Source organism: Giraffa tippelskirchi, chromosome 5 (assembly GCF_054371585.1).
Source record: "Giraffa tippelskirchi isolate mGirTip1 chromosome 5, T2T-mGirTip1v1.2.pri, whole genome shotgun sequence".
NCBI classification, from domain to species: domain Eukaryota; kingdom Metazoa; phylum Chordata; class Mammalia; order Artiodactyla; family Giraffidae; genus Giraffa; species Giraffa tippelskirchi.
The window spans coordinates 76,731,583-76,789,984 of record NC_137279.1 but is presented as its reverse complement, the minus strand read 5'-3'; the positions used below and the strand labels follow the sequence as shown (position 1 = coordinate 76,789,984).

Here is a 58,402-nt window from a genome sequence, read left to right as displayed (position 1 = left end):
CAAAGGCCCAGAGTACGTAAGGACAATGAGCTGGGTCTGCTTGGAAGGCAAGGGGGTGGCCATCTGGAGCTGGTCACAGCAGGAGGGCCAAGACCACATCTGGTCTTTGTGCAAACTGGTACTGTGTGGTGGGAGACATCCCAGAGACGTGTGCGTAAAGAATAAAGGAACACCCAAAAGGTAGGCAGGCTAAGCATCCAGAGAGGAAGAGAGAAAGGCCCGAGGGAGCAGTCCATTAAGTGTAAAGAAATGAGCCTCATGCATAAGGAGATGATACTGTAATAGCAGCCCCATTGAATGAACTGTTGCATGTGCCAAGTCCTAAGCCAGGCATTTTTCATTGTTCAACCAATTAATTCTCACAAGAGCATTACCTAAATATCATTATGATTGTCATTTTACATCGAAGGACACACCCGAGAAGATCACAGGACCTGCTCAAGATCACCCAGGTAGTAATTTAAGATCTGATACTCTTAACCCAGTGCTTCTGTTTTTCCAAAGAGGATGCTTAGCATGTTGCCCCTTCACCTCAAAGAGCTTTTCTTTGCTTGCTTGGATGCTTAAGTTCTGTCCGTTGAAAACCAATCTTAGAATCTTTAGAATCATATGTTATTCAGTTCAGTCATTCAGACCTAACTTCAGGTAATTCAGTTCAGTCAGTTTAGTCGCTCAGTTGTGTCCAACTCTTTGTGACCCCATGGACTGCAGCATGCCAGGCCTCCCTGTCCATCATCAACTCCCAGAACTTGCACAAACTCATGTCCATCGTGTTGGTGATGCCATCCAACTATCTCATACTCTGTTGTCCCCTTATCCTCCCACCTTCAATCTTTCCCAGCATCAGGGTCTTTGAGTCAGTCTGGAGCTTCAGCTTTAGCATCAGTCCTTCCAATGAATATTCAGGACTGATTTCCTTCAGGATTGACTGGTTTTGTTGCAGGAAGGGGGACCCCTTCCAGGGCCCGAAACTGGGCTCTTGTCTAACACTCGGAAATGAGTTGTCCGAGGAGACACATGTGCTAACAAAGCAAGAGATTTTATTGGGAAAGGGCACCCGGCTGGAGAGCAGTAGGGTAAGGGAACCCAGGAGAACAGCTCTGCCAGGTGGCTTGCAGTCTCGGGTTTTATGGTGATGGGATTAGTTTCCGGGTGGTCTTTGGCCAATCATTCTAATTCAGAGTCTTTCCTGGTGGCACACGCATGGTTCAGCCAAGATGGATGCTAGTGAGACGGGTTCTGGGAAATGGACAGACACGCGGTGTCTCCTTTTAACCTTTCCCGAACTCTTGCGGTTGGTAGTGGTTGGTGGCTTATTAGTTCCGTGTTCCTTACCAGGACCTCCTGTCGTAAAACAACTCATGGAAATGGTTACTATGGTGCCTGGCCAAGGTGGGCAGTTTCAATCAGTGTGCTCCCCCTAACAGTTTGATCTCCTTTCAGTCCAAGGGGTTCTCAAGAGTCTTCTCCAACACCACAGTTCAAAAGTATCAATTCTTCGGTGCTCAGCTTTCTTTATAGTCCAACTCTCACATCCATATATGACTACTGTAAAAACCATAGCCTTGACTAGATGGACCTTTGTTGGCAGAGTAATTCTGCTTTTTAATATGTTGTCTAGGCTGGTCATAGCTTCTCTTCCAACGAGCAAGCATCTTTCAAGTTCATGGCTGCAGTCACTGTCCACAGTGATTTTGGAGCCCAAGAAAATAAACTCTGTCACTGTTTCCATTGTTTCCCCATCTATTTCCCATGAAGTGATGGGACCAGATGCCATGATCTTAGTTTTCTGAATGTTGAGCTTTAAGCCAGCTTTTTCACTCTCCTCTTTCACTTTCATCAAGAGGTTCTTTAGTTCTTCATCACTTTCTACCATAAGAGTGGTGTCATCTGCATATCTGAGGTTATTGATATTTGTCCTGGCAATCTTGACTCCAGCTTGTGCTTCATCCAGCCCAGCATTTTGCATGATGTACTCTGCATATACCCCACATCCAAGGTAAGGAGCGGCAGCTTCGCTTTGCTGGAGCAGCCGTGAAGAGATGCCCCACATCCAAGGAAAGAGAAACCCAAGCAAGACGGTAGGCACTGAGAGAGGGCATCAGAGGGCAGACAGATGGAACCACAATCACAGACAACTAACCAATTTGATCACACGGCCCACAGCCTTGTCTAACTCAATGAAAATAAGCCATGTTGTGTGGGGCCACCCAAGACAGACGGGTCATGGTGGAGAGGACTGACAGAATGTGGTCCACTGGAGAAGGGCATGGCAAACCACTTCAGTATTCTTGCCTTGAGAACCCCATGAACAGCATTAAGAGGCAAAAAGATAGGACATTGAAAGATGAACTCCCCAGGTCAGTAGGTGCCCAATATGCTACTGGAGATCAGTGGAGAAATAAGTCCAGAAAGAATGAAGGGATCAATCCAAAGAAAAAAAAAAAAACCACACAGTTGTGGATGGGACTGGTGATAGAAGCAAGGTTCAATGCTGTAAAGAGCAATATTGCATAGGAATCTGGAATGTTAGGTCCATGAATCAAGGCAAATTGGAACTGGTCAAACAGGAGATGGCAAGAGTGAACATCAACATTCTAGGAATCAGCAAACTAAGATGGACTGGAATGGGTGAATTTAACTTAGATGACCATTATATCCACTACTGTGGGCAGGAATCCCTTAGAAGAAATGGAGTAGCCATCATAGTCAACAAGAGTCTGAAATGCACTACTTGGATGCAATCTCAAAAATGACAGAATGATCTCTGTTCATTTCCAAGGCAAACCATTCAATATCACGGTAATCCAAGTCTATGCCCCAACCAGTAATGCTGAAGAGGCTGAAGTTGAACAGTTTTATGAAGACCTACAAGACCTTCTAGAACTAACACCCCCAAAAGATGTCCTTTTCATTATAGGGGACTGGAATGCAAAAGTAGGAAGTCAAGAAACACCTGGAGTAACAGGTAAATTTGGCCTTGGAGTACAGAGTGAAGCAGGGCAAAGGCTAATAGAGTTTTGCCAAGAGATTGCACTGGTCATAGCAAACACCCTTTTCCAACAACACAAGAGAAGACTCTACACATGGACATCACCAGATGGTCAACATCAAAATCAGATTGATTATATTCTTTGCAGCCAAAGATGGAAAAGCTCTACACAGTCAGCCAAAACAAGACAAGGAGCTGACTGTGGCTCAGATCATGAACTCCTTATTGCCAAATTCAGACTTAAATTGAAGAAAGTGGAGAAAATCACTAGACCATTCAGGTATGACCTAAATCAAATCCCTTATGGCTATACAGTGGAAGTGAGAAATAGATTTAAGAGACTAGATCTGACAGACAGAGTGTCTGATGAACTATGGATGGAGATTCATGACATTGTACAGGAGACAGGAATCAAGATCATCCCCAAGAAAAAGAAATGCAAAAAAACAAAATGGCTGTCTGAGGAGGCCTTACAAATAGCTGTGAAAAGAAGGGAAGTGAAAAGCAAAGGTGAAAAGGAAAGATATACCCATTTGAATGCAGAGTTCCAAAGAATAGCAAGGAGAGATAGAAAGCCTTCCTCAGCAATCAATGCAAAGAAATAGAGGAAAACAATAGGATGGGAAAGACTAGAGATCTCTTCAAGAAAATTAGAGATACCAAGGGAACATTTCATGCCAAGATGGGCTCAATAAAGGACAAAAATGGTATGGACCTAACAGAAGCAGAAGATATTAAGAAGAGGTGGCGAGAATACACAGAAGAACTGTACAAAAAAGATCTTCATGACCCAGATAATCATGATGGTGTGATCACTCACCTAGAGCCAGACATCCTAGAATATGAAGTCAAGTGGGCCTTAGGAAGCATCACTACGAACAAAGCTAGTGGAGGTGATGGAATTCCAGTTGAGCTATTTCAAATCCTGGAAGATGATGCTGTGAAAGTGCTGCACTCAATATGCCAGCAAATTTGGAAAACTCAGCAGTGGCCACAGGACTGGCCATAGTTTTCATTCCAATCCCAAAGAAAGGCAATGCCAAAGAATGATCAAACTACCGCACAACTGCAGTCATCTCACACGCTAGTAAAGTAATGCTCAAAATTCTCCAAGCCAGGCTTCAGCAATATGGGAACCGTGAACTTCCAGATGTTCAAGCTGGTTTTAGAAAAGGCAGAGGAACAAGAGATCAAATTGCCAACATCTGCTGGATTATTGAAAAAGCAAGAAAGTTCCAGAAAAACATCTTTTTCTGCTTTATTGACTATGCCAAAGCCTTTGACTGTGTGGATCACAATAAACTGTGGAAAATTCTTAAAGAGATGGGAATACCAGACCACCTGACCTGCCTCTTGAGAAATCTGTATGCAGGTCAGGAATCAACAGTTAGAACTGGACATGGAACAACAGACTGGTTCCAAATAGGAAAAGGAGTACGTCAAGGCTGTATATTGTCACCCTGCTTATTTAACTTATATGTAGAGTACATCATGTGAAATGCTGGGCTGGAGGAAACACAAGCTGGAACCAAGATTGCCAGAAGAAATATCAGTAACCTCAGATATGCAGATGACACCACTCTTATGGCAGAAAGTGAAGAACTGAAGAGCCTCTTGATGAAAGTGAAAGAGGAGAGTGAAAAAGTTGGCTTAAAGCTCAACATTCAGAAAACTAAGATCATGGCATCTGGTCCCATCACTTCACAGCAAATAGATGGGGAAACAGTGGCTGACTTTATGTTTCTGGGCTCCAAAATCACTGCAGATAGTGATTGCAGCCATGAAATTAAAAGACGCTCACTCCTTGGAAGCAAAGTTATAACCAACCTGGACAGCATATTAAAAAGCAGAGACATTACTTTGTCAACAAAGGTCCATCTAGTCAAGGCTATGGTTTTTCCGGTGGTCATGTATGGATGTGAGAGTTGGAGTATAAAGAAAGCTGAGCACCAAAGAATTGATGCCTTTGAACTGTGGTGTTGGAGGAGACACTTGAGAGTCCCTTGGACTGCCAGGAGATCCAACCAGTCCATCCTAAAGGAGATCAGTCCTGGGTGTTCATTGGTAGGACTGATGTTGAAGCTGAAACTCCAATACTTGGCCACCTGATGCAAAGACCTAACTCATTTGATAAGACCCTGATGCTGGGAAAGATTGAATGCAGGAGGAGAAGGGGACGACAGAGGATGAGTTGGTTGGCTGGCATCACAGACTCAATGAACATGGGTTTGGGTGGACTCTGGGAGTTGGTGATGGACAGGGAGGCCTTGCATGCTGCCGTTCATGGGGTCACAAAGAGTAGGACACGACTGAGCGACTGAATTGAACTGAACTGAACTCTGCATATAAGTTAAACAAGAATGGTGACAATATACAGCTTTGATGTACTCCTTTCCCTATTTGGAACCAGTCCATTTTTCCATGTCTGGTTCTAATTGTTTTCTGACCTGCATACAGATTTCTCAGGAGGCAGGTAAGGTGATCTGGTATTCCTATCTAAGAATTTCCCACAGGTTACTGTGATCCGCACAGTTAAAGGCTTTGGCATAGTCAATAAAGCAGAAGTAGATGTTTTTCTGGAACTCTCTTGCTTTTTCGATGATCCAGCAGATGTTGGCGATTTGATCTCTGGTTCCTCTGCCTTTTCTAAATCCTGCTTGAACATCTGGAAGTTCACGGTTCATGTACTGTTGAAGCCTAGCTTGGAGAATTTTGAGCATTACTTTGCTGGCATGTGAGATGAATGCAACTGTGCTTGAGCCTTCTTTGGCATTGCCTTTCTTTGGGATTAGAATGAAGACTGGCATTTCCAGTCCTGTGGTCACTGCTAAGTTTTCCAAATTTGCTGGCATATTGAGTGCAGCACTTTCACAGCATCATCTTCCAGGATTTGAAATAGCCCAGCTGGAATACCATCACCTCCACTACTTTGTTCGTAGTGATGACTTCACACTCCAGGATGTCTGGCCCTAGGTGAGTGATCACACCATCGTGGTTATCTGGGTCATTAAGCTCTTTCTTGTATAGTTCTTCTGTGTATTCTTGCCACCTTTTCTTAATATCTTCTGCTTCTGTTCGGTCCGTACCGTTTCTGTCCTTTATTGTGCTCATCTTTGCATGAAATGTTCCCTTGGTATCTTCTAATTTTCTTGAAGAGATCTCTAGTCTTTCCCATTCTATTGTTTTCCTATATTTCTTTGCACTGATAAAGTGGTTAAAGGCAACACCAGAGCAATCAGGTTTAAAACACATATCCTGTCACCAGGAGTGAATAGTTTTCTTCTACTGTCATAGCGAATAACCTCAGATACCTGTTTTGTGTTTTGAGCAGTTGGTTTAACTGGCTTACTGTGGGGAGGGCAGGGGTGCAGCCAGGGCCAGAAACCCAGAGCTCAGTCTGAAGCCTGGGAGCCTCCTATGAGGAGGCTGTTTCCCTCAAGTATGGGGGCAGGAGAAAATAAGAGATGATGGAAGACTCAAACAAGCTGTGTAGATGATAAGCTCACATAAGATAAGACCTTGAGATGGTTGCAGGCAGGGGGAAGTTCTTGAAAAATTTTTTTAAAGTAGCTGTCAGGGTTCTGAGGTTTGGTTCTGTCTGCTTTCCCACATGCCATCTTCCAGATTCCCCGTTCCCATGCCATCTGCTCTTGGCACCAGGTCTGGGAAGCCCTCTCGCTTCCAGTCTCAGCACAAGTGCTGCAGCAAGGGTCACCGTTCACCCACGAATCAGCTGCAGGCACCAGAAATCTGCATTTGTTTCTAAAAAGCACCTTCCAGTGCTCCTCAGACCTGCTGAAACAAACACTGTCAATCTGGAGGCTGATAAAACTCTCAGTATCACAGAAACCCAGGGCGAGCAATCACAAATCCCCTATCACCTTGACCCCTCTTGAATCATGCTCCTCGCAGACCACAACGCATCAGCCAGCCCAGGGAACAGGGTGCAGGCGCCCTTGCTTCTATCATATTGAGAGCTGAGTGGCATTTCCTGGGCCCCAGGCTTCATTAGCACGTTGGTGGTATTGCTTCCTGTAGCTGACTATCTGTTTCCATTCTGGCAAAGTGTTTGCTCTCTTCTCTCTGCTTTGGGGGTTGGGGGAAGATGAGCTTCTCAAGGAGCACGTCTCTGCCCTCTTGGCCATCTCCCCCTCGGCGTCCCTCACATCCCCGCCACAAGGCAGAGTGTCTGGCGTCCCCCTGAGCCGAGCTGGGGAGCTCCACACCCAGAAGAGCTCGCCCCTCCTGCAGTCGGCATCGCAGCCACATCCAGGTAGAGCCAAACTTGTTGTTTTGTATTTTGGGTCAAGTCAGCCTGACATTTCAGGGATAGACGCAAGGTAGAGTTGGTTGGGGGAGAGAAAGTTCTAGAAAGAAAGATTGGAAGCTTTAGAAAGGAAGAAATAAAAACCAATAGAGTTTTTGTGATGGATTTTGATAAATAAAGGTTTAAGAAGATGAAAATTTGAGAGTAAAAAGTTGTATGTTAGGGAATGTTCAGAAAATGCAGACCAGGAGGACTTCTGTCATTCTTATCTACTAAAAAAGTGCTTGTACTACATGGGATTATGTGTAAAACACAAATCAATTCTGCCTTTTCTCTTGAGAGTCAGCAGTTTAGGAAGAGACAGTAAAAGTGGCAGACCGGCTGGCAAGCTGATGACGATTAAGAGAAGGCCTAGGAGAAGCTGAAGCCAGAGAGGGTCGCGGAATAATGGATGTCACCACGTCAGCATGCTTAGAGACCACAGGGAGGGCCTCAGAGCCCAACACTCTGCAGGGAACCCTCGGCAGCCTGGACAAGTGAGTGATGGGAGCGGTGAGCTCTCCCCTCCCCTGATTTAGAAAGAGGGTCCTGGTCTACCCTGGGAGGCTTCTACCCCAGCAGGCTTGCCAGCCCTCACCAGGCTCTCATCTCCTAAGACCACTAAACTCTGGGCTCAGAGAAGTTTGCTCAGAACTGCTGGGAGGAAAGGAATAGGTATTGAGAAGAGAAAAGAGTTGTTGGGAAGAAAGGAAATATGATAACACACCACTTCCTTAGAGCTGGCTTCCTGGCGTGGCTGGGTTTCTCACACTCAGAGGCCCTCATGGCGGTCCTTGAGCTTTCCTTTTTCAAGTCCCACCGATCTCTCCTCAAAGAAACAGAAACAAAAGCCAGTTTCTACTCTGACGGAAACAAACGGCCCACTTTCTACGCAGATGCACTTTTAGGTCCTAAACACTTGCCATGACTAAAAATGGAATCATAGATATGATAAAGATACATCCTTAGATCATACAAATCTCACAGAACTAATCATAGATGTAAATCTTACAGCTAAAACCTTCAATATTATATTAACAAAAAGCCCATCAATAGCTGAAACTTTGACACTGAGAGGTATTGATTTCAGTGCAATGATAAAAGCACAGCTCAACAGTAATAAATTTAAAATCACTGTAGTTTGGGGAGGTAAATGTCATTACCATGACAAACAAATACATGTCCCCTGCAGGTGGACAAGGTCATTAATGGGGAATGAATTCATAGTGTCAGAATCCTGCAGCACTCTTCCAATACTACTTCTATATCCATTCATTTGTTAATTTATTCATTCATTAATTTCACAAATATCCATTAGGTTCCCACTGAGTGCCAGGCACTGTTGCAGGCACAAGGTGAATAGGACAGACAAGGACAACCTCTTGGAGGTTACAGTTAAGTGGGAGAGTCAGACACAAATAGATGAACAAAAGCATGGCTAGCATAACATCCGTCAGTCGTAAGTGCTATGAAGAAAAACCAAAGCAGAGTAGGGGGACCGGAGTACCAAGGAGGGTGTGACCAGGGAGGACCTATCTGAGGATGTGACATTTCAGAAGAGACCTAGATGAAATGAGGGAACTGAACTGTGGGAGAGGGAGCAGCGGGACTGAGACAAGACTGCGCTTTGCTGGAAATAGCATGGAGTCCTGGTCATCAAGGTCAGAGGGAAAATAGTAGGAAATGAGGTCAGAGGCAGGCAAAGGCAGAAGAGAAGAGGCTATGACATTCTCGCTGGTTAGGGACTATGGCTGCTATCCCAAGTGTGATGAGAAGTCATGGGGGGTTGCAAGCAGAGGGGGCATGTGATCTGATTTAACCATTTAGAGGATCGCTCTGGCCCCTGTGTGAAGACAGTATGTTGGGGCCAAGAGTGAAAGCAAGGAGATCATTAGAGAGGTTCTTGCAAAGGTCCATGTGGAACTCACGGTGGCTCAGACCAAGGTGGTGGCAATGGAGGAGCAAGAGGTGATTCTTTGGGGTAGATGTCCAGGTTGAGCAGATAAAAACTGCTGGTTAACTAGCAGTGGGGTGTGAAAAAGAAAACATTCAAGGATGGCTCCAAGCTTTTGGGCCGAGCCATTAGATGACGGGAAACACCAGAAGAACAGGTTTATGGGGAGTGGGGGGGAGAACAGGAATTCTGTTTTAAACATTTTTGGTTTGAGATGTCTATTAGGTTACCACGTGGGAATGTCCAGCATGAAATTGGGTGAACAAGTCTAGAACTCATAAGGACAAAAACCTTCCCTGATGGATGACCTGGTTGCTAGTATTTGGAGGGGCAGGTCTGCTAGTGATTGGTTCTGTAACCTCAATTGGCTGCTTCCTATAGACAAAGCAGAGCAGTAGCTCTGGCCCTGCCCAGGAACTGCAAGTAGCCTGGAACTTACTCAGTGCATTTGCATTGGTCACGTTCCACAGCAGAGCAGAGTGTTGCTTGAAGACCAGCTCCACAAGTTGATGCTACAGGGATTATTAAAATGCAAGCAACCTGGACTCTTGTCCCAGAGCTGCTCCTTAATTGTAAGTGGATAATCTCTTCCAAGCAAAGACAGAAAGCTAAGGGGCAGGGAACAGGGTAAGCAGGAGCAAATGGACTTGACAAGTTTGGAAGACAGTGTGAAGCCATAGAAAGAACAGTCTTTGGGTCCAAACAGACCTAGATTCACATTCCATCATGCTCCTTCTTACCTATGTGATCTTCCATATGTTACTCTACCTTGCTGAGTCTAAATCTCAGGTTCCTTGCTCACAAAGAGAGATGGGATTGTTGTACAGATTAAATAAGCTTTAATGCAAACCACTGGCATCCAGTGAGCATTCAGAAGGGATAGCTCCCTTCTTCCACGTCCTATTTCCCTCTCTCCATGAGAAGACAATCCTCTCTTCTACCACCCAGCCCATCCCACCTCAGTTTTCTTTCACTCGGCTCCCACTCCAAATCCTCGAGTCCTACCTCTTGAAAGAAGCATCTTCTGTCACCCCCACGGCTGGATCATGGCACTTGGTTTTCCTCACAGAGCTGAAGACCACAGCAGCAGCATCTTTTCCGGGTTTGCGGCTCTCCTTGCCGTCCTCCTGGCTGTTGCGGTTTTCTGTGTCCTGTGGAGCTGCAGTAAACGGAAGAAGCGTGAGTCCCTTGTTTGTCCAAACTTGAGACACACTATGATCAATTGTCTAGTCTGGAATTTAAAGCCCAGTTCTCAGATGGCACAGTGGTAAAGAATCTGCCTGCCAATGCAGGAGATGCAGGAGATGCAGGAGACTTAGATTTGATCCCTGGGTTGCGAAGATCCCCTCGAGGAGGAAATGGCAACCCACTCCAGTATTCTTGTCTGGAAAAATCCCATGGACAGGGGCCTGGCAGGCAACAGTCCGTAGGGTCACATGGAGTCAGACATGACTGAGCACAGACACACACCTTACCCTCCAGAGATAAACCGTTGCACCGAGGAGTCCTCTATTCTTACCTAACACACAGGTCATTGTCTCCGTCAGGATCACAAGCCGTGGCTCTGAAAGGCACCATGCTGAGTGGAGCTTCATTCTGAAAGCCATGCCCTGGTGCCCTGTGCCTATTTCTTCTTCCTGCTTCTGTCTCCTGAGTCCCCTGTTCTTCTAGCTCAAAGGCATTGGTCAAGTCTGGAAACACATTTTTCATAACACATGGTGAGGGTGGGGAATATTTTCAGGCACTGTCTCTTCCCCAAGGGTCCACATTCTGTGCAGCTAAGCCCAGCCATGACCTCTGTGTCTCTCAATTGTCTTGCAGGGCAAGTTCCCTACCTCCGAGTTACCATCATGCCCTTGTTGACTCTGCCCCGTCCCAGACAACGAGCCAAAAATATTTATGACCTCTTGCCCCGAAGACAAGAAGAGCTGGGTAGGTTTTTCTTTCTAATCCATGGAATCCAGGCCTACAGAACTTCTGCCCCCAGAATATACATCTCACCTGCAAAAGCAGCTTTTTCTAAGCATGCTCGTCCTGCTCTCCAGGGAGCAGGCGAGAGGATGAGACAGACAGATATCAAGGTTCACCTCCAGTGGGGCCTAGGGGCTTGAAGAGGGAGCAGGGAGTCATCGGGGTTGGGGATCTGGTTTGGGGTTTTCTCCAACTTCATCTAGAAATGATTGACATATGTCACTGTATGAGTTTATAGAGTACAGCATGATAATTTGATTACATAGATTACAGTTTTGGTTTACCTTGATGTAGTTAGCTGGATATGTCTAAGGTTGGGAAAGACACACAGGAGGAGAACACGGCCTTTAGCCTCACGTTGGGGAGGGTTCACCTGAGAAGCCTCCTCCCAGCCAGCCTCCTCAATTCCTGTGTTAGTGTCCGTTTGTCCTCAGCTAGCTGAGGAGTGTTCCAGGTCTCCCAGCTCATCATCCTTGTAGCCCTGACCCTCTCCCCACAGAACACTGGCCCCAAATATCAGATATCACACAGATCCTCTTGACCCAGAATATGAGGAGTATACAGGCTGAAGCACTTGGAGAATTGTCTGACGATGCTCAGGGTTTGCCCTCTCTCCTTTCAGGAAGACTCCCCTCCAGGAGCATCCGTGTTGTCAGCACCGAAAGTCTCCTCTCCAGAAATTCTGACAGTCCTCCCTCTGAGCGTGTGGTAAGAGTCCAGTGAGACGACAGTCCCTTTGGGAGAAATGACATGTCTCTGGCAGAAGAGCTGAAGTGCAAGAGTTCTAGGGTTTGCTTCTTGTTTCACTATAAACAGCATGTCCTTTGGTACCCCAGGCCCTATTAATAAATGAGAAGACTAGCCTCAGGACCTCCCTACCACTCAAGGCGAAAAATTTAGAAAGAGAGGGGCAAGTGCCTGAGATTTTAAGAAAGGCACCAAGGCACATGTATTCAAGGACACTTGTTGGAACCTAAATGTATTGTTTTAACAAAGACATGATAATGCGTTTTTCCAAATAAGTGTTGTCTCCTGTACCATAATTATCTTGGGAGGGTACATAAATTTTCTAACAGGGCTGTCGGTGCTCAAAGCACTGTTAAAGTTCTGCTTTGGGAATTACTTCCAAGCCTATGTCAAATTGTTTCAATCTTCCTCCGGAGCAGAAATACTCATAAGTCACTCAGCACTGCGACTGGTGTAAAAAGTGTTGAGCATGTGGAGGAATACTTTTGAGTCTGGCTGTGAAGGCAGCTCCCAAGGAGGAGACACACAGCAGTGTGGGGCAGAGGGACTGTTTTGAAGATCAGGGTGCTCATTTTCGTAGATAAGTCCTCATTAGCTTGTTAAAAGAATTTGTTTCTTCGGTTTTACAGCATCCCATGCTGCCGCTGCTGCTGATTGGCTTGTTACCCAGCCTTTCTTTACCCAGGGGCGCAGGTTTGATGACCACGTGGCTGCCTTCAAGTCGCCACATTTGCTTCCTCCTCCTCCTCTCGCATGTTCCATTCTTAGGCTCTGCTCCTGCTTCTAAGACTTCCTAGAGCAGCAAGTCCACGTGACTATAAAAGGAAGAGTGGAGGAAAGACACTGCTTAAGCTAGTTCTCGGATTCAGCTGAGCCCTGAGGGGATTTTGCACCTAGAGTTTAGATCTCAAGCTGACTTAAACCTACAAACATGTTTGGATTGTACTCTGTACTGTTTGAAGGACATTTTGAACCAGTTTCCAACATTTAAAAACCTAAGAGATTTCACATTGAAGTCCAGATATCCAGCCTTTTTTTGAAAATCAGACGTTCTAGAAACATCAGACCAGCATTCCTAAATGGCCATAGCTGATCTGTGTGTCAGCTGCCCCCGTACTAATAACAGCAAGTATTTCGTAGTGTTTCCTTTGTGCCAGGAGCTAAACAAGTTAAGGCAGTAATTCATTTTTTCCTCACAAAAACCTCATGGTATTGATATTATTATGATTCTCCCCATTTTATAAGTTAGGACACTGAGGCACAGTAAGATTATGTAACTTGTGCAAACTCAGCACAGAATGGTAAGGTTAGGACTTGCACCCTCAGTCTGAACCTGAGCCGCTACCTTTAGCCACTATGCTGGGCCTCGCAATATGTGCTGGGGTGGCAGGCTCTCTCTAGTTCATATTTCCCCCACTGAACCCCCACAGTGTGGCCAAAAACCAGTTACAATTTATTGTCACATTTACACTGCTGCTTTCCTTAAACCCAGCCCACTTCACTCATCCCAACCTAGCATTGGAAGCCTTGTGATTTGAGACCCCTGATTCAGAGCTTTGCTCTGAAGTGAAGAACTGAATGAAGGAACCATTAGATACAGTAGTACCGGGTGGGGAGGAAGAAAGGGTTTGTCCTCATTTCTACTCCTACCCTGTCACCCGCTCTCTTTTCTTGCTTACAGCCCTCCCAAGCAGGCGATGCCCTCCACATGCACAGAGCCCATACTCACGCCATGGGGTATGCAGTGGGCGTCTATGACAATGCCACGCGGCCGCAGATGTTTGGAAACCTCACTCCCTCGGCTCACTATGTCAATGTCAGAGCTTCAAGAGATTATCCAAGCACTTCTTCAGAGGAGTCAAGAGATTATGTCAATATCCCCACAGCAAAGGAGATTGCTGAGACTTTGGCTTCTACCAATAACCCTCCTGGGAACCTCTTCATCCTCCCAAGTACCAAGGAGCTGGAGCTGTCTGGAGAAATAGATGAGGGTTGTGGGAACGCCAGTGACTGCACCAGTTTGGGGTCTCCAGGAACTGAGAACAGTGATCCACTCAGCGATGGGGAGGGGTCTTCTCAGACCTCACATGACTATGTTAACATAGCAGAGTTGGATCTCGGGACCCCCCAAGGGAAGCAGCTCCAGGAAATGTTTCAGTGCCGCAGGGATTATGAAAATGTACCACCAGGTCCCAGTAGCAACAAGCAGCAGGAGGAGGAAGTGACATCCTCAGACACAGGCCATGTAGAGGGCAGGACAGATGGTCCAGAGACCCACATCCCACCTGCCGTGCAGTCAGGGAGCTTCCTGGCTTTAAAGGATTACGTGGCCTGTCAGTCGTCTGCACACAGTGAGAACGGTCCGTGGAAACGTGCAGAAGAGACGTCAAGTGAGGACTCTCACGACTATGAGAATGTGTGAGCTGCCGAGGCAGGAGCCAGGGGCTGAGCAGGGGCCCCTGGCCCACGGCTCTTTCCGGACAAATTAAGACCCAGCCACCCAGCCGGCAAGCCACATGAAGTGGTCGCTGCTGCCAGATTCACCCTTGATGACCCTGTATTTCAGTGGTTTCATTTGGTTAGGCTAAGGAGATGAAATGAGTAGAGAGTTAAGGGGCTCTCAAAAGCAGAGTTTTGAGAAAGCCAGAAAGTTATTCTTCTCAGCAAGGTTCTGTTACCTGTCGTACCAACTTAAGAATGTTTGCTGAAACTACCTTACAGAATTGTTAGGAGGTTAAAAATGGAGGTTACTTTAGTGCACAGTGGAAACATAATGTAATCTAAAATCATCACCTTTGCTAATACTAGCAGGCTGCAAAGCAAGAATACAGATTATTTGGTAATCCAGGCAGAGGCCAAAAGGAATGAAGAAGTTGGAGTGGGGTGGGGAGGGACAGTTTCCACTCTAAAATGAGTGTGGACCACCAAACACTGGAAAAAAGGCAGAATAATAAGAATTCTCACTCCTTGCTGAGGGGATTGCAAGCCATAACCTTCACTCTGGAAAACTGTTCATCAGTTTCTTATAAACATACACTTTTTATATAACTCAGTCATTCCAGTATTAGGTATTTATCCAAGTGTAAAGTTTGTGTTCACAAGAAAAAAAAAACTCATACATGACTGTTTATAGCAGCTTTATTCATAATTGTGAAACTTAGAAATAAATAAGTCTTTCAACAGGTGAATGGATAAACAAGCAGTCCTATATCCACACAACGAATTTATCTACACTCAACGGTAAAAATGAGTGAAGCATATAGGTTCATGCAACAACACGGACAAATATTAAACACAGTTTGCTAAGTGAAAGAAGCTATACCTAAAAGTCTACATATTGTATGGTTATACTTATATGACATTTCTGATAAAAGCAAAAATATAGAGGCAGAAAACAAATCAGTGGTTGAGAGGTTTGGGAAGCGGGAACAAAGGTGCTGTACAAGGAAATTTTTAAGATAATGTTTCTATAAGGTAACTGATACATGACTATATGCATTTGTCAAAACACACACGAAAAAGCCCATACAGCACAAAGGATGACTTATTATATGCAAATTTAAAAAATTCACCAGGCTGTTGAGGGGCCCACAATATAATGCAGATTGTAAAAATTGAAAATTTTTGTAAAAATTTTGTAAAATTTTGTAAAAATTCAATTGGTTTTACATATGTATGACACAATCTCACTGAGTGGGGGAAAACTGAGCTGGCCTAAGTAACTTTGGAAAACAATATTTTGCTTGAAAATGTAAGACAAAGAGCTGAACACAAACACTGCAGTGTAATTGATAAATTTGTGTCTCATGGGAATATAGTTTAGCAATTTTGAAACTAAATGTATCCTCGAGTTGAACAAATAAGTAAATATGATACAGGTAAGGAGAGGCAGGTTTCTTACTGTCAGAGAAAGAAGCAATAAATAAGCAAGTAGAAAAGGAAATACAGATGAGTGTACACATAGGCTTCCCAGATGGCACAGTGGTAAAGAATCTGCCTGCCAACACAGGAGACGCAGGAGATGCAGATACAATCCCTGGGTTGGGAAGATTCTGTGGAGAAGGAAATGGCAACCCATTCCTGTATTCTTGCCTGGGAAATTCCACAGGCAGAGGAGCCTGGTGGGCTACAGTCCATGGGGTCACAAAGAGTCAGGCACGACTGAGTGACTTCACTTTCACTTTTCACTTTCATGCACTGGAGAAGGAAATGGCAACCCACTCCAGTGTTCTTGCCTGGAGAATCCCAGGGACAGCGGGGCCTGGTGGGCTGCCGTCTATGGGGTCGCACAGAGTCAGACACGACTGAAGCGACTTAGCAGCAGTATATATATATATGTATTTCCTAACTCTGCCCACTAGAGGGTCTAGAAGCAATGATTCTCCAATTGGAATGAATACACTTAGCTCCCAGATCTTGGTTTCTAAATATCATTGTCCAGTAAAAGGAACCAGAACTCCTTGAAGGAATGGCTGGTTTTAGAGCTGAGGCAGGGGAAATACAAGATGAGTTTGACCACTGTGTAGAAAAGGAAAGAAAAGAAAGAAACAAGGGGGTCAGGGGGAGAGAGAAGCAAAGATGAGGGCATGTCAAAAGGAGCCAACTGAAAACACTCCCAAAGGTAACTAGAACAATTTAAGCAATAAAAATAAATAGTTATGATCTGGATTTATAACTCAAAGAATAAAATAAATAATCACGAGTCCCTGCTATAATTCTGCTTTGGGCAAGTCCTGATGAATGGTAAAATTAGCAAGTGGCACCTTATAGAAAAATAAGATAATTTCATAGCTTCAAAGAATCTCCCTTCAAATATTTATTCACTACTGTGATGGTTTTAACATTTATCCACAAATTATTTGATACTTCCCCTGGCACTTAATTCTCTTTGCCTTTGGTGTGGGCTGGATTTAGTGACTCTTTTCTAAGGAAAGGAATATTGAAAAGAGAAAAATAGTAAATCTACAGTGGATAAACTTGTGTATATGTAGGCTATATACATGTGTATTTCCTCTGACCACTGGAAGGTCTAGAATCAGTGATGCTCCGGTAGGAATGAATGCACTCAGCTCTCAGACCTTGGTTTCTAAACTTGGTAGACACTGCCTTAACCGTGTGATCAAGGTCAACTCACCATTGATAAGCTATGTTGTGAACCTCCCTCGTGGTCCAGTGGTTAAGAATCCGCCTGCCAATGCAGGGGACAAGAGTTTGATCCCTGGTCCAGGAAGAGTCCACATGCCAAGAGGCATCCAAGCCTGTGAGCCGTAACTACTGAGCCCGTGTGCCGGAACTACCGAAGCCCTCATGCCTAGTGCCTGTGCTCTGAAACAAGAGAAGCCACCGCAATGAGACACCTGAGCACTGTAACTGGAGAGTAGCCCTCACTTGCCACCGTAGAGAAAGCCCACCCACAGCAATGAAGACCCAGCACAGCCATAAATACATTCGTAAAAGTTATGCTGCTCTATGACCAAGGACAAGGGTGCTTCACCCCTGTGGTATTCTTCCCTAAAAGCCACAACCCCAGGCTCATCGTGAGAAGCATCAGAAACTCGAATTGAATGACATTCAACAAATATCTGACCAGAACTCTTTAAAATGTTAAAGTCATGGAAGACAAGGGAAGACTGGAGAAAGTGTCAGATCGGCAGAGACTAAGAAGATGTGATGACTAAATATATGACACCTTGGATTGGATTGTAGTGAATGAGAAGGACATCAGTGGGAAAAAAGGTAAAAAAAAAAAAAAGAGAGAAGAAAGTTCATATTGTAGTTAATAGTATTGTATCAATGTGACTCAGTTTTGACAAAGGCACCAAGGTTATATAATTAGCACTGGGGAAGCTGTGTGAAAGGTACAGGAACTGTGTACTATTCCCTGCAACTTTTCTGAAAGTTATACCAAAACAAAAAGTAATTTTAAAGCATGGACAAAGCTGGGAGTGAAGACATCTAGGTTCATTCCGCTCAAATAAGTGTGCCTTTGTTCCTTTTTCTGCAAAAAGGGACATAATATAAAGCACATGCTACTATAGTTGCTTTGGATATTTGTGTTAGTTTTCTGCATGGTTCTGTTAATGTATGTACTCAGTCTCACCTATCAAACTGCAGTCCCTTTGTCTGTCGGAAAATATAATTAAATCCTTTGTGTTCACCCTAGTTCTTAGCACAAGGCCCAAGATAAAGTCAGCTTATCAATAACTGACAGTTGATGATGTGATTTCAGTGCATGTCCTTATAAAATGTTGAGTGATGTTTTTCTGTGGCTCAGGAATGGAGGCCAAGGCTTAAAGCTAAGTATCAAAGGTGTAAAAACATTCCACATTTCTGAGTTCAGAGCACCACCAGCTGTTAGCAGTCAGCCAACAACCCTCAGGGCTTACTGAGAACAGGAAAGTAAGTCCTGACATGCGCTGCTCTCCACTGCACTGCACCTCTGCTCCGCGGGAGAGGACTGAGTGTGACTGTGGCTAGCCTCTGAGGATGCACTGGTCGGGAGGAGAGATTCTTTCCTCCTCACTGCCTCTATCCCCAGGGATGGGAACCATCTAACCATCTCTTCTGCAGAGTACCTGACACCCCAGGAAAGGAGAAAGAAGAGTGTGTGACAGGACTGAGAGAAAGGGCTTTGGAGGGGCTGACTACCCACTGCTGGGCATGGCAACACTGAAAGTGTCACCAGAGGAAGGAATCTGGGCCTCGGTCATTTTTTTGGCACCATCTCACCAGGGTGCCAAGGCAAGGGGCTTCTAGGATAAATCTGTGAGGTACAGAACATCTGAAGTGGCTTCACAAGCACTTGGGTAGGTGTTAGAGACTGAACATTTGTGTGCCCCTAAAATTCATATGCTGAAACCTAATCTCTGTTGTGATAGTATTAGATGGTGCATGCATGCTCAGTCCAGTACTCTTGCCTGGAAAATCCTATGGACAGAGGAGCCTGGTAGGCTGCAGTCCATGGGTTCGCTAAGGGTCGGACACGACTGAGCGACTTCACTTTCACTTTTCACTTTCATGCATTGGAGAAGGAAATGGCAACCCACTCCAGTGTTCTTGCCTGGAGAATCCCAGGGATGGGGGAGCCTGGTGGGCTGCCGTCTGTGGGGTCGCACAGAGTCGGACACGACTGAAGTAACTTAGCAGCATGCTCAGTCGCTTCAATCATATCCGACTCTTTGCAACCCCACAGACTGTAGCCAGCCAGGCTCCTCTGTCCATGGGACTCTCCAAGCGAGAATACTAGAGTGGGTTGCCATGCCTTCCTCCAAGGGATCTTCTCGACCCAAGGAATGAACCCGCATCTCCTGTGTCTCCTGCATTGCAGGCAGATTCTTTACCACTGAGCCACCGAAGCCCCATTAGCAGGTGGGGCCTTGGATGATAAGGTCATGACAGCGGAGCTCTCATGGATGGGGTCAGTGCCATTGTAACAGAGGCCCTAGGGCTTCTTACCCCTTCTGCCTTGTGAGTACACAGCCAGAAGATGGCTGCCTATCACCAGACCCCCAGCTCTCACCAGACACCCAGTCTGTGAGTACCTTGATCTTGGACTTACCAGCCTCCAGAACTGTGAGAAATAAATGCTTGCTCTTGAAGTCACCCAGTCTATAGTATTGTTGTTATATAAGCCTGAGCAGACTGAGACGGTGGGATAAAGGCCGATTTTTACAGGAGCTAGCTCTCATACCTGTTTTGGGTAGATGTCTTCATTGCTCTACACGTGACAAGCATTTAAATGTCTGCCACACACGAGGGTGCTATGTCAGTCTGATATTGATGGCCAGTAAAGGTTAGCCTAGGAAGCAAAAATAAGCACAGAAAGAGCATGGCAACCTCATTTATCAAGTAAGGAGAGATTTGTATCAGATCTGTATGAAGATTCAGACAGAACTGATTCTTAAACACTGGCATGAAAGGATTCTCATAACCAAGAGATAGTTACATTGTCAAACCTGGGTCCCTATGCCCTACACACAGTGAGGCCAAACAAACTGAAAACATTGGAGTCTGGAGTACAGAAAGGTTTATTGCAAGGGCTATGCACAGAGAATGCTCAGAAGACCTGAACTCACCAACGGTTTTCAGGGAAGAGTTTTTGTTTGGTTGGTTTTGGCTGCTTCCTGTAGCTTTCAAGATCTTAGTTCCTCCACCAGGGATGGAAGCCAGGCCACAGCAGTAAAGCGCTGAGTCCTAACCATTGGACAACCAGGGAATGGCCAAGGAAGAGTCTTTAAAGGCAATATTTGGGGTGAGAGCTGCAGGGTTTTGCTTCCTCTGACCAGTTGGTGGCAAGATAATAAGGCGGCTTTCCAGGAAGCTCAGTCTTCAGTCTTCTGGTTCTCACCAGCCTGGGGTCTCAGCACACATTTGTCATGTGTGTGTGTACTCCCTGAGACAGAACTAGGACTCTGTTCTATCACTGAACTATTGTCTGTTGACTGCTTTTTGTTTGTTCCTGCATTTCCTAACTGGTAACTGCTTGAAGCTGAATCTGCTCTTTGAAACTCAGGGAAGGCCTAGGAGACTAAAGCCCTTTTCTATAAACAAGAAGTGAGGAGTCTTTTGTACCCAAGAGGGCCCCACAGTGTCCTGTTCAGTGTCAACCCTCCTTTTCTTTGATACTCGTCAATCTTGAGGGGAGCAGGGGCAGGACAAGAAAGGGAATAGTTTTGGATAGAGAGGTTAATCATAAACTTGGCAGAGAAATTCAGTTTGGGGGGCACTTGGTTTCAGTTATGAGATGATAGTTTATGGGATCAAAATAAGTTGTTAAGAGAGCTACCGCTCAGTAAGAAAGGGAGGTTCAACCTACCACAGTTGGGTGACAGGTCCCAGAGAAAAGAAAGCCAGTTCATGCTCACAAAACAGGAGAGAAAGGAGCAGGGCACAACATTTAAAAGAATGACATAGCCTGAGGACAAGATATAAACTGATTAGAACCAAATAGGTTCAAGATGGTGGGCTGGTCGACTTCCTCTAGACCTTGAGCCATACTATATACTCAGTGTAACACATCAGCAAGCTAAATGAAAAACCCACAGGCCCCATGAGAGTTCCAAGGCCAACCATGAAGATCAAAAAGTGAGCAGTAGCTCAGTTCCTGGAAATCCCCGCCCCTTCCCTAAAATTTCTGGTTACAGCCAACTAGGTCCAATAGTCCTCTCACTCATTAGTCTATGAAATTACCAACCCCTATAAAAACTGACAACCCATAACCCAGCGCCTCACCTTCTGAAGCGGCCATTCTCTGTCTGTGGAGTGTTTCTTTCTAAATAATCCACTTCTTGCCTATCATTTTTTCTCTCACTGAATTCTTTCTGTGATGAGACATCAAGACCCTGAGCTTCATTAAGTCCGGAGACCAAAGACCATGGATTTAAGACCCACTCTGGCTTTTGACTGGCTCCAGTCCTGGCCTGTGAGCTCACGTCCTAGTCTCAGTTGCACCGTCTCACTTCTGCCCCGATGAGTGGGACGCCTCAGTAAAACAGTGTCAGAAGGAAACAACAAGCCCCAGATGGAGCCGTGTGCACTTCACCACGTCAACCCAGGTTCTGATGCTACCCAGAAACATGACCTAGTAAAACAATCCGAAATTTCCTGAATGGATGCAAGTGAGGTAATGTGCATGATAAACTAAGCTGTTTCCTTCCCCTCAAAAAGAAGGAGACCTGGCCCAAAGTAACCCTTTTCTCTTGCTAATAACTTTCTTGCCCTCCTTTCCATAAAAGCTTTCCATTTTGTACTGCTCCTGGAATGCCCTCTAGTTGCCAGATGGAATGCAGCCTGATTCATGAATCACCTTCTTAAGCCATTAGATCTCAAATTTACTTGGTTGAATTTTATTTTTTAAATGCCATTTATCCTTAAATACATTCTCCTAAATTGAGAATAATTAATAAATTATATTCTCAGATACGTAACCTTTCTGTTTATTTCTTGTTCTGAGAATTTTTACAAATGAATGGATGAAAGACTGTATTATAATTTCTTCCCCTTATAGTTTTATTTTCTCATGTTAGTTGCCAGAAAATTTTGAGTTAAACTGAATGCCTAGTTGTGAAACTGTGGGGAGAGCACAACCTTTAAAAGAATGACATACCCGTCATGCATGCATACTAAGTCACTCCAGTCGTGTCTGACTCTTTTACGACCCCATGGACTGCAGCACCCCAGGCCTCCCTGTCCTTCACCATCTCCCAAAGCTTGCTCAAACTCATATCCATTGAGTCAGCGATGCCATCCAACCATCTAGTGCTCGTCTCCTTCTCCCTCAATCTTTCTCAGCATTAGGGTCTTTTCCAGTAAATCAGCTCTTCACATCAGGTGGCCAAAGTATGGGGGCATTAGCTTCAGCATCAATCCTTCCAATGAGTATCTAGGGTTGATTTCCCTTAAGATTGACTGGTTTGATCTTGCTGTCCACGGGATTTTCAGGAGTCTTTTCTAGCACCACAGTTTGAAGGCATCAATTCTTTGGCGTTCGCCCTTCTTTATGGTCCAGCTCTCACAACTGTACATGACCACTGGGAAGACCATAGCCTTGACTATATGGACCTTTGTAGGAAGAGTAATGTCTCTGCTTTTCAACACACTGTCCAGGTTTGTCATAGTTTTCCTGCCAAGAAGCAATCGTCTTCTAATTTCATGGCTGGGATAACCATCCACAGTGATTTTAGAGCCCAAGAAGAGGAAATCTGTCACTACTTCCACCTTTTCCCCTTCTATTTGCCCTAAAGTGATGGGGCCAGACACCATGATCTTAGTTTTTTTTTATATTTAATTTTAAGCCGGATCTTTCACTCTCTTCCATCACCCTCATCAAGAGGTTCTTTAGTTCCTCTTCACTTTCTGCCATTTGAGTGATATCATCCACATATCTGAGGTTGTTAATGTTTCTCCCACCTATGCTGATCCCAGCTTGTAACTCACCCAGCCTGGCATTTCTCATGATGTGCTCAGTGTATAAGTTAAACAAATAGAGTGACAGCAGACAGCCCTATCGTACTCCTTTCACAGTTTTGAACCAATCAGTTGTTCCATACAGGGTTCTAACTAACTGTTGCCTCTTGACCCTCATACAGGTTTCTCAGGAGCCAGTTAAGATGGTCTGGTATTCCCATCTCTTTAAGAGCTTTTCACAGTTTGTTATGATCCACACAGTCAAAGGCTTTAGCATAGTCGATGAAACAGAGGTAGATGTTTTTCTGAAATTCCCTAGCTTTCTCTATAATCCAGTGAATGATCCAGGTAGTGTATACATGTCACTCCCAGTCTCCCAGTTTGTCTCACCCTCGCCTTCCTCCCTGTGTCCACATGTCTATTCTTTACATCCATGTCTCTATTTCTGCCTTAGAAATAGGTTCATCTGGACCACTTTTCTAGATGCCACATATATGCATTAATGTAAGATATTTGTTTTTCTCTTTCTGACTTACTTCATTATGTGTGACAGACTCTGTGTCCATCCACATATCTACAAATGACCCTATTTCATTCCTTTTGGTGACTGAGTAATAGTCCATTGTATATACGTACCATATTTTCTTTATCCATTCATCTGTCATTCGATATTTAGGTTGTTTCTCCTGGCTATTGTTAAGTAGTACTGCAATGAATATTGGGGTATATGTATCATTTTGAATTATGATTTTCTCAGGGTATATGCCCAGTAGTGAGTTTGCTGAGTCACATGATAGTTCTATGTTTAATTCTTTAAGGAACCTCCATACTGTTCTCCTGGAGAAGGAAATGGCAACCCACTCCAGTATTCTTGCCTGGAGAATCCCATGGACAGAGGAGCCTGGCAGGCTACTGTCCATGGGGTCGCAAGAGTCAGACACGACTTAGCAACTAAACCACCACCACCACCATACTGTTCTCCACAGTGGTAGTATCAATTTACCTTCTCACCACTAGTAAAAGAGGATTCCTTTTTCTCCACACCCTCTCCAGCATTTATTCTTTTTAAGATGTTTTTGATGATGGCCATTCTGACTGGTGTGAGGTGATACCTCATTGCAGTTTTGATTTGCATTTCTCTAATAATTATTGATGTTGAGCATCTTTTCATGTGCCTCTTGGCCATCTGTATGTCTTCTTTGGAGAGATGTGCATTTAGGTCTTCTGCCCATTTTTGATTGGGCTGTTTGTTTTCCTGATATTGAGCTCTATGAACTGTTTGCATATTTTGGAGATTAAACTTTTGCCTGTTGCTTTGTTTGCAAATATTTTGTCCCATTCTGAGGGCTGTCTTTTTGCATTGCTTATGGTTTCTTTTGCTTTGAAAAAGTATTAAGCTAATAAAGTCTCATTATTTATTTTTTGTTTTTTGTTTTTATTTTCATTATGCTAGGAGTAGGTAAAAAAAAAATCTTGCTGTGGTTTATGTCAAAGTGTTTTTCCATTGTTTTCATCTAAGAGTTTTATAGTGTCTGGTATTACGTTTAGGTCCTCAATCTATTTTGAGTTTATTTTTACGTATGGTGTTAGGAAGTGTTCTAATTTTATTCTTTAACATGTAGCTGTCCAGATTTCCAGATGTTCAAGCTGGTTTTAGAAAAAGCAGAGGAATAAGAGATCAAATTGCTAACATCCGATGGATCATTGAAAAAGCAAGACAGTACCAGAAAAACATCTATTTCTGCTTTATTAGCTATGCCAAAGCCTTTGACTGTGTGGATCACAATAAACTGTGAAAAATTCTGAAGAAAATTCTGACCTGCCTGTTGAGAAACCTGTATGCAGGTCAAGAAGCAACAGTTAGAACTGGACATGGAACAACAGACGGGTTCCAAATAGGAAAAGGAGTACGTCAAGGCTGTATATTGTCACCCTGCTTATTTAACTTATATGTACATCATGAGAAACGCTGGGCTGGAGGAAGCACAAGCTGGAATCAAGATTGCCGGGAGAAATATCAATGACTTCACATATGCAGATGACACCACCCTTTTGGCAGAAAGTGAAGAAGAACTAAAGAGCCTCTTGATGAAAGTGAAAGAGGAGAGTGAAAAAGTTGGCTTAAAGCTCAACATTCAGAAAACTAAGATCATGGCATCCGGTCCCATCACTTCATGGCAAATAGATGGGAAAACAGTGGAAACAGTAGCTAACTTTATTTTTATGGGCTCCAACATCACTGCAGATGGTGATTGTAGCCATGAAATTAAAAGACGCTTACTCCTTGGAAGGAAAGTTATGACCAACCTGGATAGCATATTAAAAAGCAGAGACATTACTTTGCCAACAAAGGTCCATCTAGTCAAAGCTATGGTTTTTCCAGTGGTCATATATGTATGTGAGAGTTGGACTATAAAGAAAGCTGAGCACCGAAGAACTGATGCTTTTGAACTGTGGTGTTGGAGAAGACTCTTGAGAGTCCCTTGGACGGCCAGGAGATCCAACCAGTCCATCCTAAAGGAGATCAGTCCTGGGTGTTCATTGGAAGGACTGATGTTGAAGCTGAAATGCCAATACTTTGGCCACCTGATGCAAAGAGCTGACTCATTAGAAAAGACCCTGATGCTGGGAAAGATTGAGGGCAGGAGGAAAAGGGGACGACAGAGGATGAGATGGCTGGATGGCATCACCGACTCGATGGACATGGGTTTGGGTGGACTCAGGGAGCTGGTGATGGACAGGGAGACCTGGCAAGCTGCAGTTCATGGGGTCGCAGAGTCAGAAATGAATGAGCGACAGAACTGAACTGTCCAGATTTCCCAGTACCACTTACTGAAGAGATTCTTTTTTCTTCATTGTACATTCTTGCCTCCTTTGTCATAGATTAAGTGACCATAGATGTGTGGGTTTATCTCTGAGTTTTCTGTCCTGTACCATTGATCCACATTTCTGTTTTTGTGCTGTTCGGGGCCGAACAGCAAAAAATAGCAAAAAAATAAAAATAAAAAGCCAGAAAAGGCTCTGGCTGGGGGTGCAGGGTGGGGCTTAGGCTCGGTGCCACCCAGAAGGCACCCCTGGAGTGTCTTTGGCCTGCAAGGTTATAGGATCAGGCTTGGGACCTCAGAAGGCACCCAGGGCCAAGTGGGCAGGGGAATGCCAGCCGTGTTCCACCAGTCCTCCGACCCTCCTCATCAGAGTCCCTTCCAATCCAGTTCTGCTCTTTCCTCTCACCTCCCTCTCATGCTCCCAGGACTCAAGCAGGTCGGGGGGGCCTCAGAGGATGGAGGACCAGGCCTGAGACCACAGCGGCTCCCAGGAGCCCAGTGTACAGGGGAAGTGCTTGCCACTCTCCCCTCTGATCATCAGAACCCCCAAGGGTCTTTCCCCATCCCCACTGGCCCCATGGAGGTGTGCCTTTCCAGGCATTGGACACCCCCAGTTGCCCCTCAGGGCACCAGCCCCATTGGCTCCACTTCCCCTCCCCCTTCACTCCCTGCCATGCTCTACCCAGTCACTCGGGAGTTCTTTCTGGACTTCTCGTCTTCCCACTCTGCTATCTTGTCTCCACCCTTCCATAATGATTATTTTCTATTTTTAATTTTTTTTAAATGTGGTTATTTATTTTTGGCTGCACCAGGTCTTCATTGCTGCATGCTTGCTTTCTCTAGTGGTGGTGAGGGGCTAGTCTCCATCGAGGTGCAGAGGCTTCTTGTGGCGGCGTCTTGTTGCACAGCGTGCATTAGAGGGCCGCAAGCTTCAGTAGTTGTGGCACTCAGGCTTAGTTGCCCTGCAGCATGCGGAATCTTCTCAAACCAGGGATCAAACCTGTGTCCCCTGAACTGGCAGGCAGATTCTTAACCACTGGACCACCAGGGAAGTCCCTTAAGGATTATTTTAACTGGTTATTTTAAAGAAACTACAGACACAGGAGAAGCTCTGAAAACTGAGCGAAATTTATCTTTTATAAGAGCTATTTACAAGGAAACTCTCCATTTGTAAGGGTGTCTCCCTCGCTGTACCAGGAGGAGGGAGGATGTCTAAATTTTTAGAAACCTACATCATTGGAGCGGAGAAGGCAATGGTACCCCATTCCAGTACTCTTGCCTGGAAAATCCCATGGACGGAGGAGCCTGGTAGGCTGCAGTCCATGAGGTCGCTAGGAGTCGGACACGACTGAGCAACTTCACTTTCACGCATTGGAGAAGGAAATGGGAACCCACTCCAGTGTTCTTGCCTGGAGAATCCCAGGGACGGGGGAGCCTGGTGGGCTGCCATCTATGGGGTCGCACAGAGTCGGACATGACTGAAGCGACTTAGCAGCAGCAGCAGCAGCATATCATTGGAGAAGGCAACAACTTGAATCTGCATATCAACCTTACCCTTGTTTACTGTGCTTTTTCTGGTATCTGCCTGTAACTGGCTCTTCACCATCATGTCGTTTGTCTTTAGCTAAAGGTGAAACATGAAACCAAGTTCTCATTCATGGAGCCAAAGAATGAACTTCACAAACATGCAAACACTCACACAGGCAGAGTTTATTTTAAAGGATAGAGATACAAAGCTCTCAGCATAGACACTGAGAGGGGGTGAAGTGTCTTTACCAGTATTGATCTGTTCACTTTTGGTTGGTTCGGGGCCCTGATGTATGTTATTTTTGACCAATCATTTTAAATGTCACAATGTCCACTTTGTCATTTTTATGGCTCTCTTTGATCCCCCAGTTCTTGAGTATTCATAGACATTGAGTTATCAGCCTGTGACCTTTTTTCATGACCTCAGGCTGTTTAAGGATCAGATGTATGTTTAAGAATTAGTGGTCCATCTGGTGTTTTTTCATTGATAAGTTGGACTGCAGTTACTGATTTTCTTGTCCGGGGCCTTGATGCTTTATGAGCCTCCAGGCCAAGGAGGCATTCCTCTGAACAAAAAATATAGCTATAGGTTAATGGAGCGAGACACTTATGTGAGGGCGAAGTTGGACTTAAAATCTACAATTAAAAAAAGAATCTAGGCCGCAACCGTTACTTTGCCAACAAAAGTCCGTCTAGTCAAGGCTATGGTTTTTCCAGTGGTCATGTATGGATATGAGAGTTGGACTATAAAGAAAGCTGAGCGCTGAAGAATTGATGCTTTTGAACTGTGGTGTTGGAGAAAACCCTTGAGAGTCCCTTGGACTGCAAGGAGATCCAACCAGTCCATCCTAAAAGAGATCAGTCCTGAATATTCATTGGAAGGACTGATGTTGAAGCTGAAACTCCAATACTTTGGCACCTGATGCAAAGAACTGACTCATTGGAGAAGACCCTGATACTGGGAAAGATTGAGAGCAGGAGGAGAAGGGGACAACAGAGGATGAGATGGGTGGATGGCATCACCGACTCAATGGACATGAGTTTGAGTAAACTCCGGGAGTTGGTGATGGACAGGGAGGCCTGGCATGCTGCAGTCCATGGGGTCGTAAAGAGTCGGACACGACTGAGGGACTGAAGTGAGGCCCCAACCCTACACTGACTGTCTAGCAATTTCTCCCTCAATAGTATTTAAGGTGCAGGTTTCCATCCTTTTCTGATAGCTGCTCACTTTTCCTAGTTCTCTCCCATGTATACAAGTTACTAAACTTTTGTGTGTGTGTTTTTTTCCTCCTGTTAATCTGTCTTATATCACTTAGGCCAGCCAAGGAAATGAACAGGCGGGAAGGAAATGCTGCTCTCTTCCCAACCCCATTGAAAAAATTGCATAGCAAGAAAGGGGAAAAAAGGGAATTCCATAATTTTTTCTTCAGTCTGCCCTTCCTCATCAAGTCAAAAGTGGAGAGTGTTGGTAGAATGCATGTCTCTCAAGCAGCGGAGTCAACAGTTCTGATCACCAATTACAGGATGTGGGGAGTTTCTCCTGGGTGTCCTACAATTCAACTCAATTCTGACAATACCTACACTGAAATAGCATCAGATCCCACAGGTTAAGGACTGAGACCTACAAGACCACCATCATTTCAATGCCAACCACAAGTCCTGGTTGTTACATGTGTTTCTGGTTATAAATCATAGCTCTCGCAGACCCCTTCTTGGGTTTGATTAATTTGCTAGAGGCAGCTCACAGGACTCAAGAAACTAGTTAACTCACTAGATTACCAATTTATTACAAAGGGTATTAAAGGATATGAATCAATAACCAGATTAAGAGATACACTAATTCATCACCTGATTGTGAAACTGAGCTGTGAGACTCCTGGGCACAAAAGCTTTTCTGTGCCCCCCATTTCTTGTTTGTAGAGAATACACTTCAGCCTCCATGACCTTTCCTAAGTAAGAAGGGCATGTTCTAACAGCTGCTAGTCAGGGAAGGGAGGGGATGAAGAGACAAAGGAGAATCACTCAAGAAATAATAATGCAGCCTTGGGGCAGAGTCCTGGTTCCCCTTCAACTTAAACACAAAACAACACCTTTGAGTTCTGCAGAACTAAAACCCCCAACAAATGAAAGATGTTAACTTCTTAATGAAACACTCTTCATTCCAGAGAGAAGGTCACAGTTTGATAATCTCTAGATCCACAGAAAGCTCATCAGGAGACCGCTTTACACCAGATTAAAGTAGTGCAAGCCCCTCACACACCCTGATCCTTATCAGCAGCCCTGTCCTTGAACTATTGCTATGAAACTCCCCACTAAATTGCACAGAGGGGGCACTGTGTCTCCCTTCTGATGTCTATGTCAGAAGCTTTCTCTGTCCTCTTTTTACTTTAATAAAACTCTGCTACACAAAAGCTCATGAGTGATCAAGCCTGGTCCCTGGTCCCGAAGCTAAATCTTCTTCTGCGGAGATCATGAATCAGACATCATTCTCCATAAGTTATAGTCTTGGGGGCTTGTCCGGGATCTTCAGGGCAAGGTTTTGGGTTCCTTTGGGCTTGTTTTTGCTGTGCTTTCTTCTACCTCTTAAAATTTTAAACACTGTGATGCATCCTGCATGAATAAGCAACCAGTGGATACTAGGAAGTGAGAAATTCACAGGAAACACAAGAAGAGCCACTAAGCCAAAAAGCAGTGTTTCCCAGGGCACACCCCAGGCTGGCTGACCCTGCTGCTCATTAGGAACACAAGGACTGCAGTGAAGCACACGGCTCACTCCCCTTTCCTCCAGAGCCAACAGCCTCAATGAGAGACCTTGGGAACTAGATGGGTAGGACATGATTACTCAGTGTCTCCTTCAGGAAGCTGGAAGCTTGTGGTAGCTACTCATGGAAATGAATTCCACCACGGTCTCGACTGTGAGTAAGTTCCAATGGAGGTGCCAGCAGGTAAACAAGATGAGAAAAAAAGACTTGTGCAGGCACATGTTGAGAAGACCTTTGCACATGAGGCTCACACACCTCTGGGCAAGCTCCATGCCTTCCTGGGAATACTAATCAGTCTCAGGTTGTCATTCCCTGCCTGGGATCACCCAACACAACCTGAAGCATGCATTTATCTGCCTCATCCCCATCACTCTGTTAAAACGCAAGCTTAGATAGTACCCCTAGTGGGGTGACCATGAGTCCTAGACTTGAAACAAGACAGTTCCAAATGGAGCAAGAGCAAGTGTATTCAATGAAGTCTCACAACCTGGGGACAGGGGTTTCAGACTGGAAACTAGAAAACTGAGGAGAGCTATGTGAATACCAAGAAAATGAGGTGGGATGGAAAAGGTTTCTGGTAGGTGGCCCAGAATTAAGTAATCCTCAAGGTGCATTAGGACCACCTTGTAGGAGGAAAGTGGAATGATTCTCATTTCCACACACACTTAAATATAGCCTAGTTACCATGGAGGGATTTTAGGCAAGATATTAAAAACTAGATAATGGTGAAAGGTGAGTGAGAACAGAATGAAACCCTGAATAGTGTGGCTGTGAGGCAAGGTTTGGAGGAGACACACTCTCCCTGGCATGTGACCCATCAGAGTTGACAGAGAGATGAGGATGGCAGGTGAGTTTGGAGGGCTCTTTAGGGGCATTAAAAATGCCTCATTTCTCCCACCAAAACATCAGAGTTGCTCCTCATCCTGCCCTAGAGGTGTCAGGATAGGGCTTTGTAATGTCAAGGCTCACCCAGGGCCACCGGTGGCTGGGGAAGTGACTTGCTGACCTCATAAAGCATAAGAGTGTGGCCCCCTGGGGAGGGGTATACATAGGGGTGCTCAGGGGCTCTGGAGCAGACTACTGGGAGCCTTCAAAATGACTAAGGTGACTGGGACACCACAAAGCTCTAGAGAAGTTACGGAAGAGCCAACTCCAGATACCCAGGATGAGAAGATGAAGATCTCCTATCAACCAAGGTCCAAAAGAAGGGTCAAGGTGGCCAGGGTAACCATGAGGGTGAAGAAGCACATTCAAGAAAAGGTGGCCACGAAAGCCTCTCAGAAATCTCCCACCTCTAAGAAACTTAAGAAAACCAGAGGTTCAAAGCTCTATAGCCAGTGTTCCAAGGTGAATGAAGAGCTGAATCAGGACAAACTGGAGGAAGTCACAGAGATCATGGGGAGCCCTGCCATTCCAGCTGGACCAGTGGGCAGCCAGTGACTTCAGAGCATGGCTAGAGACCTCAGAAATCTTCGGGGGTCTCGCGCTGAGACGTGGCCAACAGTACAGACATTGAATCTTTTACCAACAGCATACATTAATAATGAAAGTTAAATAAAATCAACCTGATGTGAAAAAAAAAATTTGCTCAGAGGTTGGGACAGAGAATTGTTGTTTTCTTTTTATTGTAACAATGGGATAACTTGAATATTGTATTAGCTGTCTATTGCTACCATTTAGTGACTTAAAACAACAAATATTTATTATCTCACAACTTCTGGGGACACAGAGTTTTGAGGGCATGAACCAGCTGTGTCCCCCTTTGCCTGGCAAAGCTATAAACCTAGTATTTTCTACTTCACCCAAAACTCTGTCTCCAAGATTTGACTTGGCACCAGTGCACCCAGTTTTCAGTATCAGTTCTACAAGTATCAAGTCATGAGCCACTCAGTCACTGAACTTGAACACATCCTGTAAGGAATTCAAGATGGCGATCAGGAAGTAGGCATTCTGTGTCCTAGAAAAAAACAGCAAAACAAGCCTTCAGAGAGATATTTTCTGGAGAAATTTTTTTGAATCTGCATTCTTACATCTTGACGTACTTAGAAAGTCCCATACTTAGAAAACTGATAACTAAGGTATCTGAGCTATCTAAGTTCCTTATGACTTGCAGCAACCTTCCACTGAAATATGTGCATTATTATACAAATCAGTTCAGTTCAGTCGCTCACTCATGTCTGACTCTTTGCAACCCTATGGACTGCAGCACACTGGCCTTTCCTGTGCATCACCAATTCCCGGCGCTTTCTCAAACTGACATCCATTGAGTCAGTGATGTCATCCAACCATCTAATCCTCTGTTGTCTCCTTCTCCTCCTGCCTTCAATCTTTCCCAGGATCAAGGTCTTTTCAAATGAGTCAGTGCTTCGCATGAGGTGGCCAGGGTATGGAGCTTCAGCTTCAACATCAGTCCTTCCAATGAATATTCAGGGTTGATTTCCTTTAGGATTGACTGGCTTGATCTCCTTGCAGTCCAAGGGACTCTCAAGAGTCTTCTCCAATACTACACTTCAGAAGCATCCATTCATTTGTGCTCAGCTTTCTTTATAGTCCACCTCTCACATCCATACATGACTACTGGAAAAACCATAGCTTTGAATAGACGGAACTTTGCTGGTAAATTAGTGTCTATGCTTTTTAATACGCTGTTCAGGTTTGTCCTACCTTTTCTTCTAAGGAGCAAGCATCTTTTACTTTCATGGCTGCAGTCACCATCTGCAGTGATTTTGGAGCCCAAGAAAATAAAGTCTGTCACCATTTCCATTGTTTTCCTGTGAAGTGATGGGACTGGATACCATGATCTTAGTTTTTTGAACGTTGAGTTTTTAGCCAGCTTTTTCACTCTCCTCTTTCACTTTCATCAAGAGGCTCTTTAGTTCTTCTTCACTTTCTTCCATGAGGGTGGTGTCATCTGCATATCTGAGGTTACTGATATTTCTCCCTGCAGTCTTAATTGCAGCTTGCGCTTCATCCAGCCTGGCATTTCTCATGACGCATATAAGTTAAATAAGAAGGGTGACAATATACAGTCTTGACGTACTCCTTTCCTGATTTGGAACCAGTCTGTTGTTCCATGTCCAGTTCTAAGTGTTGCTTCTTGACCTGCATACAGATTTCTCAGGAGGCAGGTAAGATGATCTGGTATTCCCATATCTTTAAGAATTTTCCACAGTTTATTGTGATCCACACAGTCAAAGGCTTTGGCATAGTCAATAAAGCAGAAGTAGATGTTTTTCTGGAACTCTCTTGCTTTTTCAATAATCCAACGGATGTTGGCGATTTGATCTCTGGTTCTTCTGCCTTTTCTAAAACCAGCTTGAACATCTGGAAGCTCTTGGTTCACATACTGTTGAAGCCTTGCTTGCAGGATTTTCAGCATTATTTTGCTAGCGTGAGAGATGAGCGCAATTGTGCAGTAGTTTGAACATTCTTTGGCATTGCCTTTCTTTGGGATTAGAATGAAAACTGACTTTTCCAGTCCTGTGGCCACTGCTGAGTTTTCCAAATTTGCTGCCATATTGAGTGTAGCACTTTCACAGCATCGTCTTTTAGGATTTGAAATAGCTCAGCTGGAATTCCATCACGCCCACGAGCTTTGTTCATAGTGATGCTTCCTAAGGCCCACTTGACTGCGCATTCCAGGATGCCTGGCTCTAGGTGAGTGATCACACCATTGTGGTTACCTGGGTCATGAAGATCTTTTTTGCATAGCTCTTCTGTGTGTTTTTGCCACCTCTTCTTAATATCTTCTGCTTCACAGCCTTGTCTAACTCAATGAAACTATGAGCCATGCTATGCAGGCAAGACAGATAGGTCATGGTGGAGAGTTCTGACAAAACGTGGTCCACTGGAGAAGGGAATGGCAAACTACTTCAGTATTCTTGCCTTGAGAACTCCATGAACAGTATGAAAAGGCAAAAAGATATGAGATTGAAAGATGAACTCCCCAAGTCGGTAGGTGCCCATATGCTACTGGAGAAGAGTGGAGAAATAGCTCCAGAAAGAATGAAGAGACAGAGACGAAGCAAAAACAACTTCCAGATGTGGACGTGACTGGTGATGGAAGTCAAGTCCGATGCTTAAAGAGCAATACTGCATAGGAACCTGGAATATTAGAACCGTGAATCGAGGTAAATTAGAAGTGGTCAAACAGGAGATGGTAAGAGTGAACATTGACATTTTAGGAATCAGTGAACTAAAATGGACTGGACTTTTTTCTCAGCACGGTGGCCGAAGCTCTGCGCTCCTCGCCGGCGGGAACCTGAGCGGCGTCACGGGGTCCCGGGCGGTCCGAGTCGGGACGCTGGCGCCTCCCTGGGGGCCATCAACAGCTGGAGCGCGAGCCGGGCCGTGGCGGGGCTGGAGAGCGCGCCCGCGGCCAGGCCGAGCCTGACGTCCATCTCGTCGGGGGAGCTACGCAGCCTGTGGACATGCGACTGAGAGCTGGCCCTGCTGCCCTTGGGCCAGCTGTTGCGGCTGCAGCTCGGCGCCTTCCAGCTGCGCGGCGACCAGCTCGTGGTGCCTGCGCCCGTGGTGCCTGCGCCCGCGGAGCCGGCCGCCGCGCACGGGGGCTTCAACGTCTTCGGAGACAGCTTCGTGCGCCTCGACGGGCAGCTCTACCGCCTGAGCAGCTACATGAGGAGATAGGTAGAACTGACCAACTACTGCGATTATAAAGACTACAGAAAAACTATATTGAGCAAACCAATGCTCTTCTTTGTTCATGTTACAGACCAAAAAGGACTCCTCGAAAGAAAGAACATACGCGTTTCTTGTGAACACAAGGCACCCCAAGATAAGAAGACAGATAGAGCATGGGATGGACATGGTCATTTCCTCAGTGATTGGAGAAAGCTACCAGCTCCAGTTTGATTTTCAAGAGGCAGTAAAGAATTTTTTCCCTCCAGGAAACAAGGTTGTTAACGGGGAAGATTTGAGCTTTGCGTATGAATTCAAAGCTGATGCATTGTTTGATTTCTTCTATTGGTTTGGGCTCAGCAATTCCACTGTAAAAGTGAACGGAAAAGTTCTAAATTTGTCAAGTACAAGCCCAGAAAAGAAAGAGACCATTAAATTATTTCTGGAAAAAATGCTGCTGCTGCTGCTAAGTCGCTTCAGTCATGTCCGACTCTGTGCCACCCCATAGATGGCAGCCCACCAGGCTCCCCCGTCCCTGGGATTCTCCAGGCAAGAATACTGGAGTGGGTTGCCATTTCCTTCTCCAATGTATGCAAGTGAAAAGTGAAAGTGAAGTCGCTCAGTCGTGTCCGACTCTTAGCGACCACATGGACTGTAGCCTACCAGGCTCCTCCGTCCATGGGATTTTCCAGGCAAGAGTACTGGAGTGGAGTGCCATTGCCTTCTCTGCTGGAAAAAATGAATGAACCTTTAATCCGAAGAAGCAGTTTTTCTGATCGAAAATTCAGCGTAACTTCTAGAGGTTCAACAGATGAAGTTTTTAACTGCAGTCTGTCACCCAGATCATCTCTGATGGAGCCTCTTGTGGCAGAATTGCCATTTCCATGTGTTCTGGAATCTGAGGAGACACCGAACCCATTTATCTGATTGGGTTGGATGTTCCACAGTTCCTCCTACACCCCAGGCCTGTGCCAGCATCAAGGGCTGAGGGGATGTGAGAGAAGGGGAGGCAGGTACCTCCAGACCCTCTCCTCTGACAGGGACCCCTTCCTTGCATTTCTGAGGTTGATGCCTTGGCAGCCCTTCAGGATGCAGCTGATTTCAGGATGGGAGGCTTTGGCCCCACGGCTGGGAGGTTCCTCTCCTTTGAATGCTTCTGCAAAGAGCCAGAGGAAAATAGCAGGGTCCTGCCCTCCTGAATGCTTTGCTCATACCCTGGCATCCTCGGGGCTTCCCGGGTAGAGCCATCTTACCCAGGTTTTGCCCTAAGATGCTTCCTATTTCCAGGTTTGGCCCTCTGCTTGGGGACATCCCTGTCTGAACCTAAACCCAGCAAGTATGAGGTTAGCAGTGCCGTTGTCTTGCAAACCTGGCTGAGCAAAAAGTCCAGGACATCTTTCTCCAGAAGTCGAGTCTGTTTTTCATCCTGCTGGTAGGATGAAATCTTAGGACAAACATCTGAGGTGAGGCTCGCTGGAGGACTGGCCAGGCTGGTAGGACTGCAACCCTGCCCCCCGCTGCCTGAAATCTGAATTCCCTTGGCCTCCCTCCTAACAAAGTGGCCTGTGTAGAAAGAGGCCAGGTGATGTGATACCAAACATGACGGGAGAAGGATAATGTATGCAGCCGTGTCCTCTCTATTGAAAGCACATAATATCAGTTGGGTATTTTATAAGCTTTTAGCAATCCTAACACTAAAAGCAAAATAGAAGAAAGCTATACATTACCATAATACATTGTAGTCACATCAATACATTTTTCATCTCATAGCTACAGTGGAGTTCTTCAAAAAGAAAAAAGAAAATCATCCTATCTACATATAAAAACCTGCATGAATGAATTGCTACACAGGCTTCTAGTGAGAAAGATTTATGGGTCCTGAGTATAATTTTCTTATCCTTGTAAAGAATGTGCCTGTATGATACATTTTGATAACACCACCGATTATCCTTTCATTTGTATTTGAAATGGTATGTGCTATATTTGTGCAATTAAATTTTTCCTTAGCGTTCAACATAGAATTGACTAAATTTGTGACCAATATGTGCATCATGCTATGCAGATGGTATGTTGGCCTTGTAACTTACTAACTTACAGTAAGAATTGTGGTTTTACAGCTACTTTCTCAGGAAGAGCCTTTTGGGGGACTTACTCTGTGCTTCCAAAGGAGGGGGCGCAGGTTTGACCCCTGGTCAGGGACCAAGGATCACACATGCTGCAGGGCACACCCAAAAATAAATAAATAAACACAAATTTTTAAAAAGAAGAGCCTTTTTTGAAAAACAAGTCTATGAAATATTTGGAGAAACAAAAGTGATGCTGATGTTTCAGAAAAGGGGAATTTTCCTTAATAACAGAAGATGATACATGTTTATTCAAACTCAGTCCAAAATGAAGAGTATTAACAATCAAATAAGTTTTATACCAGAGCAAACAAACCTTAGGTGGATATCCAATAGTATATGCTTCCCAAAGGGAATAGAAACTCTATTCACAAAAATTGACAAAGTCCATTTTTTGAAAGTAGCTGAATTCAGGGAAGCCATCAGTCATCACTTCAGGAATGGACTAAAGATCTAGAAGTTATCTTTTATCATTAAAATTTGTTATCAGTTGAAAAAAAATAAAATAAATAAAATAAAATGGACTGGAATGGGTGAATTTAACTCAGATGACCATTATATTTACTACTCTGAGCAAGAATGCCTTAGAAGAAATGGAGAAGCCATCATAGTCAATGAAAGCGTCCAAAATGCAGTACTTGGGTGTAGTCTCAAAAACGACAGAATGATCTCTGTTTGTTTCCAAGGCAAAACATTCAATATCACTATCAGTAATGCTGAAGAATCTGAAGTTGAACAGTTCTGTGAAGACCTACAAGACCTTCTAGACTAACACCCAAAAAAGATGTCCTTTTCATTATAAGGGACTGGAATGCAAAAGGGAGAAGTCAAGAGATACCTGGAGTAACAGGAAAGTTTGGCTCTGGAGTACAAAATGAAGCAGGGCAAAGGCTGACAGATTTTGACAGATTTGTGTTGGTCATACCAACACCCTCTTACAAAACACAAAAGTTGACTCTACACATGGTCATCACCAGATGGTCAATACAGAAATCAAATTGATTATATTTGCAATTGAAGATGGAGAAGCTGTTTACAGTCAGCAAAAACAAAACCAGGAGCTGACTGTGGCTCAGATCATGAACTCCTTATTGAAAAATTGAGACTTAAATTGAAGAAAGTGGGGAAAACCACTAGACCATTCAAGTATGACCTAAATCAAATCCCTTACAATTATACAGTGGAAGTGACAGATTCACGGGTTTAGATTGATAGACAGAGTGCCTGAAGAACTGTGGAGGGAGGTTTGTAACATTGTACAGGAAGCAGTGATCAAAACCATCCCCAAGAAAAAGAAATGCAAAACGGCAAAATGGTTGTCTGAGGAGGCCTTACACATAGCTGAGAGAAGAAGAGAAGTGAAAGATAAGGAGAAAAGGAAAGATATACCCATCTGAATGCAGAGTTCCAAAGAATAGCAAGGAGAGATAAGAAAGCCTTCCTAAGTGATCAATGGAAAGAAATAGAGGAAAACAATAGAATGGGAAAGACTAGAGATCTCTTCAAGAAAATTAGAGATGCCAAGAGAACATTTCATGCAAAGATAAGCACAATAAAGACAGAAACGGTACGGACCTAACAGAAGCAAAAGATTATACAAATACCTTTTTCCAAAATCACCTACACCCTTTTCCAAAATCTCATATATACTGACCTTTCCCCTGACCTTTTTGGCAGTTTCTCAGAGCTATCTGAGAGGCTATCTCTAAGGCTATATTTCTCAATAAGACACTGAATAGACTCAACTCAAGGCTTTTACGTGGTTTTTTTGTTTTTGATTTTCAGTTGACAGATACTCAGGGTGCCATCTCAAACAAAGGAGCTTCTATCTTCATGGTGGAAGCAGTCTAGTTCACCAACCTGTAAGTTCTCTGAACTCTCCTTTTGGAGCTTTATGTAAGTTTCATTTCATAGGCAGATTGATCCAATCATTGGTGACTGGTGATTGATTCAATCTCTAGATCTTCATTCTCTCCCTTCCCTTTCCTCCCTGTCCTTCCCTTCCCTCTAATCACATGGTTGGTTCTCCTGACAGTCAGCCCCTATCTTTAGGTAAGGTCCAGTAGTCATCTCATTAATATCACAAAAGGTATCTTTGTCATTAGGAAATTCCAAGAGTTTTATCAGGTCTGTGCCAGAAATTGGGACAAAGACCAAATATGTACTTCTTTTTATAAGTCACAATATCACAGGAGTTGAAAGAGTTGAATTAGTCTTGTACAGTGTTTCCATTGCTCTGGTGAGAACAAAATACAGGGACTTCCCTGGTGATCCAGCGGTTAAGACTCCACACTGCTAGTGCAGGGAACACATAATCAATCCCTGGTCAGGGAACTAGGATCCCGTATGCCACAGAGCACAGTCTAAAAAAATAAAACTGATTCTTGTTACTCATGGTAGTTATAGCCTAAAAAGTCACCACAAACACTGAATTGGTGAATACTGAACCACAGTGCTCTCAAGGAAAATACAATTAGGTTCCTGAAAGCTTCTGATCATATTTTCATCAACTGATCAATACATAACCTTATTTTATGTGTGTTTCTCTTTAAAGACGCTTTATTTTATGTACAGTAGTTATTCATTAACATTTGAACTCACCGTCCACTGAACTAAGTCATACCTAGTGCAGGCTTATCTAGCACACGTTTTCTTCATAATGCACATGACAGCTTTCCTGCCCTTTGAACACTAGGCAGCACTGCACTCGGGGGTCATTTGAAACAGTGCAGTCATGAACAAAACCAGAAAAATGCAAAAAAATGTGCACTAAACAGACCACAAAAAGACACATGCTTACAGTGTGAGAGTAAAACATGAAAGCAGAACTTCACCTCCTTCAACCTGTAAAAAGAATTAATAAGCAGAAACCTCAGTTGAATAGAATGGGGGACGAGGAGGGGGAGCTCTCACTGTTGGGAGGATAGCAGAGCCCAAAATGCAGAAGAAACACTGCTCTTCATTCCCAGCAATGACTCAGCCAATGAAAAGCCATGGACTCTTTGTTTGCTATAGCTCTCTCAACTTCCTTTTCCTCCCTATTGCCATGAGGAGACTTGCACGTGGCATTTCATGGTTGCACACCTCGAATTGCCGTTCTCTGCTGTTTTGAATAAACTCATCTTTGCTGGAGAAATATCTGGCAGTCTATTTGTTTTACGTCAACAAATCTTGGGAAGGACTGTCAGTTCGGTTCTGTCGCTCAGTCGTGTCCGACACTTTGCAACCCCATGAATTGCAGCACGCCAGGCCTCCCTGTCCATCACCAACTCCCGGAATCCACCCAAACCCATGTCCATCGAGTCGGTGATGCCATCCAGCCATCTCATCTTCTGTCGTCCCCTTCTCCTCCTGCCCCCAATCCTACCCAGCATTAGGGTCTTTTCCAATGAGTCAACTCTTCTCATGAGGTGGCCAAAATATTGGAGTTTCAGCTTCAACATCAGTCCTTCCAATGAACACCCAGGACTGATCTCCTTTAGGATGGACTGGTTGGATCTCCTTGCAGTCCAAGGGACCCTCAAGAGTCTTCTCCAACAACACAGTTCAAAAGCATCAATTCTTCGGTGCTCAGCTTTCTTTATAGTCCAACTCTCACATCCATACATGACTACTGGGAAAGCCATAGCCTTGACTACACAGACCTTTGTTGACAAAGTAATGTCTCTGCTTTTAAATATGCTATCTAGATTGGTCATAACCTTCCTTCCAAGGAGTAAGCATCTTCTAATTTCATGGTTGCAATCACCATCTGCAGTGATTTTGGAGCCCCAAAAAATAAAGTCTGACACTGTTTCCACTGCTTCCCCATCTATTTCCCATGAAGTAATGGAACCGGATGCCATGATCTTAGTTTTCTGAATGTTGAGCTTTAAGCCAACTTTTTCACTCTCCTCTTTCACTTTCATCAAGAAGCTGTTTAGTTCTTCTTCGCTTTCTGCCATAAGGGTGGTGTCATCTGCATATCTGAGGTTATTGATATTTCTCCCGGCAATCTTGATTCTAGCTTGTGTTTCTTCCAGCGCAGCATTTCTCATGATGTACTCTGCATATAAGTTAAATAAGCAGGGTGACAATATACAGCCTTGACATACCCCTTTTCCTATTTGGAACCAGTCTGTTGTTCCATGTCCAGTTCTAACTGTTGCTTCCTAACCTGCATACAGGTTTCTCAAGAGACAGATCAGATGGTCTGGTATTCCCATCTCTTTCAGAATTTTCCACAGTTTATTGTGATCCACACAGTCAAAAGCTTTGGCATAGTCAATAAAGCAGAAATAGATGTTTTTCTGGAACTCTTTTGCTTTTTTGATGATCCATCGGATGTTGGCAATTTGATCTCTGGTTCCTCTGCCTTTTCTAAAACCAGCTTGAACATCTGGAATTTCACGGTTCACATATTGCTGAAGCCTGGCTTGGAGAATTTTGAGCATTACTTTACTAACGTGTGAGATGAGTGCAATTGTATGGTAGTTCGAGCATTCTTTGGCATTGCTTTTCTTTGGGATTGGAATGAAAACTGACTTTTTCAGTCCTGTGGCCACTGCTGAGTTTTCCAGATTTGCTGGCATATTGAGTGCAGCACTTTCACAGCATCATCTTTCAGGATTGAAATAGCTCAGCTGGAATTCCATCACCTCCACTAGCTTTGTTCGTAGTGATGCTTTCTAAGGCCCACTTGACTTTATATTCTAGGATGTCTGGCTCTAGGTGAGTGATCACACCATTGAGATTATCTGGTCATGAAGATCTTTTTGTACAGTTCTTCTGTGTGTTTTTGCCACCTCTTCTTAATATCTTCTGCTTCTGTTAGGTCTATACCATTTCTGTCCTTTATCGAGCCCATCTTTGCATGAAATATTCCCTTGGTATCTCTAAATTTCTTGAAGAGATCTCTAGTCTTTCCCATTCTGTTGTTTTCCTCTATTTCTTTGCATTGATCATTGAGGAAGGCTTTTTTATCTCTCCTTGCTATTCTTTGGAACTCTGCATTCAGATGGGAATATCTCTCCTTTTCTCCTCTGCTTTTCGCTTCTCTTCTTTTCCCAGCTATTTGTAAGACTTCCTGAGACAGCCATTTTGCTTTTTTGCATTTCTTTTCCATGGGGATGGTCTTGATCCCTGTCTCCTGTACAATGTCACAAACCTCTGTCCATAGTTCATCAGGCACTCTGTCTATCAGATCTAGTCCCTTAAATCTATTTGTCACTTCCACTCTATAATCATAAGGGATTTGATTTAGGTCATACCTGAATGGTCTAGTGGTTTTCTCCACTTTCTTCAATTTAAGTCCGAATTTGGCAATAAGGAGTTCATGATCTGAGCCACAGTCCACTCCTAGAAGGACTATGCATGTTGTCAAATTCCAATTTTTCCCACACTGTACATGCACATGTCCATGAATGACCAAAAGTGCTTAAAGTATTGATTTTGAGGTTACAAACAAATTTTAGCTAGTAGGCAAATTCACATATGCAGAATCTGCAAACAATGAAAAAATCAAATATATGCATACATGTACAAGTTACAAAATAAACATTGGGTAATTTTGGTGATTCCACTGATGAGTTAGTTAAATGCAGATATATATTTACATTTAAAGCTAGCATTTGTGCAACATAAAACTGAACGGTAAAATTCAAATAAACAATTTAAAATGTAAGCTTTATTTAGAATGACATTAAGTCTTAATCAAAAAGCACAAGTAAAGAAACTAGAAGAAAGGACAAAATTTTCTATTTTATCACTTCTAGCTGCAGGGGTTAATAGTCAGCTGTCTGTTGCTCTGGCTAAGCGATGAGAAAATCCCCATGGGAAAAGAATAAAAGCAAAATATAGCAATACAGCATAACCCAAATAAAAGTACATTGGGTTGATCAGTTGGGGTTGTGATTCCCTGCTAAGCCAAGGAAAAACAGTGTGGACCTTGGAATGCTGGGTCAGTGCAGGTTCAGACCACTCCTTGTGCACACACTAAGACGTTTTCCCAGGGCATGTGAGGGTCTGTGACCTCCAGCCAGGTGATAGCCCTTGTACAAGAAAATAACAAAGACAGTTTAAAGTAATCAATAAAATGAGAGAATGACCGGGGAGGAGGAGGCTGACTTCATCGTAGCACAACAGATACTTTCTGCTTGCCAACACACTAAATAACAGTGATGTGGCTCCAAGGAACAGGGCTCCTGACCCAAGAGGTCTTGAGTCCCCTGGCCCCATCTTTAAAACTTTAATTCTGTCTCTAGTTTCTTTTTCCCAAACTGTGCATCGACCACTTTCGATCGCTACCTACAGTGCTGGCAGCAGCATATAGTATTTTTTTCCCCTGATTTTTGGATAAGGAATCTCACTTTTTCACTTTGCATTGAACCTCACAAGTTATCTATCCAGCCTTGTTCCCAGGAGCCTTTTCTTTCTGTCCTGCAGTGTATGTGCTTGCCCCAGTGTTGTGTATGTTTGGTATGATTTCAAATTCAGGTGTTTATGACTTATGTGAAGTTGTTTGAATCTACTTGTTTATGACTAAGCCAAAAAAAAGTTTTCATATGTAAAAGTTGTTTTGATATGAGAATGAAGTCAGGATGTCATCATTTCATCTGTCACTGATAAGCACTCAGTAGCTTAGTGGCTACTAAGCTAAAGGCAAAGGAGAAAAGGAAAGATATACCCATTTGAATGCAGAGTTCCAAATAATAGCAAGGAGAGATAAGAAAGCCTTCCTCACTGATAAATGCAAAGAAGTAGAAAAAACAATAGAATGGGAAAGACTAGAGATTTCTTCAAGAAAATTAGAGATACCAAGGGAAATTTTCATGCAAAGATGAGCACAATAAAGGACAGAAATGGTATGGACCTAACAGAAGCAGAAGATACTAAGATGTGGCAAGAATACACAGAAGAACTGTACAAAAAAGATCTTCATGACCCAGATAACCATAATTCTGTGATCACTCACCTAGAGCCAGACATCCTAGAATGTGAAGTCAAGTGGGCCTTAGGAAGCATCACTACACAAAGCTAATGGAGGTGATGGAATTCCAGTTCAGTTATTTCAAATCCTAAAAGATGATGCTATGAAAGTGCTGCACTCAATTTGCTAACAAGTCTGGAAAACTCATCAGTGCCCACAGGACCGGAAAAGCCAGTCTTCATTCAAATCCCAAAGAAGGCAATGCCAAAGAATGTTCAAACTACCACACAATTGCACTCATGTACACACTAGCAAAGTAATGCTCAAAATTCTCCAAGCCAGGCTTCAACAGTACAGGAACCGTGAACTTCCTGATGTTCAAGCTGGTTTTAGAAAAGGCAGAGGAATCAGAGACCAAATTGCCAACATTCGCTGGATTGTTGAAAAAGCAAGAGAGTTCCAGAAAAACATCTACTTTATTGACTAGGCCAAAGCCTTTGACTATGTGGATCACAACAAACTCTGGAACATTCTTAAAGACATGGGAATACCAGACCATCTGACCTGCCTCTTGAGAAATCTGTATGCATGTCAAGAAGCAACACTTAGAACTGGACATGGAACAACAGACTGGTTCCAAACAGGAAAAGGAGTATGTCAAGGTTGTATATTGTCACCTTGCTTATTTAACTTATATGCAGAGTACATCATGTGAAATGCCAGGCTGGATGAAGCACAAGCTGGAATCAAGATTGCTTGCTGGGAGAAATATCAATAACCTCAGATATGCAGATGACACCACCCTCATGGCAGAAAGCAAAGAACTAAAGAGTCTCTTGATGAAAGTGAAAGAGGAGAGTGAAAAAGTTAGTTTAAAACTTAACATTCAGAAAACTAAGATCATGGCATCCTGTTCCATTACTTCATGGCAAATAGATGGGGAACAATGGAAACAGTGACAGACTTTATTTTCTTGGGCTCCAAAATCACTGCAGATAGATGGTGACTGCTGCCGTGAAATTAAAAGACGCTTGCTCCTTGGTAGGAAAGCTATGACAAGCCTAGACAGCATATTAAAAAGCAGAGACATTACTTTGTCAACAAAGGTCTGTGTAGTCAAGGCTATGGCTTTTCCAGTAGTCATATATGGATGTGAGAGTTGGACTATAAAGAAAGCTGAGCACCGAAGAATTGATGCTTTTGAACTGTGTTGTTGGAGAAGACTCTTGAGAGTCCCTTGGACTGCAAGGAGATCCAACCAGTCCATCCTAAAGGAAACCAGCCCTGAATATTCATTGGAAGGATTAATGCTGAAGCTGAAACTCCAATGCTTTGGCCACCTGATGCGAAGAACCAACTCATTGGAAAAGACCCTGATGCTGGGAAAGATTGAAGGCAGAAAGAGAAGGGGACAACAGAGGATGAGATGGTTGGATGACATCACCAACACGATGGACATGGGTTTGAGTAAGCTCCAGGAGTTGGTGATGGACAGGGAAGCCTGGCGTGCTGCAGTCCACAGGGTCACAAAGAGTCGGGCATGACTGAGCGACTGAACTGAACTGAACTGAACTGAGCTTGGTGGCAGGAATCCTATGGAATCCTGAAAGGGGCTTTTCCATAGAACGTGTGGCCAGGACACATTTAGATTATGAGTACCAAGATTTTTATCTGGGCAAAGTTACTCTTTTCTAATCTAGTTCTCCAAAGACATTTGGGCATTAGCCCCGGCTTTGGTAAAGCCGGGCAGTGGTGATCAAAGACTGATAGCCCGCCAACGCAGCCGCCATTTCTCCCTAGCAACGTGCTCTAGCAACCAGGGTCTTTTATTTCTGCGCTGGCAGCTGGATGTCAGCTCCACCAAGAATTCACAACTCATAGAAAAGGTACTCCCTCAACTAAACTTGGGTTTTACTTTCATTTCCCCTTGGCTGGAACAATCTATCACTGGTTTGGAGTATGTTTCTTTACTGACTTTCTAAGAGACATTATCTTGCATGCTACTGGCTTGTGAAATCATTGTAATTTCCACAGTGAACCTGTGTTAAATAATTTTTTTTTTAAATCTCAGTCTCTGAGCATAATCTGCCTCCCCCAAAACAAAGCACTGAGTTTCTTTATGGGAATAGGGGACATCCCTCCTCCCTACTCCAACGTTCAAGACATCTTTTCTCACAAAAAGAGCTCTGGCTCCCTCAGTCCTTCAGTTTCCTCACTATTCCCCAGTAGAACACTATTCCCCAAGCCTAGGTTTTGCAGGCTTTAGTGTCAGCTGGCTAGACAATAAATGACCATCCCTACCTAAGGCTGAGCTATCAGGGAAGTGGCATCACCAATTAGATGGACATGAGTTTGAGCGGGCTCCGGGAGTTGGTGATGGACAGGGAAGCCTGGCGTGCTGCAGTCCATGGGGACGCAAAGAGTTGGACACAACTGAGCAACTGAAATGACTGACTGACCTAAGGCTAGCTGAATCCAATAGAGAAAGACAGGCTCCAGTCCAAAGGTCAAATGGAAAGCTGAAAAGAGAAAGACTGATAAATGTGACTACTGTATTAGTTTCCTGAGACCATAAAGTTGGTGGCTTAAAAAAACATAAATTTATTATCTTACAATTCTAGAAGTCAGTCATCTGAAATGAGTCTCACAGAACTAAAACCAAGGTATTGGCAGAGCTATCTTCCTTCAGGAGGCTCCTTGCCTTTTTAGTATCTAGCAGCTGCCTGCTTTCCATGGATCATGGCTTTTTTCCTTTATCTTCAGAACACATACACCAACCTTGTTTTTGTTGTTATGCTTCCTTTTTTTTTTTTGACTGTGGTGTAAGGCCTGTGGGATCTGAGTCTGTGGGCCAGGGATTAAACCCAGGCCCAGGCAGTGAAAGCGCCAAGTCCTAACCACCTGACCACCGGGACATTCCCTACACCTCTTTTTCTGACTCTTACCTCATGTCTCTTGTCTTGCTCTTATAATTATAATTAAGAATAATTATAATCTTATAATTTATAATGTATAACCTTATAAATATAATTATAATCTTATAATTATATTAGGCCCACCCAGATAATCCAGGATAATTTTCCCATCTCAAAATTATAAACAATCACATCACATGAGATTACCATATGAAGTTACATATTCACAAAAGCCAAGGATTAAGACATGATCATCTTTGGGAGGGCATTATTTTACCTACTGAAACTATATAAAAGTATAGATTAACATATCTGGTAATAGCTGAAGTTGATAATATCTAAAAATCTGTTAAAAGATTCAGAAAAGTAGAATTATATGTACAAACACAGGCACACACATGCATCTGGTTTTAAAAGAAGAAATGAGAGAGTAGGAAGAAGGCTGCTAGGCGTGGCACATTTGCTGGGTTCTTGATAAACTGATTTAGATTATATACCACATAGGGTTATTAATTTAGGGGAGGTGTTTCCTTTCCTGGAAGTCAAAGCAAATATCAAAGCAGAAGGCAGCCATGCAGAGGTACCAATGCTCTGGGAGATAACAGCAGACATGTCAGGGGAAGTCTGCTGTTGGCTACATTTATCTTTTAAAAATCCTTGGTAGCTTGCCCTTAGAATCTTTGACAAAAGCTATGGTTTGTCTCAGGTGTACTGGAAAATCCTTGTTGTTGTTCAGTTGCTCAGTCATGTCCAACTACTTGCAACCCCATGGACTGCAGCACACCAAGCTTTCCTGTCCTTCACCATCTCCCGGAGTTTGCTCAAACTCACGTCCATTGAGTCAGTGATGCCATCAAATCATCTTATCCTCTGTCATCGCCTTCTCCTCCCACCTTCCATCTTTCCCAGCATCAGGGTCTTTTCCAATGAGTCAGCTCTTCATACCAGGTGGCCAAAGTATTGGAGTTTCAGCTTCAGCATCAGTCCTTCCAATGAATATTCACAGCTGGCTTCCTCCAGGATTGACTAGTTTGATCTTCTTGCAGTCCAAGGGACTCCTACACTAACACAGTTCAAAAGCATCAATTCTTCTGCACTCAGCTTTCTTTATAGTCCAATTCTCACATCCATACAAGACTACTGGAAAAACCATAGCTTTGACTATACAGACCTTTGTAGGGAAAGTAATGTCTCTGTTTTTTAATATGCTATCTAGGTTTGTCATAAATTCTCTTCCAAGGAGCAAGCATCTTTTAATTTCATGGCTGCAGTCACCATCTGCAGTGATATTGGAGCCCCCCAAAAATAAAGTCTGCCACTCTTTCCATTGTTTCCCCATCTATTTACCATGAAGTGATGGGACCGGATGCTATGATCTTAGTTTTCTGAATGCTGAGCTCTAAGCCAGCTTTTTCATTCTCCTCTTTCTCCTCCATCAAGAGGTTCTTTAGTTCATCTTCACTTTCAGCCATAAGGGTGGTGTCATCTACATACCTGAGGTTATTGATATTTCTCCCAGCAATCTTGATTCCAGCTTCTGCTTCATCCAGCTTGGAATTTCAAATAATATACTCTGCATATTTCCCATGATGACTCTGGAAAAGGTCAGTTTTCATTCCAATCCCAAAGAAAGGCAATGCCAAAGAATGTTCAAACTACCACACAATTGCACTCATTTCACACTAGCAAAGTAATACTCAAAATTCTCCAAGTGAGACTTCAACAGTATGTGAACTGAGAACTTCCAGACATACAAGCTGTATGTAGATAAGGCAGAGGAACCAGAGTTCAAATTGCCAACATCTGTTGGATCATAGAATAATCAAGAGAATTCCAGAAAACATCTATTTTGCTTCATTGACTACACTAAAACCTTTGACTGTGTGGATCACAACAAGCTATGGAACATTCTTAAAGACATGGGAATACTAGATCACCTTACCTGCCTCCTGAGAAGCCTGTATGCAGGTCAAGAAGCAACAGTTAGAACCAGACATGGAACAATGGACTGGTTCAAAATTGGGAAAGGAGCATGTCAAGGCTGTATATTGTCACCCTGCTTATTTAACTTATATGCACAGTACATCATGTGAAATGCCAGGGTGGATGAAACACAAGCTGGAATTAAAATTGCTGGGAGAAATATCAATAACCTCAGGCATGCAGATGACACCACACTTACAGCAGAAAGCGAAGAGGAACTAAAGAGCTTCTTGATGAAAGTGAAAGAGGAGAGTGAAAAAGTTGGCTTAAAACCCAACATTTAGGAAACCAAGATCATGGCATCTAGTCCCATCACTTCATATCAAATAGATGTGGAAACAGTGAGAGACTTTATTTTGAGGGACTCCAAAATCACTGCAGATGGTGACTGCAGCCACGAAATTAAAAGACGCTTACTCCTTGGAAGAAAAGATGACCAACCTAGACAGCATATTAAAAAGCAGAGACATTACTTTGCCAACAAAGGTCTATCTAGTCAAGGCTATGGTTTTTCCACCAGTCATGTATGGATGGATGTGAGAGTTGGACCATAAAGAAACCTGAGCACTGAAGAATTGATGCTTTTGAACTGTGGTGTTGGAGAAGACTCTTGAGAGTCCCTTGGACTGCAAGGAGGTCCAACCAGTCCATCCTAAAGGAAATCAGTCCTGAATATTCATTGTAAGGACTGATGTTGAAGCTGAAACTCCAATACTTTGGCACTTGATGCAAAGAACTGACTTATTGAAAAAGACTCTGGTGCTGGGAAAGGTTGAGGGTGGGAGGAGGAGAAGATGACAGAGGATGAGACAGTTGGATGGCATCACCAACTCAATGGACATGAGTTTGAGTAAACTCCGGGACTTGGTGATGGACAGGGAGGCCTGGTGTTCTGCAGTCCATGGGGTCACAAAGAGTTGGACACTACTGAGTGACTGAACTGACTGAACTGAGAATGCCTTGAAAAAGCCACTTACGTCAAGTTGGTTGATAGTGTTGAAAGTCATACATATCCTTATTGATTTCCCTTCTACTGGTTCTATCAACTACTCAAAGAGGAGCACTGAAGTCTTCAGATGTAATTGTGGGTTTGTCTATTTATCCTTTCAGTTCTACCCATTTTGTCTTCATGTGTTTTGAAACTCTACTGTTAGTTGCATGCACATTTAGAATTGTTATGTCTTCTTAGTGAACTGATTCATAATTATTTAATGTCCCTCTCTGTTGCTGATAGTATTCCTTGTTCTGAAGTCTACTTTATCCGACATTAATATAGCCACTAACCCTTTCCCTTCTTCATTCTTTCTTTCCTTTCATTCACTTGAAGCAATGTTTAACCTTTCTTGTTTTAAAGTAATTTAGACTTACAGAAAAATTCCAAAATAATATGGAGATTTCCCACATATTCTTCATCCAACATTTCCTAATGTTAACATCTCACATAACTATGACATGATGATAAAAACATTGAAATAAACATAGCAATAAAAATATTGCTAACTAAACTATATACCTTATTTGGATTTTATTAGCTTTTCCAATGTCCCTTTTTTGTTCCAGGACCCATTTCAGGATCCCACACAATGTTTAACTGTAGATCTTAGTCTTCTTCATTCTGTGGAAGTTCATCATTCTTGCCTTGTTTTTCATGATTTTAACACTTCAAATGTTAATACCAGTCGTTTTGTAAAATATTCCTTGATTTGTTTTTAATATCTTCTCATGACTAGATTAAAGTTATACATCTTTCGGCATGATGTGCTCCTCTCCACATTATATCTGCAGGTACTTGACGTCAATATGTCTTATTACTGGTGATATCTAACTTGACCACTTGATTAAGGTGGTATCTGAAAGATTTCTCCACTATAAAATAACTATTTTCCCTGTAATAATAAATAAATATGTGGGGGAAGATACTTTGAAACTATTCAAATACCTAGTTTCTCCTTAAATTTTCTCCTTTCACTTTTAGCATCTATTGGTGAATCTTGTCTATGACAATTATTGCTGTTATCTCATAATGACAATTTTTTATTTCCTTCATTCCCTCTACACTTATTAGCTGGAATTATTCTGTAAGGAAGACCCATTCCTTTGTTCCTATCAGCTTTCTCTTTGATTAGTGTTTGTAGGTTATATCATTTTCCATTCTTTTACTTTTAACCTACCTGTGTCATTAACTTAAAACAAGTTACAGTTGGTGCTCAAACAAGGTAGTTTTAACTGCATGCATCCACTTCTGTGCAGACAATTTTCAATAGTTGTTTTGCCAAAAGCTTTCACTTTCGTCTCAGGTTCAAAGGATTTGTTAACAAAATAAGTCACCCGTTCTATACAAATAAATAATGCCAGTATTTATTAGAGAAGTATCTAGCTTACTTTCAATATATTAATATTAAAAGAAAAAGAGGAATAGAAACAACGAAGGCTACATCGCCAAATTGGGTTTTGACCAACCCAGACTCAAACAGCACTGGGAAGTCCCATGTCACAACACATTTGGAGTCCCAACTGGGAAAAGGTCCCAGGCAGCCCTTCTGCTCCACGGGTGAGACTTCTAAGATTGCAGTTTGGGGTTCCCGTTTATAACCACAGAATGCAAACTGATACCATCATCAATCCATGAACAAAACTGCAGCTCTGGTATTATGTTAATTTTTTACAATGCTGTTTGCTTTGTCTGCGAATCTTGGAATGTTGTTAAGCCTGGGGCTTGGTTGGCCAGGCCCCCTCCAGGGGCTCAACAATCTCAAGATTCTTTCCCCATCTTATCTATGGTACCCCAAGGCTTGCAGTCATAGCAAGTCACTAACAGTCAGGGCAGTGTCCGGGCAGGTTGGAAGTAAGGTCAGAGGCCTGCTCTGCTTTGCCTCAGTTCAGTTCAGTCACACAGTTGTGTCCGACTGTTTGCGACCCCATGGACTGCAGCATGTCATGCTTCTCTGTCCATCACCAACTCCCGGAGTTTACTCAAACTCATGTCCATCGAGTCGGTGATGCCATCCAACCATCTCATCCTCTGTCGTCCTCTTCTCCTCCCGCCTTCAATCTTTCCCAGCATCAGGGTCTTTTCCAATGAGTCAGCTCTTTGCATCAGGTGGCCAAAGTATTGAAGTTTCAGCTTCAGCATCAGTCCTTCCATTGAATATTCAGGACTGATCTCTTTTAGGATGGACTGGTTGGATCTCCTTGCAGTCCAAGAGACTCTCAAGAGTCTTCTCCAACACCACAGTTCAAAAGCATCAGTTCTTCAGTGTTGAGCTCTCACATCCATACATGACTAGTGGAAAAACCATAGCTTTGACTAGATGGACCTTTGTTGGCAAAGTAATGTCTTTGCTTTTAATATGTTGTCTAGGCCAGTCATACTGTTGTAGCCATGCGTTCCAGGAAACAAACTCACTCAGAAGGACAATGCAGATAGTGGAGTGCCGTTTATTACACTGGCAGGCCCAAGGCAGGGTCTCCTCTTAGCCAAGAACCCCAACCAGTTTTTTTGAAAACCTTATATACCCTAAGTGTACGTGCTCAAACCCACCTCCCCAAATTCTCTGAAACTAGTCTGAACAAAAGAAAAGAAAGATACAATCAAAGTTAACCTGTGATTCATATGCCTTAAGCCTAGGTAGTTAACAGTGGACAATTATCAATAGGCCTGTGGTCATACTCCAATAAGCATAATAGAACATATGATTCTATTCGGTTACACAGATAATTAGGGTATTCTTTTAGGCAATGGAGAGTCTAGGTACAAGCCCTGGGGCTCTTCCATCCAGGGGTCTGGTTTTCCAGTTGGCATGTTGTTTCCATAGATACTGGGCATATAGCTCAACATCCACAGTCCAGCCCAAGATAGAGTCCTGCTTTCAAGATGGAGCCTGTTCTGTCTGTTTCCTCCTTCAATACCTTTTCTTCCAAGGAGTAAGCGTCTTTTAATTTCATGGCTGCAGTCACCATCTGCAGTGATTTTGGAGCCAAAAAAAATAGTCTCTCACTGTTTCTACATCTATTTGACATGAAGTGATAGGACCAGATGCCATGATCTTGGTTTTCTGAATGCTGAGTTTTAAAACAGCTTTTTCACTCTCCTCTTTCACTTTCATCAAGAGGCTCTTTAGTTCTCTTTCTGCCATAAGTGTGGTGTCATCTGTATATTTGAGGTTATTGATATTTCTCCCAGCAATCTTGATTCCAGCTTGTGCTTCATCCAGCCCAGCATTTATTATGATGTACTGTGCATATAAGTTAAATAAGCAGGGTGACAATATACAGCCTTGACACACTCCTTGCCCGATTTGGAACTGGTCTGTTGTTCCATGTCCAGTTCTAAGTGTTGCTTCTTGAGCTGCAAAGAGATTTCTCAGGAGGCAGGTCAGATAGTCTGGTATTCCCATCTCTTTCAGAATGTTCCAGAGTTTGTTGTGATCCACACAGTCAAAGGCTTTGGCATAGTCAGTAAAGCAGAAGCAGATGTTTTTCTGGAACTCTCTCACTTTTTTCATGATCCAGCTGATGTTGGCAATTTGATCTCTGATTCCTCTGCCTTTTCTAAATCCAACTTGAACATCAGGAAGTTCATGATTCATGTACTGTTGAAGCCTAGCTTGGAGAATTTTGAGCATTACTTTGCTAGATTGTGAGATGAGTGCAATTGTGCTTGAGCCTTCAAATTGTGCTTGAGCCTCAAATTGTGTTTCAGCCTTCTTTAGCATTGCCTTTCTTTGGGATTGGAATGAAAACTGACCTTTTCCAGTCCTGTGGCCACTGCTGAGTTTTCCAAATTTGCTGGCATACTGAGTGCAGCACTTTCACAGCATCATCTTTTAGGATTTGAAATAGCTCAGCTGGAATTCCATCACTTCCACTAGCTTTGTTCATAGTGATGCTTCCTAAGGCCCACTTGACTTTGCATTTCAGGATGTCTGGCTTTAGGTGAGTGATCACACCTTTGTGATTATTTGGGTCGTGAAGATCTTTTCTGTATAGTTCTTCTGCGTAGTCTTGCCATCTCTTCTTAATATCTTCTGCTTCTGTTAGGTCCATACCATTTCTGTCCTTCATTGTGCCCATCTTTGCATGAAAATTCCCTTAGTATCTCTAATTTTCTTGAAGAGATCTCTACTCTTTCCCATTCTATTGTTTTCTTCTATTTCTTTGCACTGATCACTGAGGAAGGCTTTCTTATCTCTCCTTGCTATTCTTTGGAACTCTGCATTCAAATGGGTATACCTTTCCTTTTCTCCTTTGCTTTTCACTTCCCATCTTTTCATAGCTATTTTTAAGGCCTCCTCAGACAACCGTTTTGCCTTTTCGCATTTCTTTTTCTTGGGGATTGTCTTGATCACTGCAGCCTGTACAATGTCATGAACCTCTATTGATAGTTCCTCAGGTACTCTGTCTATCAGATTTAATTCCTTGAATATATTTGCCACTTCCACTGTATAGTTGTAAGAGATTTGATTTAGGTCATACCTTAATGGTCTAGTGGTTTTCCCTTCTTTCTTCAATTTAAGTCTGAATTTGGCAATAAGCAGTTCATGATCTGAGCCACAGTCAGCTCCCAGTCTTGTTTTTGCTGACTATATAGAGCTTCTTCATCTTTGACTGCAAAGAATATAATCAATCTGATTTTGGTATCGACCATCTGGTGATGTCCATGTGTAGTATTACTCAGCCATAAAAAGGAACACACTTGAGTTAGTGTGAATGAGGTAGATAAACCTAGAGCCTACTATACAGAGTGAAGTAAGTCAGAAAGAGAGAACAAGTATTGTATATCAATGCATATATATGGAATCTATAAATGATACAATGAACCTATTTGTTGGACAGCAAAGGAGATGCAGACACAGAGAATGGAGGGGACATGCCTGTGACTGATTCATGGTGATGTACGACAAAAAACCAGCACAATATTGTAAAGCAGTTATCCTCCAATCAAAAATAAAAGAATTTAAAACAAGAACGGGGGAAGTTTTAGCTTATTATTTCGTCTAACATACTTCTGCATCCGTTTGTCTTTCCTCTTTGGAACTCCAGTGTCATTAACGTTAGAACTTTTGGCATTATTACACAGAAACCTGAGATTTTGTTTATTTTTCATCCAACTGTTTTTCTCTTTGTTCTTTCAGATTGAATACCTTCTACTGATCTATTTTCAGGTTTACTGATTCTCTTTAGTAATCTCCATTCTGCTGTTAGCCAATGAAATAAATTTTTAAATTTCATAGGCTTTACTTTTTCAGTTTAAAATTTTTTTGATCTGATTCTTCTTTATAGTTTTATTTCTCTTCCAAGAACTTCTATCTTTCCATTCACTTCAGGTATGTTTACCCTTAACTCGTGAAGCACAGTTGCCACAGCTACTTTAAAATTTGTGTGATAATTCTAACATTTGGAATTATCTGGCATTAGGTTGGGAGTTGTTAATTGTTCACACTTAACTTTTTTTTATGTCAAGTAATTTTGGATTATATGCTAGACATTTTTAATATTATACTGTTTAATGTCTGGGTCCAATTAAAATCCTCTGAGGAACATTTATATATTTTTTCATTATAGGAGATAATCAGCACAGATAGGGTCAGACTGGTAGTTCTGCTTTTCCTTCTGTGAGCAGTAGTTTCACTCTCAGTTCACTTTTCAAAGACATTACTGAATTGATTTCAGTCTGTCCCATGCAAGCACTGTTCACGTATCAACCCATGACATGTATAGGCTCATACACAGCATTAGGTGCTCCCTTCTCCTGCTCTCTCCTCCTCATGAGTCCTCTCACACTCTCACGCCCTCAGAACCTCCTTTTCTAGGTTCTCTGGCTAGATAGGATGTATATATATTTTGGGTGTGCTGAGTCTTTGTTGCTGTGTGTGAGCTTTCTTTAGTTGCAGTGACTGAGATCTACTCTTTACTTGCAGTGCACAGGCTTCTCACTGCAGTGGCTTCTCTTGTTGCAGAGCATGGGCTCTAGGTGCATGGGTCCAGTAATGTCGAAGACAGGCTTGGTTGCCCCTTGGTATGTGGGATCTTCCTGGACCAGGGATGGAAGCCGTGTCTCCTGCATTGGCAGGCAGATTCTTAACCACTGGACTACCGGGAAAGTTCCAGATAGGATTTTAATTGAAATTTTAATTGCCTACATTACCATCCTGGAATGCAAAGTCAAATGGGTCTTAGGAAGCATCACTATGAACAAAGCTGGTGGAGGTGATGGAATCCCAGTAGAGCTATTTCAAATCCTGAAAGATGATGTTGCTAAAGTGCTGCACTCAATATGCCAGCAAATTTGGACACCTCAGCAGTGGCCACAAGACTGGAAAAGGTCAATTTTCATTCCAATCCCAAAGAAAGGCAATGCCAAAGAATGTTTAAACTACTGCACAGTTGCACTCATCTCACCCACTAGCAAAGTAATGCTCAAAATTCTCCAAGCCAGGCTTGAACAATACATGAACTGTGAACTTCCAGATGTTCAAGCTGGATTTAGAAAAGGCAGAGGAGCCAGAGGTCAAATTGCCAACATCTGTTGGATCATCAAAAGAGCAAGAGAGTTCCAGAAAAACATCTATTTCTGCTTTATTGACTACGCCAAAGCCTTTAACTGTGTGGATCACAACAAACTGTGGAAAATTTTTAAAGAAATGGGAATGTCAGACCACCTTACCTGCCTCCTGAGAAATCTGTATGCAGGTCAAGAAGCGACAGTTGGAACTAGACATGTAACAACATACTGGTTCCAAATCGGGCAAGGAGTATGTCAAGGCTGTATATTTTTACTCTGCTTATTTAACTCATATGCGGAGTACACCATGCGAAAGGCTGGGCTGGATGAAGCACAAACTGGAATCAAGATTGCTGGGAGAAATATCAATAACCTCAGATATGCAGATGACACCACCCTTATGGCAGAAAGAGAAGAAGAACTGAAGAGCCTCTTGATGAAAGTGAAAGAGGAGAGTGGGAAAGCTGGTTTAAAACTCAACATTCAAAAAACTAAGATCATGGCATCCGGTCCCATCACTTCATGGCAAATAGATGGGGAAACAATGGAAACAGTGACAGATTTTATTTTCTTGGGCTCCAAAATCACTGCAGATGGTGACTGCAGCCATGAAATTAAGAGGTACTTGCTCCTTGGAAGAAAAGTTATGACCGACCTAGACAGCATATTAAAAAGCATAGACATTACTTTGCCGACTAAGGTCCATGTAGTCAAAGCTATGATTTTTCCAGTGGTCATATATGAGTGTGAGAGTTTGAGTATGGAGAAGGCTGAATGCTGAAGAATTGATGCTTTTGAAACTGTGGTGTTGGAGAAGACTTTTGAGAGTCCCTTGGACTGCAGGGAAATCAAACCAGTCAGTCCTAAGGGAAATCAGTCCTGAATGTTCATTGGAAGGACTGATGCTGGAGCTGAAACTCCAATACTTTGGCCACCTGATGCAAAGAGCTGACTTGCTGGAAAAGACTTTGCTGCAAAAGGTTGAAGGCAGAAGGAGAAGGGGAAGACAGAGGATGAGATGATTGGATGGCATCACTGACTCAATGGACATGAGTTTGTGAAAGCTCGGGGAGTTGGTGATGGACAGGGAAGCCTGGTGTGCTGCAGTCTCCAGTGTCGCAAAGAATCGGGCACGACTGAGCGACTAAACTGAATGGAACATTACCATCAAAACTCCACAGCTAGGGCCCAATCTCAAAGAAAATGAAAGAGACGGGGAAAAATGAGGGTTACATATACATACTCTCTTCAATCCTCTTTTCCTGGTTCTTCTTTTTAGAAAGGTGGAGTTTCTACCTTAAATTTAGCTTCTTCTGTCCCTGCCACACAGTTTTGTAACTGGTACCTGCTCTCAGGTCAAAGCTATGAGAAAAAGGAAGACATTTTTTTAAAAAACAAGAGACTCACCTCTATATGGTTTTTTCTCAAAGTTTTGACTTCTCTTCACCATTCATCTTTTGTTTAATTTCTAGATTTAGTTGCTTTTCATGTTGTGTTCAGAGTTGTAATCCATAAGAGAGAGGCTACAGTGGGCTGTTCCATCTTGGAAAGAACTAGAAGCCTCACTTTTATTAATTTTTGAGTTATTTGATTAAAAATAAAAGTGTTCTGGCTTGTTCAACCTAGTATTGAGTTCATTCTGGAATCTCTTGTATAATGTCTTCTGTCAGATATTAAAGCAGATTAATATTCTTTGAAATGTTATGGTTGGGATGCTACATAGAAATGTTGAGAACCACTGTCTGACAACCTATAATTCATCTTCAGTTAGTTATGGCCACTCTGTTAGCCAAAGGTCAGCAGAAACATATTCAATTGGCCACCTCAGTAGGACTTGAGCCAGCGTTGATTTTTTTTAAATGCTATTTTCAACAGGTTTAGCCTCTTAATTAATTAAAGAATTAAATTTTGTTTGTGTCTTCCTCTGTTTTCTCATCTTAAGCCCTATTAGATTGCATTGTGTGTACGCCCAGGGATATCAAGCAATTCTTAAAATAAATGAACAAAAATAACTGACTCTTGAACGAGTCCCAGGAGCCCATATAAGAAAGAGAGCTTGTGTTATGCTTTTGCACATTTACTCTTAGCCCGTGTTCAGGTCTGGATTCTTCACCTGCTCAAATGCAAGATAGAAAAGCAGATGATGGGGAAGAGAAGACTCTTCATGTATCAGTCAATTCAATCAGCAGACCCCATCAAGATTGGATAAGTCAGCTGATGCTCACTCTCTCAAATGAGGCTTTGGCAATACATGGATGGATCTGAGGGCTTAAAAAGCCAGCTGCTGGTAGATATGTCCTGCAGCCTTGGGGTATGGCGGCACAGTCCCAAGCCCTCTTCACC

General features: G+C 43.2%; 1 protein-coding gene and 1 pseudogene across 4 annotated transcripts; both read left to right on the top strand.

Moving 5' to 3' along the window:
- Window positions 1-7,026: 7,026 nt before the first annotated feature.
- On the top strand, window positions 7,027-15,155 carry LAX1 (lymphocyte transmembrane adaptor 1). 3 transcript variants are annotated; one of them, XM_081495037.1, is made up of 6 exons: window positions 7,027-7,265; window positions 7,609-7,795; window positions 10,322-10,431; window positions 11,074-11,184; window positions 11,846-11,931; window positions 13,652-15,155. In XM_081495037.1, the coding sequence occupies exons 2-6, from the start codon at window positions 7,707-7,709 to the stop codon at window positions 14,390-14,392; spliced, it is 1,137 nt and encodes a 378-aa protein (XP_081351163.1). In that variant the 5' UTR covers window positions 7,027-7,265; window positions 7,609-7,706; the 3' UTR covers window positions 14,393-15,155. The 3 variants fall into 3 exon arrangements, with proteins under 3 accessions (XP_081351163.1, XP_081351162.1, XP_081351161.1); XM_081495036.1 differs by having other exon boundaries at window positions 7,606-7,795; XM_081495035.1 differs by having other exon boundaries at window positions 7,602-7,795.
- Window positions 15,156-34,189: 19,034 nt separating this feature from the next.
- LOC145505200 (mesenteric estrogen-dependent adipogenesis protein pseudogene) lies at window positions 34,190-36,431 on the top strand (annotated as a pseudogene). Its single transcript, XR_014052912.1, has 2 exons — window positions 34,190-35,069; window positions 35,357-36,431. The product of XR_014052912.1 is annotated as a mesenteric estrogen-dependent adipogenesis protein pseudogene (transcript).
- The last annotated feature ends 21,971 nt before the right edge of the window (window positions 36,432-58,402 follow it).

Coding starts and splice junctions, on each gene's coding strand:
- LAX1 (XM_081495037.1), top strand. CDS start 7,707: ATGGATGTCACCACGTCAGCATGCTTAGAGACCACAGGGAGGGCCTCA. Junction 7,796..10,321: donor ACCCTCGGCAGCCTGGACAA/GTGAGTGATGGG, acceptor TTTTCCTCACAG/AGCTGAAGACCACAGCAGCA. Junction 11,932..13,651: donor GTCCTCCCTCTGAGCGTGTG/GTAAGAGTCCAG, acceptor TCTTGCTTACAG/CCCTCCCAAGCAGGCGATGC.